Source organism: Sander vitreus, chromosome 6 (assembly GCF_031162955.1).
Source record: "Sander vitreus isolate 19-12246 chromosome 6, sanVit1, whole genome shotgun sequence".
Lineage (NCBI taxonomy): Eukaryota > Metazoa > Chordata > Actinopteri > Perciformes > Percidae > Sander > Sander vitreus.
Window position 1 is genome coordinate 32,155,523 of NC_135860.1, and position 71,848 is coordinate 32,227,370.

General features: G+C 41.3%; 4 protein-coding genes across 6 annotated transcripts; 2 read left to right on the forward strand and 2 right to left on the reverse strand.

Moving 5' to 3' along the window:
• Window positions 1–603: 603 nt before the first annotated feature.
• On the reverse strand, window positions 604–6,519 carry LOC144520109 (2-iminobutanoate/2-iminopropanoate deaminase-like). The gene is made up of 6 exons (XM_078253786.1): window positions 6,350–6,519; window positions 5,188–5,293; window positions 4,753–4,807; window positions 4,568–4,636; window positions 1,214–1,269; window positions 604–1,103 (listed from the first exon to the last, which is right to left on the reverse strand). Exons 1-6 carry the CDS (start codon window positions 6,412–6,414, stop codon window positions 1,044–1,046), a joined length of 411 nt encoding a protein of 136 aa, XP_078109912.1. The 5' UTR covers window positions 6,415–6,519; the 3' UTR covers window positions 604–1,043.
• A 299-nt stretch (window positions 6,520–6,818) lies between these two features.
• pop1 (POP1 homolog, ribonuclease P/MRP subunit) lies at window positions 6,819–18,762 on the forward strand. 2 transcript variants are annotated; one of them, XM_078253785.1, is made up of 16 exons: window positions 6,819–6,960; window positions 7,190–7,316; window positions 8,083–8,217; window positions 8,556–8,731; window positions 8,836–9,096; window positions 9,221–9,308; window positions 10,512–10,690; window positions 11,422–11,696; window positions 11,821–11,914; window positions 12,013–12,121; window positions 12,250–12,369; window positions 13,098–13,219; window positions 13,708–13,899; window positions 14,848–15,002; window positions 16,051–16,272; window positions 16,931–18,762. In XM_078253785.1, the coding sequence occupies exons 2-16, from the start codon at window positions 7,193–7,195 to the stop codon at window positions 17,613–17,615; spliced, it is 2,937 nt and encodes a 978-aa protein (XP_078109911.1). In that variant the 5' UTR covers window positions 6,819–6,960; window positions 7,190–7,192; the 3' UTR covers window positions 17,616–18,762. The 2 variants fall into 2 exon arrangements, with proteins under 2 accessions (XP_078109911.1, XP_078109910.1); XM_078253784.1 differs by having other exon boundaries at window positions 6,819–6,938.
• Window positions 18,763–19,345: 583 nt separating this feature from the next.
• Window positions 19,346–56,432, reverse strand: nipal2 (NIPA like domain containing 2). Of its 2 annotated transcripts, none has more exons than XM_078253787.1 (11): window positions 56,171–56,432; window positions 37,046–37,114; window positions 35,864–36,032; window positions 27,968–28,027; window positions 26,773–26,894; window positions 23,665–23,761; window positions 23,247–23,382; window positions 22,945–23,033; window positions 20,283–20,346; window positions 20,091–20,188; window positions 19,346–19,969 (listed from the first exon to the last, which is right to left on the reverse strand). In XM_078253787.1, exons 1-11 carry the CDS (start codon window positions 56,252–56,254, stop codon window positions 19,635–19,637), a joined length of 1,323 nt encoding a protein of 440 aa, XP_078109913.1. In that variant the 5' UTR covers window positions 56,255–56,432; the 3' UTR covers window positions 19,346–19,634. The 2 variants fall into 2 exon arrangements, with proteins under 2 accessions (XP_078109913.1, XP_078109914.1); XM_078253788.1 differs by having other exon boundaries at window positions 19,692–19,886; window positions 56,171–56,430.
• Window positions 56,433–66,705: 10,273 nt separating this feature from the next.
• On the forward strand, window positions 66,706–68,145 carry kcns2 (potassium voltage-gated channel modifier subfamily S member 2). The gene has a single exon (XM_078251951.1). The coding sequence runs from the start codon at window positions 66,706–66,708 to the stop codon at window positions 68,143–68,145; it is 1,440 nt and encodes a 479-aa protein (XP_078108077.1).
• Window positions 68,146–71,848: the final 3,703 nt, after the last annotated feature.

A 71,848-nucleotide genomic window follows, 5' to 3' on the forward strand; every position in this document is an offset into this window, starting at 1 on the left:
GTTGATGAAGCATAGAGAAAGATTAGCCTGGATGCCAGCCGAATTTAGCCCCGCCCACAACAGTCGAGGTCGGGAAGTAGAATCTGAGTATGACCACGTCAGGCTAGAGAAAGATTACATCTTGCTCATAGTATAATCAAAACAAAATAAAAAATCATTAGAACATTAGCTAGAACAAGACTGCTGTAATCTATAATCTATTTTTGACCATGATCTGGGCCATAATCCATACTGTCCTGTGTATAGATCCTGTACAACCCTGGAGGGCATCAACAGGAATCCAATATGCAAGAACTGATATAAGAAGCAATCACTGAGGAAGAACAAGAAACATACAACGATCATCAGACCCAAATGTTTTGGGTCTGAAAACTGTATTCTTTTTAATTTTTACAGTTTTCAGTGGTGATCCAGAATGAAAATCTACGGAGTTTAGAGGACTGTTTTTCTGCTTGCAGTGGAGATGTAACATTCAGAGTTTTATTTTTATTTGTTTAAAATCTGCAGAAAACTCTGGAATTCTGCTTCCACAGATTCTGTGTTGCCCTGGTGATCATCTACAGTATAGTTTTGTTGACATCAAGGAAACAAAGAACCACTGAAGCGAATTAAAACCATTTATTATTGAGTTGTATATGATCATCCATCCTCTGGCACAACGAGAGGCGATACACTGCTGGCTGGTGACGCCACGGCCGCTAGTGTAATTCAATAAGAGCAAACAAGCTTAGACATGCTTTTCAGCTATTATTATTAAGTGGAATGTGAGCAGAGGGAATTTAAAATGCAGTATTGTCTCCAAACATGTCTCATCAATGTTGATGAGAGAGGAGAAAGTGTACTGCTCCTGGCTGCTGTTAGTCTGCAAAGTGACCCACAACATGTGTATGACAATAGTGTGCAAATAATAGAAATGATTAGTGCTCCACAGGAAATTTGTTTTTTCAATTCATGACTGCTCTAGAAAACAAGGCACATACTATTATTGTCAGTGATCATGGGGTTTCCAGTTTGTATTTTTTTTTTTTTTATAGATGTACTTGTTAGGAAGCATCGGTCAGAGGGCCTAATGCAGCAACTGCTTCTATCTCAACCAGTCCACCCTAGGACAGAAGACACAGAGAGAACATACAACACAGTTTTCAGTTTGTTTGAATCCACTACACAGAATCAATAGAAACGAGCATACTGTAAGTCTTCATCAAATACGTACTCTGGGGAGGGCAGCAACCTGGTATGCAGCTCTGGCTGGATAGTTAGTGCTGAAAACTACAGAGCAGCACATTTAATGGTATCAGGTTACCAACACACATTTTTAAACATGTTGATATTAAAGAAGACACATGGCAGAGCTTTGGCAAAGTTTGACAACTAGTAAGTAAGTACAATCTGATATAAAGACAATAGTGTAACTTGAGATTTCTAAGAAGGGTGTGGTTTTTTTTAATGATTACTCCAAACATTAAGCACAGCCTGGTCTTTTATCAAAACTCTAACACACCTCTGATTGGAAGTTTTAATAAGCAACATGATGATATGAAATGCTTATTTTGCCACTTTCTGCCAGTGACTAATATAAAGTCAAAATCCATTTTCGTCACCGATATTTTGACTGTCAGCAAGGAAAGCACAGGTGTAACTCATAACACTAATTAGAGGCTCCGCTCCATTGTCCCAGTGAGCGTGCACAAGCAATCGTTACTGTTATTATTTACACCTGTGCGTTCCCTGCTGAGACACGGCAGTGAAAAGGGTCTTTTGTTTCTAAACCCACATCTAGTTTATGAAAGCTTTTGTACTTGTTGTTCCTGACATTGAGTGTCTGGTAGATATTAATTTAAAAAAAATCCTCTCTACAGAGGAAATTATGTGTTTTGAGGCAACACTAACAGCATGGCTGAACACACATGCAAAGTCAAAATATGAAATCTTTGGGAAAACAATTAGCTTTCTCTTCATGAATTAGCAATAGCTTTTCAAAAGTACACTGATTTCTCTGCACACACAGTACACTGTAATATTATATAATATATAGTTTATAAGATTATAAGCTAGCGACTAGAAACTCAAGCTTCATCAGTAGAAAATCCAAACCATTCCTTTTGTTTATAAAAAAATACTTCAAATGACATGGCGCATATGGTGCATGTAAATGAAAGTCATATTCTCCAAATTAAATATTTCTGGGTCCCAATGCAGGCTTTCTAAGTACAGTTATAGGATTTCTGGGCGTCTTTGGAGCATCAGATGTGGCATGTTGTCTGACATTTACTTTAAGGGTTAAACCACTGGCAGCAGCAGCTCAGGTTTCACTCTGCTGAGGGACCGCCTTTAGTGACATTGAGCAAACATCAGCAGTCCTTGTACCAGTGTGGTGACAACGTCAGCTTGTTTCTGAATATTTGTTTTACACTAAGTGTACTCTCTTCACATATTTACAATATGAAGAGACAAATTCAAGGATAATTCTCTTCTCAAGGATGTGGCCAGACAAATGTAGTACTAAGTAGGGCTGAACGATTAATTGCATTTGCGATAATATCGCGATATGTTAAAGTGCCCACATTATGAAAAAAAACACTTGGGGTGTTCTTTTGTTTCTCTGGTGCTTCCACACGCATACAAACTTTGAAAAAAATCCATCCATGCTGTTTTGAGTGAGATACGGTTTCTGAATGTGTCCTGCCTTCAGTCTCCGGGTGAGCTGTTCAAAATCAGCACGGCTTGTGACGTCACAAGCCGAAATGAGCTGGCTAACCTTAAAATACAATTATGAACCTGAAAATGAGCATAATATGGCCACTTTAAGACATGATTTCCTAATCACAAAGGCTGCGATTTGGTCACGTGACTTGCAAGAGCAAATCAGTCTGCACTCGCAGAGAAAGCATCAACTTAGCACGCTAACGCTACGCCGTACCTTGAGCAGATTTCTGTCATTCAAACAACTCTGAGTTGTAGTTTAAAACTTTTACAGCCATTTTAATAAAATGAAGGGTTTTATTCGGGCTCGAGTCCATACAAGCAGTTAATGGATACAGGCACGCAGAACTGAAGGCTTGGTTAGCAACCATTAGCTCTGATTAGCGGTTAGCTCAAGTTAGCTAGCTCCGTTATAGAGATATGGAGTGGAGGAGAGGGGTAACAACCAGACTTTGATAAATGACGTTCGGGGAGCTTTCACAGCAGCGTGGCTGCGTTGTTTCAACGGTTTTATTAGTACAATTAATCCCACGGCAAGACCAGCAGTAGCATGCTACTGCTAACGTAACGATAGCCTCTCTGTCTCTGAGTGCAATGTTGACGCTGTCATGCACGCGGCACGCAACTTCATGAGGGGGAGGGGGGCTGGAGGCAGCTCCTCTGTGTGCGCTGTAAAAAACAAATATACGTATATACTATATTTTTACTTATTTAACTGTCTTGTAAAGTTCAAAGACAGTGTTTAAAAAGTGCAATCCACATGTTTACATATGTTTATTACAGTAAATGATAATTAAATGTAAATACTACCAAGTGTGGTAAAGCCACATCTTTGTTTTTATATTTCTGCAATCTACCCTTTAGTTTGTGTGATTTGTTTCTGACTTTCATATGAATCACCAGGTGGTCAGCGCTCAGTATACTACTGTGACTGAAGTAGTTAAATAAAAGATGATATTCATATAAATTCATGCATCACCTAATTTCATCATCACATCCAGGCCTGGCCTCAAGGAAAGAACAGTTTGTTTAATCTATCTAATCTTGTGTTGTTCATACTATACAATGATTTACTGCTCGTCTTTGTTGAATAATTCAGAAGACAAAGAGCTTAAAAAATAACCGCATATTGAATCAAAATCACAATATTTTTGAAAAAAAAATCGTAATTAGATTATTTTCAAAAATCGTTCCGCCCTAGTACTAAGATTGCTTGATGTTATGTTAACGCTTATACATGAATGAATAAAGAGTACATAGATAGATAGATAGATAGATGATAGGTAGATGACAGATAGATAGATAGATAGATAAATAGATAGATAGATGATAGATAGATGACAGATAGATAGACAGACAGATGATAGATAGATAGATAGATGGACAGACAGACAGACAGGCAGACAGATAGATAGATAGATACATATGATAGATGACAGATAGACAGATAAATAGATATATAGATGATAGATAGATAGATAGATAGATGATAGATGACAGATAGATAGATGGACAGACAGACACTTTATTGATCCCCAAGGGGAAATTCAAGGTATATAACCATAGCTGAGCAATCAAAACAAGAATAAGGCAGGTTGAGAATAAGGCAAGGATGCACAAAGACAATGAATAGAAAGCTTAGCTTCAAGCCAACCAAGTAAATGTCACCTATTTACAGTAGTAACAAGCATGTTTGCCTGGTTAATGCAGGTTCCCTGAATTGTGCTGACACCCAGTGGCAAAGTCTATATTGCAAGATGCAAGTGCTGGTCCTAAGAAGGCCTATTACAACATGTTTTTATTTTACCATGGCTTTTAGCAGCAATAAAAAAATCCCACTGATGAGAGAATCCATGATACTTACACTGCTTGTAAACGTCGTTGACACTGGTGAAGTCATTCATGTCAGCTAAGAGCACTGTGGTTTTGACAACTGCAGGAAACGAAAGTGTATATGAAGACCTGTGATAAAAGAATTCTCCCCCATGTAAACTTCTACGTGATCAATTCAAAATGCAGTACTTTTCGGACAGCGGCGGTTTTTCTCACCATTCTCATAACCACACCCAGCTGCTTTAAGGATTTCACCCATATTTACAAGAGCCTGTGAAAAAAGAATTTCCAAATGAAGGTGCTCTGTTCTTTAGACATTCATTTTGATTTGCTCATTTGTGAGACAAGCAGACAGAGTGATGAACTGAGATTAAAATGAAATGAGATGAAGCTCATGAAGAAAGGATACATTTAATCCCAATAATACATTCTAATTATACACTGCATTTATTCAAACTGTAGCAGCCTCTTGATGAATAGAATATGAGAAACCTAAAAAGGATCGACTTAGTGAACAGAATAAACTGGAATAACAAGCAACCACATCATTACAGTAAACACCTTAAATAATATCTCAGACAGTTTCTAATTTTGCATTGCTCTTGGTTTATGAATGACTGAATGACGGGAGGGTATTTTATGATGGGTCACCTGTCTGGTTTGAGCCTGAACGCCCCCTTCCACCAACTGTCCACTGGCAGGATCCATCCCCAGCTGTCCTGAGATGTACATGGTCCGGTCTACCACCACTGCTTGGCTGGGAGATACACAAACAGGAACGAAGAATCATTTAAATGGGATTAAAGGCTGGGTTTGAAATCTTCTTGTCCTTTCGAGTGTTTTTTGTTTGTTACAGGACAGCAGACAGACAGTATGCAGCCATTTGGTTAGAATTGCAAAAGTTACTGATAATGCAGCCCTTTTGGGGTTATCTTTATTGTTACTATAAGTGCCACGGCGCATCATGCCAACTGCTATAATTATTATGAATCATATTTCTGTATATCTGTATCAGTGTCTCTGTGTCCCAACCGGCAGTGGCAGATGGCCGCCCACCTAGAGCCTGGGTCTGTCCGAGGTTTCCGCCTAAAAAGGACATTTTTCCTCACCAAATGCTTGCTCGTGGGAAATTGAAATTGTTGGGTCATTGTAAATGATAGAGTGTGGTCTAGACCTACTCTATCTGTAAAGTGTCCTGAGACAACGCCTGTTGTGATTTGACACTATAAATAAAATTGAATTAAAAATCTCATTGTAGTTGTATTTATTGTTGTAGCCTACTTTGTAATATCACCATTTGATTTGCTTTTCTTTCTTATCAACTCCCAGAGTTTATATAGGCTAGTTTAACTGCTTCCACAACTGCAAGTCTAGGTGTAGAAGCTGTAACCTACATTTTGACCAAACATTTTAATGCAAAGTTATACTAAAGATACAATTTAGTATAACTTCCCTTATAAGGATAACTGCATTAAGAACACTTTTAACACTAAACTATGTCCACAGTTTACTGTAGACATAGTTTAGCCTTTCAATGGTTTTCAAAGTTTAAAGTACAATCCAAAAAACGTGTACTTCGCTCCCAAACCACGCAGTTTCAACTACTACTGGACGACACACTGCACTCCCCAGTGCACAAAACACAACTAGGCTTATATATGTGCTTATATTGAGGGCATAAATGAATAGCCACAACTATCTAAACATCTTACCAACACTGTTAAAATATGGTTTATGAATGCTATTTGGACTACTGCGTCAGCTGTGTGCCAGTTGTAACTTGTTCCGACTTCAGAGCTCTTCTCATTCTCACCTGTACGGGCCGATAGCAGCAGGAGCTTTTGTTGTGCTGATAATCCTCCTGATTAATGCAGCCATTTTATTAGGAATATCTGTGTAATCAAAGTCAAACCAAAACAACTGCTGTGACAGAGCTGCTGTAGAGCCTATGGAGAACGAAAAGCTGCACGAGCACTGGATGACGTAACAAGAGCTGCCTTACTGTAAGTTACGTTTTAGACGCGCAAAAACATTTTTTTCTTCCATTTGTTTGTACGAGTGAGTGCATACTATTGAAATATTGTATGCTCAAGTCAAGACTACTCATGCCCGTTGTTATTATTATTAAACACCCATGGTCGTGACCAAAGAGGACATAACATAAGAGAAATTAGGTTGGTTGACAGCATAGATATACAGTTGACAGTATAACTTTTTGTTGCGCCGATATACTACAAATCCCATGACACTACGTATCCGGAAGCAAACATTAGGCCAGGCCAATCAGCGTGTGAAAAGCAAAAGCCATGGGGAAAACTCACATGTGGTAGCAAACTGGAAAAAGAGGGGACGCACATTTGGAACAAAGTTTCTGACGTACAATCATACTGGGGAATCTAAAGGTGAACACGAGCTATGTAACCAGTCTGTACCTTTCTTTCTTTTCTTTTTTTTGAGATGTTGTATTGCTGTTGTTAATTAAACCAACATCCCAGCTAAACGCGGAGTAAAGTAGCTAGCTAGCTAACGTTAGCAATAGCGGATATTGGCAAGTCATGTAATGTTAGCTAGGCGTTTGAAGTGTCAGCTTTTTGGTTAGCAATCAGGAAGACCGTCAGCTGGCGTCTAAAACGTGTCTTCTTGGTTTCTATAGAAAATGTCTGCAGCCAAAGTGAAGATGCGGGGGAAGAAGATGAGAAACCAGCCCGCCAGTGTTCAGTATCCATCTTCTCTCCTTAATGCGGAGAGCAGCCCAAATAACGGAGGAGCCCCTGTCACTGGTAACGTTTCTATGCTGTAATCGTCCAATAGTTTGTTCTTGTGATGCTGTAACGTCCTTTTCACTCCTCTCTCTCCATGACCTCATCTCCTCTTGCTACTGCATGGTCAGCAAACTTCAGTCTGTGTCCTGCCTGACATCCTCAATCATTCCTATCTGTCAAGTAATTAACGTATAATAATAATTATTGTTGTTGTTATTATTATTAACAAACACATCGCTACAGGACACAGTCCTTGTAAGCTCACTGCCAAATGTACTGTCTTCAACTTACTCAAACCGTGTGGAGGCTGAGTAAACAAAAGGGAATAATGCTTTATGAGCAACATTTATGGTCGAATGAACGCATGTGGGGGGGGGGGGGAGACACTGGGTAAAAATGAGGTGTGGGCTCCTATGCTATAATAATAGTCTATCCTAGGTTCACTGTGTCAGTTATATAATCTCTTTTTTTTTTTGAGTGTGCAAATATTGTGTAAGCATAATAACAAAAGAGAAATGGAAAGGTTAAAGCCAGATTTTGACACAAGGCTCTTTTTAAAGTCAGAACCACAGGTTAAATATACTGTATAGGAGCCACCTTAAGACCTTATTTCTAATTTTATAGTGCATTATTAACGGAGACATTTTTAAATAATGCGCTTAAGACAAAGTTATGGCCATAGAGACAACAGCCCCTGAGGGTCTGTGGCCCAAGAGCAGTTGTTTCCTTATTTTTTACCTGTGATGGCCCTGAAATGACAAAAAACCTTTGGATCTTCCCAAAGGTGTCCACGAGGGTCCATCCGATGTCCATCCATTTACAGCAAGGCCAAAGAACCCTCACCAACGGGGTGGGTGGGTCCGAGGACACCAGAAAGATGGTGGAGGCTACGCCAAGGAGATGTCCAAGTACATCACTGGTAAAGACACCTTGTCCTACTCTTACTAATTCACACTGTACTGCGTACTGTAAATAAGGTGTTTTTGTTTTTGAAAGATTGCATAATGACTTCACTACCCTGTGTGATTGTCCAATGAGAAATCCTGATAGCTATTGAGATCCATCTTTCACCATTTATTAGACAGCAGGGCATGGAGAAGTGATGATGAGATTTTACTTTTTAGATCCATTGCTTTCGTGTGGTGCAGATCTTCAAGTCGTCCTTCAAGTAAACCTTAAGTTATTGCAGTGTCACAGTGACGTGACATTTAAAATTCAGTTCAGTCACCCATCTCCCCTGCTCCCATTCCTATTCAGCTGGACCTTTTGCTAGGGCCAGGGCGGCAGAGGTGAGCACCATGCTGAAAGCTGTCACCAAGACAACGGGCAGCTGCCATGTGTTTGGAGCCCTGCCCAAACACATGAGGAGACGGGCCATGAGCCACAACACCAAGCGGCTCCCTCGCCGACTGAGAGATGCAGCCAACAGAATGGTAAAGCTTAGGATAGTTTTTCTTGAGGCATCTTAATGTCCTACTTCAGATTTGATGTCTCGTGTTCCATAGACGGTGACATTTCTGTTCCCTTCCTCCTCCAGCGCGAGAAGAGCCTCCAGGCCGGCTCGAAGAAGAAAAAGGAACAGGCAAAGAGCAAGAGTCGCAAGGCCCGCCGCCGGCACGGGAATCTGCTGCTGGAGTTCAACCGCCGCCAGAGGAAGAACGTGTGGCTGGAAACGCATATTTGGCACGCCAAACGCTTCCACATGGTTAAAAAGTGGGGCTACTGCCTCGGGGAAAGACCCACATACAAATGCTACCGGCCTAGCTACAGGGCAATGAGCAGCCACTGCCTGCTACAGGTAACCATCACAAAATTAGAGTGTGTCTTGAGTAATTGTTTTGTCACAAAATTAGGATTGTAATGAACAGGATTACACTGCCAGTAAAATGAGCCTGACCTCCTTCTTTTTTCCCCCAACGCAGGACCTTTCTTACTACTGCTGCATAGAGCTGCAGGGAGAGGAAGACAAGCTGCTGACTTCTCTCTCACAGCTATGCAGCAAGGAGGCCGGTGAGAATATGCCCTACCCCAACCGCAAATACTTATATTTTGTCTTTGAGCAACGCGTTATACTCTGAAAGCCATGCTCACCGGAGGGGAAAAAGAATCGGCGCCACTATATTCAACAAAGGGCTAAAAACGCTAACAAAATGGCTTTTTAAAGCATGTCAGAGATAATAAGTTAGCTGATAGTAAGCTGATGTTAGCTATATGTTAGCAAGCTAAGGCACTTGCAAACACAATACTGCAGAGATCTTCAACAGGAGGTCCGGGACCCCTACGGGGTCCTCAGAGTTATTGCAGGGGGGGGACCACAATGAAACATGATTTAATAAAATCATGCCAACAGTTTCTTTTTTTTTAGTAGCTTTGTATTCTTTGCACTAAAAACAAATATATAAAAAGTCTTTAGGCCACCCACATGTTATTGTAGGCCCAATTGAATATGCAACTTCATTTTGTATAATATGTAGTAGGGGGTCCCTGCTCCATCTCTCTCTCTCAGTTCAGGGGTCCTTGGCTTAAAAAATGTTGAAGACCCCTGCAATACTGCATAGCTTTCTGATTTATCCACATTCCACTATAACACAAGTTGCATACTGTCAAAATGCTTTAGCTTTATTTTTAAATAAAGACGTGACATGTGCACTGACATTTGTCATCACATATGTCAGTGCACATGTCACATTAGGCATACTGAGTGCCATGATCCCACAGTTTTCCTGGTCTGTCTGCTGATGCGTCACGTTTTATTGCCTTTGTCCACATTGTTTCTTACACGTTTTCTTAAATGCTCAGTTTTTCGGTTCGCCAGCTTACAAAAACGTAGTTATGGGTTCTCTACCCTGTTGTCAGGGCATCCCACCACACAGCAGCTTGTAGGCATTTTTCTGTTTGCTACCAGAAGGAATTGATCAGGAGGCACCTTCACGCAATACAAAGTCAATGGAGAGCGATGAATTGTTTTCCCTTCCGGTGTGGGCGGGACTTAAATGGGCTCTGTCTCTGTACTGCGTACGTCGACCTATTTTAACCATGCATCCTTCCTCTGTGAGTTTCCAGTGGTAATCTGTGTACTGTTAAGAACCGCACATTTGAAAGACTAGTAGATCAGCACTTAATATCTAAAAGTTTAAAGTTCAGAATTAATTTCAATGATAACAGTTTAATTTGAATGTTTTAGAGTAATATGGAAGTGGCGTATGATTCCAGGTCCTACGTTTGCTGCAGCAGTGTGTCTATCAGGGCGAAGACAGGGCAGTGTGGTGGTGTACCGAGCAGGACTGTACCCCTCGCAGCCCCTGGGCCCTGTCACCTTCCTCTGGAGACCCCGTACACAGGGCTCAGCCCACAGGCAGCTGTGGATTTGGGCTCATCCCAATATGAAACAGGTACGGCGGCATGTAGGGGTGGACGAGACATGAGGTTGGGTTCACGAAACGAGATTTAAACGCTATTTTAACGAACTTAAATGGTGAAATATGACTTAAAAAAAAAGAAAAATCACAAAAATGAAAAATGAGCACTGTGAAAGGTTTTGCCACAAACTCCAATGGCTTCTCTCCTGTATAACTAACCTCTTCAGACCTAATAGCTGTGGCACCCATACATTGCTCTTCTTTAATGTTTTATGTAAAGCACTTTAAATTGCCTTGTTGCTAACAGGTGCTATAGAAATAAAGCTTGCCCTACAACCTCAGCCAGTCAGTCACCAGGGCAGTAGAGAACACCTGTCTGTCTCGGAAGTGTAACATTAACTGCATGGCGATCTCGCTATTATATTAAATTGCAGCAAACGGTGTCTGCGTGAAGTTTTGAAAAGTGTAACCATACTTGTGTCTGCTTTACCGCCATTGCAGTGTCTCACTGTGAATTTAACAAACGTGTGTGTGTGTGTGTTCCGCTCTCTGTGAAAGATGCAGAGAGGACAGAGAAGCTCACGCTTACTGAGATTTGGCACAGATTGATTTATGAATTGGTCCTCGTTAGTACCGACATCATTCTGCACTTGTGTAAGAAATATCGTTAGGTTTTAATCTCGTGGGACAAGCTCTTGTCACACCTCTATATGCTAGTGCACGTCGAGACTGTTAACTCCAGTAACTGTGTGTGCTCCTTGCAGGACCTTCTTCCCGAGTTACAGGCTGTGTGCCAGTGTTGTGAGGCTGTAGTTCCCCCAGTTCTTCCAGTGGCGACACCTGCTGAGGTTGTTCCAACCGTAGAACCAGAGCCAAAGCCTGAAAAGACCGCTGAGGCCAAGCAGGTGACTGGAACCAAGAGAAAGCAAACATTCAAGGATGCCGGTGGACCTCCTGCCAAGAAAATCCTGGGCGATGGAACCAGATCTCCCACCACCCCAGTCACCTGGAAGTCCAGCTCAAATGGAATAGTTATAAAGTTAGTAATTAGTGAATTTAACTGATTAAAATTTGGCTTGGAAGAATTGTTTTCACTCCAAATGGGAATGGTGATTTATTATTTTATTTGACATTTCTGTATTCCACTTGTGGATCTGTTGCAGTGATCTCACCATGGAGATTGTACGCTATCGCCTGATTGGACCACAGTCCCATTCTGTTCTGGCAGAAACTATGGAAGCCGCTACAGACTGTGATGTAAGAATTATGGTGTTGACAATATGAAAAGCAGAAAGCCTCTGGCACATACTTGCACTTCACTCTGAAGAACCCTGTCGTCGTCGTTTTTCTTTAAGGAAATGAATAAATCCCAGCCCTCTTCCCTCTGGTGGCCTGAGCACTGCAAAAACCGGAGCAAGATGGATCTGCATCGACAACAAGCGGATGTTTTTCACATACTGAAAGGTCTTTCGTTATTTTATTGTCAATGTGAATGAGAATACTTTTGCTTTTTGTCACCTAGTACTTTATTTTTGCCATGTGGTTAGGTATGTGTATGCTTGTTAATCTAATCATGACTGTAATTCATCCAGGCCTCTATTCCACTGGAGAGCTCCCCTCAGGCACAGTGCTGGGTCTGACTGTAGATGACCCCAGGCTGACTTTACCAACAAAGAAGGTCAAAGCTTTGCCCTGTGTAAAGCAGGCACAAGGTAAACTCTGACCTACCAGACAGACCGTGGAGGAGTGTGGGCACTGAGCAGTTAGTTTACAGATACACATAGTTAAAAGCAATTATTTCCCCTTGACTCGAATCCTACCCTCTATTTCCTAATGCGGACTTTGTCATATGTCATAGTGTGCAGATTGATCTAATGTTCCTTTTCACTTATGCCAGCCCAATAATGTGTTTAATTATATAGCACATATCAAGAGCAGGTAACACTAAGTGCTTTACAACAGAAAACAAAATAGCAAGGAGGTCATATCTGTAGTTGAGCATAGAATCAGTCTGTCGTTTCTGGTCATGAGGTCGTTTCAGTGAGTACACATCTGGTTCTGTGCTCCAGGGGGCCTCTGCCTGGCCATGCAGATGTTCCAGGTTCGAATCCTGGCAGGACCCTGTACTCCAAACACACCCTCAGTGACAGACAACAGCTGATTCAGTGGCTATGAGAAGATACTGAAAAGATAAGGGATTGGTTTCAACCAGGGCCTTTTATGTTTCTAGTTTGCACGTTTCTAGTTTGTTGGCCTCAATTTGCTCAATTCTGATAAAAAAACAAACAAACAAACAAACAAATGTGTCAATCCCTTCACTGTAGAGCTTTTCTATTTGCACATTTCTAGTTTACAATAATGTTGGGCCAAAAGAAATCCAGTCAAACTAGGGATGCTGGTCATACAGGAGCGTGCCATGTGTGTGCTGTGTCTGTTTCAGAGGTGGACGAGGAGAAGACGAGGGAGCTGATGTTGCGAGGAGTACCAGAACACTGCTGTCAGAGCTACCTGTGGGAGCAGTCTGTCCGGGACAACGTCACTGAAAACAAGATATCCGAGCAGGTAGTTTATCATTTCCTTACAACCAATTCATTGTATGTATGTAAGTATACTTGGCCAATAAAACTGATTCTGATTCAGAAAAATCTCATCAGCCTCAGTGAGCCAATAAGCTTGCAGCATGCTTCTACCAAGATCTAATAATGCTGGTGATTGGCTGTCTAATTTTACACTTCAAAGAGGCATGCAGGAAAAACTACGCTACGCACAGAGACGGGGCTAAAATACAGCACAGAGACGTGTGCTGCTGTTGTATTTTGAGGCTGGACTACAGCGCGTGTCACACAAGTGTAAAGGAGCTGCTGAACAACAACAAAAAAGATTTGTACCGTAATGTGTAAAAAATCGTTAAGGAACCGGTATCAATGTCATGATAGCGGTAATGGTATCGGTATGTGTACCGGTATCGAAAATCTTTAAACTATACCCAGCCCTAGAGATGAGCTTAGATGTTGCTCTTACCTCCAGCATGTTCTCTGTATTGCCTACAGGAGTTGAACCGTATGAGGAGCGAGGTGCTGGTGCCGGGATCCAGGCTGAGCCCCACCCCCCTGCAGGGCAGAGTCCCCGTCCTGCTGGTTCACCAGCCGGGCAAGCAGCTGGGACATGAGATGAGCTCCTGGGGTACTGGGTGGGACCTGCTGCTTCCTAAAGGATGGGGCATGGCCTTCTGGGTCCCACTAGTACGTAGCATGGACAGTTCCTTGGGATTGAATACTGCCAAGAAGTAGCCATTTTGTAGCTATTTTATTTTCCCTACAGTAGTAGCAGTACGTTTGGTTTAAAGGGGCGATAGAATGATTATATAGGCTATTTCACACTGTTCCTTAAGGTCTCCTGATAGGGGATGTAACATTGGTTGGGCTGAAAATGGCCCGGGTGCTGTTCTACGCTGCCTAATGCAACCCTGTGAAAGAGACCTGAATGAAGACGCTGAGAAACTTCAGTGTAATTGTAATGTTCAGATAATGACCTCTTCTGAAGAGTCCTTCATGTTTTTTTTTTTAATCCTCCGCGTCCTCCTTGGCTACTAACAACTGCGTGGAGGAGGGGTGGGGGCGCGTGATCACGGAAGGCTTGTATCACGTGGACACGCCGACAGTGTTGTTGTCATTACTTAGAAGGGCGGCAGAAACTATGCACTATAGCTTTAACTTTGGTCAAAACATTTTTAAAATAGCCATTTTATTCTGATGAGCTGTGATGTTGAAACCAGCATAATTTCACATATACTGGCTGATTTAGACAATAATACATATCAGCCATATAATATCAGGTAGAGGGAAAAGGCCTAATCAGTAAGAAGATCTGGGGATATGGATTTTTCTAAAACAAATGTATAGGTTTCCCTGTATTTCACAGCAGGTGCTGTGAGGCTGCATGTCCAGTCTACAAGCCAGGGTATAACACAGTGGATGTCAGAATGAAAAGCTCTGTGAAAGATGTTTTCATTATTTAGTTGCCCCTGTCCGTGTTTTAAGGCAGTCCCATTTTGTTTAGACAAGCACTGTGAAATGTTAAATGTACCTTGAAATTTAAAGGCGGACTAGAAGCCTTCAGGTTTGCTTTATTTGGCAAGTTCCCTAAAATCCAGTGTTTACTCTGTCATGCCTTGTTTCTCCCCCTGCCAGGTGTACAGAGGAGTTCACATTGGAGGGCTGAACATGAGTCTGAAACACTCTCAGAATAAAGGAGCCCCCCACTTCCCCCACGATTACCCAGACTGCCCTGCAGGCGTTCGTTTTCAGGAGGAGCAGGAGACCCAGCTCCTGGACAAGTTCAAAAGGTCAGCTGAAAACTGAGCAGGAAAGGAACCAAAAATAGTAATGTGGTGTGTGTGTGTGATGATTATTATTATCTTATATATGATCTTCTGTGGGGACATTTTGTGCTGCCAAAACTTTTTCTTGTAATCTTTTTTTTGGCATGTCAGCCTGCTGATAGAAAACAGAATCTTAAGAACTTTCCCAGAATATAGAAGGTCCAATTTACTGATGGATGTGTTGCAACAATATATTTTAATCAACCATTGGCAAACTTAAAATGATCCTTTTTTAAACTGTGTTAAACATTAATTCATAGCATGAAAAAACATAAAAAAGTAAGGTGATAATGAGACAGTGTTGGAACTAAAGATGCTTTGTAGTGGCCTGTCACTGAATGACTGTACAATCGTCTGCTAGGAAAAGTATAATATAATATTCACTAGCCTGTATGCATGTACATTACACATTTTATCATGATACCATATGTCGATTCTTTGGACAACGATATCATATTTGCTTATATGACAAAGTCTGCCACATTACCATTTTGATTTGAGTCAATCCAAGGGGCCTGCGATCGATATTAGATTATATGCTATCATTTCTATCAACTCACAAAGAACAACTAAAATATGATTTGGCAATTTTTATTACTGAGACATTTAAATTAAAATCAAACCATTCTTTTTAATAAAAGAATAAATGTAAAGTGGAAATTTCAAAATAAAGGCGCATCTCAAAGATGATGTGTATCAATACTTTCACTTTTAAAGCGACGATATTGGATCGTTAATCATTTAATCGATACATCGATCCAGATCAATGTATCGTTCCTAGCCCGCAGCCTAAGTGGCGAGAACGTCAGTGGATTAGAGGTGTAGATAAAGGGAAGCACTCCAAAGCTCTGACCCCAGTAGATATTACCCAGCATGCAGACGAGATGGTAACGAGGCTGCATGCTTCTCATCCACTACTATGTGCTGCGCAGCAGTCGTGATCAGTTTCATAAATTGGCGGGGTAGCACCCAACGTTCTGACAAGGGTTTCACCTTCTGACCTCTCCCGTAGGCGTCCGCCCGCCAAAAGGACCAATTACATTAAACATGGCTGTCTCGCTCCGTTCTGTTGCCCGTGGCAACAGCTGGCTGAGGAATGGGAGCTTATCTCGAGGCACGGAGGAGAGGAGAGGAAAGGAGACCAGACCCAAACCACCGCAGGGGCCGACGCGCTGATGACATCACATGGAGATAGCCCTGTAACCAAGCCTCCGAGCCGAGTCACTGTACTGAGGTAAATGATTGTCTTTACTTCTTTTATATACATGTGTGATATAGATAGATAGATGATTTATTCCTTTTTTATCCCCCTACATGTCATTAACTCAAAACACACATCCACTGCAATTTTATGCCAAACTCCCTTCAGACATTTTTAACATCCTGCTCATCTAAATCACACTTCTAACACTATTAATGTAGTTGACTTTTAAAGGTCCCTTGAGCATGAATGTGCTCTTTTTTTTGGGGGGGGGGTGTTGTGCTCCAATCATCACTCCATTCCTATTTTTTATTAAGAGACGCCAGCGCAGCTTTTGACAGGCTTGATGCATGGTGCTTCTCCAGTTTACCTCCCTTTCATCATAATGTCCCTGATGAGAATACCCAAAGTCCATCCAGCCTCAAATTGCTGCAATACATCAGAGATTAGTAGGGGGGAGGAGTTGCATCTATCCTCATAAAACCATCACAAAAGCTTTGAGTAATGACTTATTTTATGAGAAAAAAAAATATTGGATTGATTTTCCCTGTCCATTGGCTGCCTTTTTGTTTTCAGCATTAGAACTTAAAAATGGGCTTCTCTCAGGGTGCTTAATGGGGCCAATGCAACCTTTCTTTTGAATATGAATCATTTGATATGAATGGATATTGGTTGTTTTTATGCTTCCTAGGAACAGAAAGTCACTGAGGCTGCTCTCCGGTTGGTGCAGACCCACAACCTCCAAAGGCCAGAGGCGGTGCCGTGTCGGGGAGGTGCCCCCTCTCGACCGTTCGGCTCTGACATTGTTTCTCACGGCGCATGGGATGAGTCTGGTGTGGGTGCGTCTGTCAATACTGTCCAAGGGCAAACCAGAGCTCCACGCCATGGTATCTGCACCAACCGCAGAGGACCTGAAGCTGGTGAAGAAAGAGTCGGTCAGCGGCCCCCAGGAGCCCACACACAAAGACCACTTTAAAAGTAGAATCAGGCGCCGAAAGAAGGCCCCCAAGAAAGCTGCTACGTCATCTTCGTGTCGTGATAAGGCTGAGGGCAAAGAGTCAGACCTTCCCTCTGCCTCCGAACCCAACCCCGCTACATCTGAAGACGCCTCCCAGTCTCCTTCGCACCTCGTCGCCGGGCTGTGGCCGGATCCTCTGCCGAGTGTCACCGCTCACTGCTCCCGGGTGACTCTAGGCTGGGTCACTCAGGGCGACTTCTCCCTGTCTGCAGGCTGTGGGGAGGCTCTGGGGTTCGTCAGCGTCGCCGGTCTCCTTAACACGCTCCTCAACCAGCCCATGGAACACAGAGGAATGCTGCTGCTGCGCGACCCCACATCCCTGCACTACCGCTTTGCTAAAATCAACATAGAGGTCTGATAGAAACACCTGAACACTTCTACTTAACTTCCAAAACCCTCTGAATTCTTGGGTAACGGAGAAAGATCGACACGACTTCTAGCCTGCAAAGGCCTGAAATTATATGTAATTAAGTCACATGATTCCTGATTCACTAAGTGATCCCCTGTGCCCTGGTAGTCTACGTTAGCTGAAGACTGATGACTTCAAGCTACCTGGTGGTGGTGTTGAAAAGAGAATTTTTAGTTGTGCAAAATTTACTCTGGGAAGAGGCACCCTTATTGTTTTAAAGTGCTCATATTATGTTAATCTTCAGGTTCATAATTGTATTTAGAGGTTGCACCAGAATAGGTTTACATGGTTTAATTTTCAAAAAAACACCGTATTTTTGTTGCACATTGCTACAGCTCCTCTTTTCACCCTGTGTGTTGAGCTCTCTGTTTTAGCTACAGAGTGAGACATCTCACTTCTGTAACATCTTTGTTGGGAGTCGCACATGCTCAGTACCTAGGTAAGGACTACTAGCCAGTCAGAAGCAGAGTATGAGGGCGTGCCCTGACAGTACCTAGGTAAGGACTACTAGCCAGTCAGAAGCAGAGTATGAGGGCGTGCCATGCTAGCAGCTAGGCGAGCATTATAACGTGTGTTCCAAAGTGACCACGTTTGTCTCTGAAGTAAAGGCTGGACTACAATAGAGCTGTTGGAGCAGTTTGTGAACAGTGTTTTCTGTTGGAGATGGTGAGTCCCTTTGGGGTGGACTTTGGGCTTTTTCACTTTGTAAACCTATTACATGCACAAAAAAGATATAACATAATAAAGGAAAGGGGGGAAAAAAAGCCAAAAAGCATAATATGAGCACTTTAAGAAAGGTTGGTTGTTTTCATACTAATGCCTTTGTCAGAGGGATGCTCCACTAAGCGATCAGTTAAATACGGTTTTCTTTTATCAACTGGGTTTTCAAAATTAATGAATTAATGATTTAACATCCCTCTGTGTCCATGCTAATAATGTCAGGAGTATTTGTTGGTGCCATTCTGTTATTTTTAGTAAGTCAAAAATAATGGCTTTGAATTTGACAAGAGTGTCAGTTTCTGTTAAAAATGCCCCTGCATGAAAAGGTTTTGTTTGAACATAAGCTAATAAAATACCCATACTGCACTTGACAGAATTGTTCGTCTGTGGGTAATTACTGTCACCTTCTCCTGCGTAGGACCATACAGATGTTAGATCACACTGAGTAATTAAACCTCCATTAGTGAAAAATGCATTATGGCCTTTATAAGGAAATGCATTGAACAACTGACACTTTAACATGCATTCTTTTTAAAGTTGCACTGGCATGAAAACTGGTTTCCCACACATCCCATAATGTGTAGGCGGCAGATAAGTTTTGTTGCTTAGCAACGCTAACGTTTGGAAGCAGTTGAGTGTGTAGTCTGAGGTTATTCTGAGGTAAAGAAGGGCGGGCGTTAGTGCTTTATAGACTAATAATATTACAACGGCTTTCAGAGTGAAGCACGCTTAAGTACACACAAATTCAAACCTGCCAGAGAAGTGTGAGCAATTTAAAAAATCTAATTAGCCACAAGGGAAGGTTTATATAAGTAAACTACTCTGGTGTTTGTCATTTCATATTAAGTGAATTCACTTCACAGATCAACCCAACACGTGCAAAGAGCCTCCCCTGCCATTAGAGGGCAGTAGTGCACTTACTTTCCTGTATGACATGGAATCTCCAGACTGTTGAAATGTCAGATATATTGTCCTTATTTATTGACAACTGATCGCACATAGATACATTTATTCAATTGATTAACATAACACATATGTTATATTGGAAGGCCTACTGGACCTTTGGCATTTGACGTTGCACTGTGATCCTGAGGTGTTTCATTGCATTCAGTACATTTTACCTCATCAGTTATTCCAAAAAACCCTGCTGGAAATACTGTTAACTCAAGAGATTTCTAGGATATTGAAAGAGATACTTGCCATTTTTGACATGAAATCTAAAACCAATATGGCCACCAATACTGCCGCTCAGCTGGCACTGGTTTGAATTGATGCCATGCATTTATTTCTATAAATAGATATTATTGAAGTACCCAGGAGGAAGGATGCACACACACACACATGCGCGCGCACACACACAAATCCACCAAAATGAACCTCCCAACAGATGAAGCTGGTCCTATGAATCGTCTGTCTGGCCAGCTCTGTTGCACATGAGTTTGGCTGCCAGCGATCCGTATGTCGTTGCCTCAGGCTGCACTTTGTCTGTGTGCCCTCTCCCTGTGAACACGGACAGCAGACCTCATTAGATGGAGCCTGCTGCCAGGGTTGCAGACATTGGCAGTCAGATAAATCCAGGGTCGCTGCCAGCAGATTCATAGTGTCACCGCTGGCCAATCAATACACCATACTCGATACAAGTAGGTCAGCAACAAACATACTGTATTGTGAAGAGAACTGATTAAAAGTTGATCAAAAACTTACTAGGAATCTTATCCATTGCGAGAAAATTGGGATCTTGTTGCTTTATTTTTGGCCTGTTTCGGGCTATCAGGAAAACTCCAAGGAAAGACAGAAGACAACTGGGAAGAGAGTTTCAGGGAGGACTGATGCCATCTTACAGTAAATACCACATTTGAATGAGCTGCACATACTGGTGTGTTATTGAATACTTACCCAAAAAGAAACATAAAAATGTTTAGTAAAGCCAAGCCTTCAAATTCCTGGTAAAATACTATCCCTGCAAAATGACAAAGCACATTGAAAAGTATTTTACTTTCTATAGAACAGCAGAAAAAGTAGATAATCGTTGAAAAAGCCCTGAAAATCCTGAGCACATGTTATACTGGGATGCTGAGAGGAAAGAGTTTGATTATTAACTGAAGAGTGTAGTACCTACAGATAAGTAGCAACACTAAAAATGTTGGATGGATCACGGACGAACCCTCAGAGTATCCTAATAGAAAACATTTTCCTCTTGGTGACCGTTTAATTGGGTGGAAGTTGGCAAGTGTACCTTCACTTTTGCTGTGCTCACTTCACTGTCCACAAGTCTACTGCTGTGACCACCTCCCACCAAAAACAATCATTTTCTTCAATGCGGAACAAAACTAATCCTAAAAGGAGTCCACCCCCAGATGTTCTTAAGCTGCCAGATATAATACATCAGCAATTTGTTGTTCAATGCAGTCAATTGTGGGTTATATGTGTAGGTGGAGAGAGCAATAGTAATACCGAGAGCACTATCAGAGCAGGAGATTCTCAGAAAAAGGTGAGAGTAACTCAGATCACCAGATGCCTTGTGGCTCTGCCTCCTCTATGATGGATGTCAACCTGGATGATTATAAGACATCATTGCAAATGGTGGAAAGAGACTGACACCATAAGAGTTTGTTTACTGTTGATGTTTTGGACCACTGGGACATTTTCTGCTATCACACACCACTGAAGCTGAATTGGAAATAGCTAGAAATGATGTCATGTCACCCGCAATTTATCTATTAGAAGAATAACAATAAAGATAAAGGATTTAGTAAAGTAAAGTCCATAGTCAAACATGCTATAAATACTGCGGGGCTTTTGCTGAACAAAGACTCCTAAGTGGTTCACATATACAGGAGTGAATCACCATCTTACTGTGGCTTATGATCCACTGTTTAGAGTCATCATGAATCAATTTCATCTATGGCTAGACAAAAAGTGGGGGGATTTGTTTTTCATATTGCCAACAAATCAAGATCAAAAGCAACGATGCGTATTTGTCTCGCAATACTTTCTGACTACCCTTCCCTGTTTGTGACACTCAGCCCATTGTTACTACTGAAGGCATGAGTCTTATTCTTATCGGTCCATTATTTATGAGTCATTTCATAGAATTTTACTGGAAGGAACAATGTAATTTAGTCCAAATTATAGGGAAAATTGGAATGTCCTTGAAAGTCAAGCTCATTTTAAACCCAATTCAATTTTCATTCATTATTGATTTATAACTGGAAACTTTATTTATATGTTGAATAGTGTGCTTTCCTGTAGGTAAATTTTTTGCATGTTCAGATGACCACACTAATAGACTAATGCTGCTAATTGCAATTCATTCATTAAAAGTATACCAATTTGTCTCCTTTTTAACCTGTTATAGTGAAATATGAACTCATTAAAAAAAACTTTAGCCACGCAGCAATGTTGGCCTGTTGGTTAGGTCAACCACTTGGGTCCAAACTAAATATCTTAAAAGTTATAATATGCAGTGTTATCCTAATAAACAATGTATAGACTAATAAAACTGTCAATCATCAAATATGACCCATTAGAAGTGTGTTTGTAGTTGCAGAGACCCTGCCCTCTGTCTGTATTTTCTCTTTTCTTCTTATATTTCTGAATGTGGGACGTTTCTGGGCGTCAGCAAAGAGCTAGCACTGCTGCATTGCCCCTCATCGTCTAAATAACGCACATGTCTAACTGACACACACACACAGAAACCGACAGGATGAAGCTCTGCATTCACTCATTATCCGACAATGTGCCACCTGCCCGCGGACGTGCGGGTGTGTTTATTTGGGCTTTAGAACATAACTGCTGTGAAACTAATTTTATGGTTGTATTCCTCTGATCCACTTTGTTTGCGCTCCCTCTTTTCATTCACGCTCTAGCTCGCTCAACCTCTCTCTCTGGCTCTGAGCCAGGGAGGAGGGGCCAACTTTGAACACTGTGTTTACAGACTGACAGTAAAGCGATAGTCACATCTTACACCTTTAACAATCACGTACTCATTTGTCCAATACCTGAAAAACTGACATTCCCATCAGCCTCAGCTGTACTTAGTGCTAATTAGCAAATGTTAGCATGCTAAACAAGGATGGTAGACATATGCTTACTAAACATCAGCATGTTAGCATTGATATTGGGAAATATAAGCATGATGTCAGCATTTAGCTCAAAACACCACTGTGCCTAATCCAGACAAGGTCGTGAGCATATCTTATCTAATAACGGGGCACTGTCATTTTAAACAAACACTACTCAACATGAATCAGTTATGCATTTGTTGGGGACTATTCAGCCACAGATTAATACATATTTAGTTTGCTAGTATTTGTGGCGCCAGGACAATGTATGTGGGATTGACTCAAAATAAACTACAGTGGCTATAAAGGCCACATGTCACCTGTTTGGATGACGATGTTATATCAGGCTATGCAGAATACCAGTATTGGATCAATTCATAGTTGGTGTTGGTCTTTTCATAGGATTTGTTGACAATTAGAAACGTGTCTTATTTAAATGGGAAAACAGAAGGCAGTGAGTAAAACACAAAGTGACAGCTTTATGGTTGACATACCTGCAACAATGGCACTTGCGGTGAAAAACACAAAGTTGATAGGAACCACCTCTGTCGCATCAAACATTTTCATTGCCTGATTGAGAAATCTGTAGAGAGAGGAGAAAAGAAGACTTGAGAGATGCAGTGAATAAAATCACCTTTGTTTTAGAGACACCATAGCGGCCTAATCATCGATCATAATAATGTAGGAGCGCTACAGGTTCAAAGTCACCATATCCATTTGGAAAGTCAAAATTAAACATGAAGGATTTGAGCCATAAAAAGGTACACAGAGCAAGAGAGAGAAAACCTTGACTAACTTGATCTGGAAGGCACAGGTGACGATCATGACGATAAGCATGACATAGAAGATGGGATAGATGAGCTGCAGCTGGCCTTTTATCGACTCTGTGATCATCCCTGACACTGCTTTGACCGAGATGACTGTCTGAGAGGCTGCAGCGACACAGAAGCAATAGATCACCTCAGCATTTAGTTGTACAACTTGGAGCGATAAAGGACTTCCTTATTGGTTCATGGTGATTTGTAGGGGTGGTAGTGGTTTGTAAATTGTGAGTTTTAGTGAATTATTTTCTTCCATCATGCACCACTCAGCTCAAACAATAAAAGACCAACAGTCCATTATTGGTAGCCAGGCAACAAAGCAACCTCTGACTACATCAAATGGTTTATTCCATAACCTCTGCCCTCAATCAGACAGCTTTTATTTGTTCATACCTAGCAGGGCCACCAGCAGCATCACAATGATGATGTGCTTCACATTCCTCCTCTTGTACACATAGAGCAGGATACAGAAAACGACAATCTCTAAGAACTGTTGAGAGAGAGAGAGAGAGAGAGAGAGAGAGAGAGAGAGAGAGAGAGAGGATACACATTAATTAATTCCATTACCTCAAAATTTGCACAGAAAATGAAAATCTGAAATTGTTCTTTTACTGACCATCTTATCTATATAACAAAGCGCTGTATGCAGGCAGTGAGCAGCGTACTGTAATTGAAACAAATGACCGTGGCAGAAAAACGAAATGAATTGCTAGCTTTAATGAGGGCGGCCTAGGGCTGTCCCTATGAGTCCAATAGCATTTAGTCATTCAAGGACCTCTGATATTACACCACACATAGCTCCAACAGATGGAGAATAAGAAAGAAGAAAAGTAGAGTTTAGGGAAAGGGGCAAGCTGACCTTTTAAATGTCTCTTAAAAACCACCTGTATCTCTGTAAATATGTTAAATAGAGGGCTTATTTTAATGGATTTAGAAAGAGCTGGGTCATTTGCTATACCATTTAACACTACACACACTGTTAATAACACCCACACTGTTTAATAGTCTAACTCCTTCCAGATTAAATCATATGTATTACTTCTGGTAATGAGAAGACTGTGATAGATATTTCTTTTCCTGTGATTAATCCCCAATTAGAGTTTTGCCCGTACAGTTGGAGGTTTGTTTCTCCGCAGGCTGATGAGTATTCACCATGCATCGCCGGAAATGGAAAACAGCATACCCTTTTACACAGCATCAATCACTGCAGTCAGAGGCAGCAAGACTATCTCATTCTGAAAACATCTGTTCGTCCATCTGTATTTTTGTTTTGTTTCAGCACAGCATAGAATAACAGATTCAAGAGTGAAATGTGGTTGAGGTAAATGCTGTGCCCTGAATAATGATGGCACACATTGACGGTTTACACTATTGGCTAGCACCCCTGATGAGCATCCCCGTTATCTTTTTAGGTTCATCTCTGGCTGCCTGGTTTGATGGATTATGTGCAGATAATCGGTTGTTCCACAAACAGTAAATGGAATATTTAGAGTGTATTGGTGTGATAGAAAACAGTTTGTGGCTGACAAAATAACAAGTAGAATCAACATCTCTCAAAAATGACTAAGTGCTTCATAGAAGGATATTTTTTTCTCAGGGGTGGTTTTTTTTCCCCCCACATCTAATGGTTTATAGAAGTAAATACCGTATAAAATGAAAAACATATATGAATATCAGAACTGCAATAGGCTACATATCTTCAGTGGTGTTCAGGACTTCTACTAGTAGTTTCCTGAATAACAGATCAAAGGTGTTAAACTTTATAGCACAGAATATAGTTTACACCTCACTCTTGAATTACACAGAGCGCTGCATTTCTACAAGAGAAGTTTAACCTGAAAAGTGGAAAACACAGAGCTCCCTCTCTCGCTGGGAGTCCTGGCATCAATGGAAAAGCAGCAGGATATGACCTTCTACTGCACAAATCTTCCTTTAAAAAAGTCAAAGTTGTTATCGACAGAGACTAGTGTTACCATTTGCATTTTTGTGATGAGCAGGTTTTGAGAAAAACACTTTGGTTCAGCTCTGTACCAGATCCGTGACTATGGTAACAGCTATGTTTATGCCATCCCTGTCTGAGGTGAAATTGGAGTAGGAGAGCATAAGGGGGAGTGTTAATGCACTTGCAGACCTTGAGGTTGGACCAGTGTTTTTTTTTTTAATACTAAGTGCAAAAAACATAGACAATCTTAGTTTTAATGGACTTGCTCCCCACATGACAAACTCCATAAAACACACCAGCCGTACAGAGAACTGACCTCATCCATATTAGTCACAAGAACAAGAAAAACAGGAGATATTTCCTGGGGGCAAGGATTAATTTTAAACAATTTTACATAATTCTCTGAGGTCAGGGCATTCATCAACTTTACTTCAGCTCTTTGACAGAGGATTAATAAAAATCCAATACTTTAATTAACCCTTAAAAGTAGGCTAACCCTCTTGCTCCTCTCCACAGGGAGGTTAACGGTATGGATAAGGTAACAGCAGGACAGGAGCTAGTATGTATACTGTGACAGTTGAGGACATTTCAGTGGTGTGATGCTATAAGTAAAATATACAGCAACCACAGCCTGTAAAATAATGGATAAAGCTTCTGGGCCTAAAAAGTGAAGCCAATGCGGAAGTGCCTTAAAAACCGCATTCTGTCTCATTTGCAGCAGGGGGGCGACTCCACTGGTTGCAAAAAGAAGTCCGTTGCTATACAAGTCTACGGGAAAATGGTCCTACTTCTCACTTGATTTATTACCTCAGTAAATATATTGAGTTTATGGCCTCATTTGCTAGTTTCAATTCTTCTTAAATTGAGCATGATGTTCATTTTGTAAATTATGGTCCCATTTATTTTAAAGTAGAAGATAATGCAGGGATGCTTTAGGGTCCAGCTACACACTGACCTGTCAATCATGATAGAGGCTAAGCAATGCTACCCATGGCACTGTGTACATTTAAATAGACCTGAACTTGTTTTTGGGTGTTGTCCGTGTTTTCGTTTTAAACTTTGACCCTCTCACTGTGTGTTTTCACTTTACCAAAGCTAGCTGGGACATTTTGATCGCCTTATTCAGTGTTCTGCTAACCAAGCTAGCTAGCTGTTGCTAGCGTTAGCTGGTAACTTAAGGGAATGTTTTCTTCTTTTCTGTAGCCTACTGCCAAACATGCAGATGAACGGCGGCAGTGGAAAACTGGGAGGTCCGCGTTTACTCTCTTTAGTGTTTAGCTTAGCGCTGTGCTATGGAAACTCAAACAACGCCGGGTCATCCTCCCCTAGCTCCAACCTCTCGCCATAAATCGTCGCATCTGGTTCCAAAAAACCAAGATCGCCAAACTCGAGGCTTTAAAAACGGCAGTCCTCAAACCAATGGGCGACGTCACGGATGCTACGTCTACTATTTTTATGTCTATGACAGCAATCCATTTGGACATACAAACAGTAGCTCCAAGGAAACAAGAACATGCTTACACATTACTAGACTCAGGCAGTTCTAAAGGGTTACATACAAGGTAAAGCAGGAAGTGCCAGCTGACGGCGTAGTACTGGACCAGATGGGCTGTGATGTGTGTGGAAGTGTGGGGGGCAAAGGTCACCAGAACATATGTCCCCGTTATTGCCAGGGTGCTACCTATAGGAGAAAGAGAGCGGAGAGTGATGAGATTGTAGTGAAATAGTTTTGTTTCAAACTCATATGTGATTGCAGAACTAGTTGCAAAGAATTTAAACTCGCCTGTTTTAGCAGGCAATATTCTCAGATTCTGGACAGCAAATATATGGCTGTTTATAATGAAGGTAATACAACTGTCACTCTAAAATAGAAAAAGAAATCTTGCTATACATTTTTTTTCAGATAGGTTGGTTCAACCTTTGAAACTGGCACTAGCCTAAAGATGATCAGTGCCCTTCTTTTTAGGAATTGAATAGTTTTAAATGAAACAAAGTATTTTACTTAAAAAGTTGAAACATTGGTCCAGTCTACATGATTATTATTCAATAATAACCATAATTGAAAACTTACGTACATATCTTACCAGCCTCCCTCAGTAAAATTCTAAAAATGAAGAATTAAGACTAACCTTGAAAAGTGAGCTGGTAGATACTAGGTACTTACTCTGTCAAAAGAATGACCTTTAATGAGTTTAAATCCTTTACTCTTGGGCTTGGAAAACTCATAGTTTACCTCATTCACTGAAACACTACCAAGAGCTGAATGGAGTCATTTTTAGTTTTCATCCATTTTTGTCACTCATCTTTTACATCTTATCTGTTGTTGGCTTGTATAAACCTTTGCAAACGAGGCACTGCTGAAAAACAAAGCTTGCTCAGTGATTTCCCCCTGTATAAATAAATGTTTCCAATATGTGGCTGCCATTACAAGACAATAGAGAGGCAGGCAAAACAATTGCTGATGATTTATCTAGGAAACCAACAGTATGCAGGGCTGTGGTGTGCTGATATAAATGTCCAATCTAGCAGTTGTGTCTCATAATGACCATGTTATTTTGGAGCAGACTCTACAAATTGTTATGGAAAACAATATTATATATATGAAATATATTTCCTCTGTCACAAGATTTTTTTTCTTCACACTGACATAATCTTCAAAGTCCCTTTGATATATCTGAATGTTACTTTTCAAGTCACAGCAGCAATCTGAGGGGACACGTACTGTATGTTCTTAATGATCGAGTGTTTGCTTACCAACAATGTCAGAGGCGCGCACTGTCTCCTTGAGGAAAACCACGGATATGACAGCGCTGGCTGGGAAATGAAAATACATTCCTGTTAGTTTAACCACCAATAGAACATGCCACAGTTCACATTCAGTCTACTAGAATATAACCTGACCTGGAACACAGTTTTATCTCCCATTTAACACGGTCTCGACATCAACTTGCTCTCTTTGGTTTATCACAATAACATACCAAACACGGCTTGTCCCTGGAGAATTAAAGGGGTGGTTCAGAATTTTGGACCTCATTTCCAAGTTAGCCAGTGTGTTATTTATCAGTGGAGGAAGTTTTCAACACTTTTCATCCAGTCCTTCCAGTTGCAGAGTTCGCTGGTGCTAGGCTAGCACAAGTCAACAGTATCTGCTAGCCTTCCATTAAAAGCAGTCTTACACACTCCACAGTACACCTGAGGCAAATAAATTATAACGCCAGACTATTGATATAAATGTCTGTTGATAGAATAATGTTAGAAATAAAACTACCCTTGCATCTCAATGATCGCATTACATTTTGAGGGACTAGTTTCTCGGCAGCGGAATTTTACTTAGCTACCACTTTCAGGGAAGCACACTCCAGTCGGGAAACCTAGTAGCTGCTGGCTTGGACATCAAGATACCGGCGGAGACCCTACTCAACTGGCAAATGTGTAGTGATCATTTTAGACCAGACGACTTTGAAAAAACCCGCAATCTAAAGGACCACAAGTCACTGACAACGAATGCGGTTCCATCCGTCTTTCTAGATGCACCAACAGCTACTGATGAACAGGTAATAACTTTCGGTAGGCTACTCTAGCTAATAAAGCTAGCCCCTTTCATAACGTCAGCCTAGCTGCTACTGATAGATTGAGACTGACAACGTTAGTGGAACGTTACTGTTCAGTACATTGTGGAGAGTGACAACGTTAGCTAACGGTATAACTACACTCTTGGTAGATACCTGGCTGGGCTAACCGCTAACTTTAGGTAATTGCTGACAGAAACGCCATGTAAGCTCGGACAAACTTGCGTGATTGTCATGTAAACCGGCTTTCTCGGTAGCCTAGGTAATATCACTCTGCCGCTGCTGTAGCCTATGCTACCAACTACATGGAACAAAGTATAAATATTGCAATACGATGCAAGGGTAGTTTTAATTCTAACATTATTCTATCAACAGACATTTACATCAACAGTCTGGCCTTATAATTTATTTGCCTCAGGTGTACTGTGGAGTGTGTAAGACTGCTTTTAATGGCAGTCTAGTAGATACTGTTGACTTGTGCTAGCCTAGCACCAGCGAACTCTGCAACTGGAAGGACTGGATGAAAAGTGTTGAAAACTGTCTCCACTGATAAATAACAAACTGGCTAACTTGGAAATGAGGTCCTATGTCCAAAATTCTGAACCACCCCTTTAAATCATAATTGTTGTTCAGACATTTTGTTTGTTTTTTTGTCATATTCTGGATTGATTTCTTTTTTGATGCAACAAATCAGTTTAATCACAAGCAAGATCAGATAATTAACTGAATATTGACTTGATAAAAATACCAATTACATTAATAGTGTTGCAGACAGACTGGCTGTATACATGTATATTATTATTGGATAATAGTAATTAGATTTTACTGTGCACTCATTTATCACATATATATTGTATGTACACACAAATCATGTGCATTTACACATACACACAAAACACTACTACTTACAATGTAAGTGCATGTCTGCATAAATAGATACACACACAATGCTTGACATGTTTATATTGATGAGCCTGATGAAAGCTGTCAGCTTGCTTAGATAAATGGAGCTCATTAGGACATCATAACACCAGCATCAAATTATGGCAAGATGTTGTTCCATGCCATATTTTTCACCAACTCATTCATCAATATCATTGTCAAAAACTGCAATGCTGAAAAACAATCAGTTTCACATGAGCTAAGGCTCAGATTAGTCTTCTTAATGTTTCCACGGGATATGCAATGAACCGAGGGGGGACGCATAAACATACAGCATTTGGCTGTCACAGAGACGGATAGTGAGACAGGCAGATATGCATGCCGACACACAGACATGCAGATAAACAGGCAGGTAAACAGATGGATGGCCACACAGGCGGACTAACTGGCTGAGACAGAAAAACAAACTAGAAGACAAATAGGCAGTGGACAGACTGACAGGGAGCCAAATAGATATGCAGGTGACGGCAGCCTGTCAGCGAAGAGGTCAGTTTACATAACACACTGTGGCTGACATGTTGGAGGTGCTCAACACTTAACACTATTGAGTACCACTTTTCTTTTTTAAATAATTTTCTGTCGTATTGTTTGTTATATATTCCACCAATATTTCAGCAAAGCCAGCTGTGACAGCTAATTTGCTGGGAGAATTTGGAGACACCTGCAATGAAGGACTGCCAGCCAGCCAGCCAGCCAGATGGGCGTGCCAGTGATGGCACGCAGACAGAGACAAATTGAAACATGGATGGAAAATACAAAAAAATAGACAGACAGGCAGTTTGAGTGTGTGTACAGGCTTTGCCACCATCATAAAGGAGATTGGCTACAGAACATAGACCGCTCAATATGCCCGAGACACACAGCGTGTCACGTATTGGATTACTGTGGTGTTGTGGCATGACAGACAGGTTCTCAATGTGGATGTTAAACATTAACTGTAGAGCACATTAGCAAATGCTTCCACCTGAGGGTCGATTTTAGGCAACGCTAATAAACCCTAGCCCAAGCCATGCTTTACTTTAACACAAAAATAGATTTATTATAATAATAATGTTCCTCAAGTATGCTCAGTGTCTGTAACTATAAACAAAATATTGCTGATAGAGTGTCTTTAGGAACAAACGTGTGAAACTAGGCAAGGGTGTGCATGATGCCCCGGGGACATTACTGCCAAATTTGAAGTTTATAAAGACTCTCCATGAAACAGTCAGTTGTTTCATACATTTCATGCGTGTTCGCATATACATTTATGACTCCTCCTTTGCCTCTGGGACCAGCTGGATCTAACACGTAACCATAACAACTCTGTACAAAGTGAGATTCACACAGCTTGATAAAATGAGAAATTTGGTAACCTCTAGGGAATACAGTTCTGTCACTGCTACTGTGTGTGTGTGTATCAGAATCTCTCTCTCTCTCTCTCTCTCTCTCTCTCTCTCTCTCTCTCTCTCTCTCTCTCTCTCTCATGGGAACCTCCCTTTGGGAAAACACAGCATGTCAAACATTCCTTTACCACACGGATACAACGTGAACTTATGAAAGCAGCGAAAGCTGAGCTGGCATCTTCCAGAGAAGCTCAAATACAAGAACTGTTGCCACATTGCAAATATTGCACGAACTATATAAGTTTGAAAATGTAATATTAGTTATTATTATAAAATCAAAAGTTCTAGTTCTGACCTGGAATGACAAACCAAACTTTCTAAAATACTTTAACAACCACGGTGAAATGTGACTTTTCACAATTGTCCGATGTACATTTCCTTAATTAAAGCCAAATATCTATTTAAATAAATAAAAACTTCACACAGATAACACATCTAAGTCAATGATACAGTGCTGCAGGTCTGACATCTACAAGCAATGCTGATGGAGTGTGTGAATCAGGTCTCTGTTTATTTCCACCATTCCAGCCTCCCTCCGTTTTTGCATGTGATGACATGGTATCTGACGGAAAGAGCTGATGCTCTGCTCCATATAACAGCATTTGGGATGAAGCTAATAGAGACCGATGGGCTCTTTGGATGGAGACAGTAGTTATTGCTCTCCATGGAGTGTCAGTGTGTGTGTGTGACATGCAGGGACAGGCGGATGACAGCAGCGTCATCAGTTCTCCCGATCCCGTCTCTTTCCTCCTCTGCCGTCTCTGTATAAATCTCTGCCTGTTGTCTTATTTGTCATATCCTTATTCTTTCCTCTTCCTTTTCTTCCTATCACCTCACCATCTTAGTATCCAAGATCACAGAGAAAGTGGTAACTGAACAATTACCTGGCATAAACTAAGGACAAGCCTCACTCCATCCCATGCTATTCGGTTTTGGAACAAACCTTGAACTGAAACGGCTAATTGATACTTCATTGGAAAAAAAAAAAAAAAAAACTAGACAGTGGGAGTGCTGTAGGGGCTGTATTTCTGGACTTGATAAAGCATTTCATACAGTAAATCACAATGTTCTTCTAAACTGTCCAATTTTTATTTATCTTTAGATGTAATCAAATGGGTGGAGTCTCATCTAACTATGAGAATATGCACCATAGTTAAAAACAAGACTTCATCGTTTGTTGATCGCTCTGTTGGTGTCCCGCAAGGCTCAATTCTAAGACCTCTTGTATTTAGCTCATATGTGAACGAACTGCCACTTGTATGCCCTGAAGTCGAAACCCAAATGTATGCTGATGACACTGTTATATTTGCACATGGTAAAGACAGAGACAAAGTGGCAGCCAAATTAACATTAGCAATGGCCAAAATTTCCGATTGGCTCTCAGAGTTTTGCTTGACACTTAGTACGAGTAAAACTGCTTATACAGTATGAACTTTTAATATAAGGAAAAATGGAAGTAACCAGATATTTTAAAGGGTGAAAGGATTCAGATTGTTTCACATTTTAAATATCTGGGAATCTTTATGAGTCTGACCTGTCCTTTAAAAAAAACATGTGAAGCAGGTGAGTAGCACTACAACATTCAATCTAAGGTTTATCTGAAACCAGCTACCCTTAGATGCAGCAAAACTGTACATGCACTCAATGATTTTTTTCACACATCTCATACTGTAACATAAGCTGGAAAAACAATACTTGCTCCGGTTCAAACGCCAACTCTCAATCATGTACCCATCACGCATACACGCAAACACTCTTAATTTTGGGAAATGTTGCTTTTGTTGCGGATGATGTTATTGTTGTTGTTGTTGTACACATTGAATATGTACTGTCTTGTAATTGTGTTTTTATTCTATAGTTAATCTTCTAAATAGAGATTGTATTTTCTGTTTCCTGCCAAGAGACTACAGACGTAAATTAGCTTATAGCAAATTCTGGTACAGCTAAGAAGCTGTGCACTGTCCCTGTTAAAGGCAGGGTTGGTAAAGTTGAAAAGCTAGCAAGATACCAAAGTCTCCTCCGGCCTCCGACCCACAGACGTGTACAGACGTACGCACCGCTGCGTCGCTGCTCCAGAGCAGAACGAAGGATCGCAATTTGACTTCATGTCTTATTCACCAGTAAGCAAACACCTCATATTATCATACCGAATGTTTAAACCAAACATGACTACTGTTAGCAATGCTGCGACAGCATTTCATTGGTTCTTTCCAAGCAGACCGCGAGGCAGTGATTGGTGGGCGTTTTTACAGGATTACAGCAGCTACAGGTGACAAGGAGTGATCTTTTTCACTCCTTTTTCAGAGCCCATAAGTTATTTATTGCTGTCAGGGTGTAAAGACCATTTCATACTATATATAATAAACAAACAAATAAATAAATATTTTCCTCTCAGCATCCTACCTCCTTTCTCCTCTCTTCTACCCAGTCTACCTCGTGTTTACTCACCCAAGGCCCCCTGTTGGAAAACAGGCACAACAGCACCACAGGAGGGGTGTGCGTGTGTGTGTGTGTGTGTGTGTGTGTGTGTGTGTGTGTGTGTGTGTGTGGCATCTCTGGTGGGAAAAATCTGCTAGACCTGGGTCTTTTTACACACGACTACAATTAGGCACGCATTTGTGTGTGTGTTTGCTCATTTGCCTACAGTGTGAGTCAGCGTGAGGTGAGAATGGAGTCATGATGGCAGACAGCAACCAGCACGTTTTCCCCTCAGCTCCACATGTTAGCTCTGAGGAGGACAGACTGTGTCACAGCTGCAGGCATCTTCCTGTCCGTCCTTCCCTCCTTTCACCTCTTCATCTCTACCTTCATTAATTCTTCAAGGCACACTCCAGCCGCATTTTATTCATGCCCACTCCAATGCAACACTAGTGTCTAGCAATTAGTGTTTTTTGTAGGGATAATAGTAATGATAGTAATAAGGAAATAAGGTCGTGGCTTTAAAAATAGCCATCATGTCAGCTTTACACACACTGGCATAGCAGTGAGAGGTAGAGACTGCTCACTGGAGCAAGTACGACACCACGCAAAATTGCAATGAACAAGAGGTTCCGCCTTCTTAACGAGATTTATGGTTTCATGCAGGGCTTTATTTAAACCATTCATCCACTTGTGAGACGTGACTATAGGAAAATCATTTAAAGCGTTGGGGTAATAGCTGTCATTTATATCCATGACTCACCACCACCTCCAGCGCGGTGAGTGATGGTTGGCGGGAGGTAAGACGTGAATCTGCTCAATATTTAACCTGCGTTTAGAGTGTTTGCCCTGAGCAGCTGCTAGCTGTAGCAACCAGGCAGGCTTTGTTTTGATTGGCTAATGGTAGTTCATGACAGCTTTAGTTCACACTGTGGGCTGTACAAATGATCATTGTTGGATTTATAATGTCAGAAGTAATTGGACTACCTTAATCACCCATATAATTTGAAGTGTGGAAATGTACATTATGTATTCATCTTCTGGGTCCAGTGCTTGATATAAACTAGGAATTGGAAGATATAAGCATGCAGCTACACACAGACTTGCTGTGTAAGGCTGTAAAGCAACAGTTGGAAGTTTCTTTTTGAAAGCAAGTCTGTGCGTCAGAGACTTCACTGAATGAGGTGAAGACCTATCATCAGCCTTCAGCCATCAGCCTCGTCAGCAAAGGTAGATGTGTAGTCGTGATACACAGGATGGAAATAGCACTACTACTGCAAATACCGCTACTGCTGCAAACACAGAACTTCATTATTGCACTTCATTTTCATGTCATGTTATTTGAAGAAGGTGCTGTAAAGATTTTGTTTTGTCCATATCTATTAACCAGGAGATGCACTGATATTTAAAACCATATAAGAGTACCACCACAAAAAGAACAGAGGCATTGTTGCAGTTTCAAGCTTTTGGTTGTCAACTCTCAACATTATGTAAACACATTCAGTTCTATAGAAGCTGTAAGACCAATGCTCAGGGAAGGCTTAAATTATAGATGTCCTAATATTTACTCAGATCATTTAGGTCTGTATTTTCGTATATTGTCGATTACAACCCTGGGGGTCGGAACCCTTTCAAGAGGTTGTGTGATATATATGAGGGGCCATGAGATGATTAACGGGACAGAAAAGCAGATTTATTTATCTATTATTTATACTATATTTATTTTATGTTTCTTTTTAATTAGATTCTTCCTAATTTTTTGACACAGATCTTTCAAGGATCTGTTCTCCCAATATGTTTCAGTAAATGGTAAATGGATCCATATTGGTATTGTACTGATATGAAATTGATTCCCAAAATTCCCAATGAAAAGGTTGTGATCAAATTATGGTTCAGAAAAACCTTGCAGTAACAATGTGATAAACATGCTGTTGACATGCCCATCTGTTACTGATAATGTGTTTGAAGAAAAACTCAAAGCTTGAAACTGCAACAATGGCTCTTTTTCATTCTTTTTTGGAGTGGCCATATCTATATAAAACTACATCACTGAGACTTTGTATGGACATTTTGGAAATGTGCAGTATCTGTACTGTAATAGCTCCAATACTGTATGCATTTGAGTGAGTCACACGGTGAGTCACACACAGGAGTAAAACCTGTCAGACATTCAGCTCATAATGTAAGTGCTTGGCATCAAGAGGACGTGTGTATGGCACGATCAGAAGAAAAACCCAGACTTCACGTGGCAATGCTTCCTGTTATTCCCAGAGAAAGCCACCTTTCTCCTGTCTTCATGCATGGATAATGTATGAGGGGAAAAAGGTCGTACTTACCTATGACAGACACACAGCCTAGCGGGGCTATGAGTGATGCTGGGGCAAAGCCGTAGGCTGCAAAGTTCCCCAGCTCCCCGACACCCATGAGAGCCACACCGCACCACCACATCACAGAGGTGTAGTAGGGCTTGGAGCCACGCTGAGATTGACGGACATGGGCATATTTCTGTCAGGAACAGAGGGAACAGGAGCCGGAGGCATCAGTCAGATTAAGCAGCTCTAATAACTGGAGAGTTGCACAAGACAAACATACACCATACAAATCATTTTACAGCCTTACAAAGCCAAATATATAACACTTGAAAAATAATGTGCACTTTAAGCGATAATACAGCATTACAAGCCATAACACCGTATGCTGATGAGCATATCATCTCAGAAGAGGCATGACACCAATTAAGCAAATCGATGAGGTGGGAAGCTGTACAAGGCAAACACAAATGTATACTTCATAATCATTAACAATTCTGTCTTTGCAAGCTTACACCGGCTAATGAACGATGGTTAATAGCCTTTTCCAGCACTTTTTCACATTAAGTTGATGCTGTCATGCCTGCTCAGTCTTACACACCCTGTTTGCTGCTGCCACAAACACCCCAGTTTCTGCACCTGCATCAAAAGAGGTTTTGCATGTGCTAAGCACAGTGTCATTTAGCAACAGACATTATTTTGTATTATCTGAATCACACAGTGGAAAAAAAGACATGATCATACCTCAGCCTCTAAAAGCGTTGTCTGGTAGAGGCTATAGAGGGTGTATGCTTGTAGTTAATGAATGCATTTACTCTCTAAATTAGTGCTGATAAGGCATCAGGGAGCATCATTAGTATTACAATCAGTGCAACAAATTTGCAGTTTGTTTGCAGTAATTAACTAAACAATTGTATTGCTACTCACAATAATAGATTGAAATACATTTCTGATGTTTAAACATTCACTTCTATTAATTATAGTTGAAACAGGCTTTATTTATTATAAAATACAAAACCATTTGTGCTGTCAGCTGCTTACGTTTACAAAGATCCTGATGAAAACATAGTCTGCTAAACATAGCCAACTGTCAGGAAAAAGCACTTCTTCGAGAGTAAAAAAAAAAAAAAAAAAAAGAGTCTTTACAGCCATTAAGTGCCTGCTGTGTGCAGAGTGCCTGCCGTACAGCTGGATTCCAGCGCTTCCTACCTGTATGTTGAGTGAAATGCTGATGAGGATGTTGCCACATATGGAGATTATGATTCCCAGGAGATATGTCTGTGGGAACAAACAGTAAACAGGCACAAGATTAGGTAACGCTCTACTTGTCAAACAACAACTCCAAACACCCAATAATACTCACAAAGTCTTCTCTCCAGCTGTCACATCTGTCATTTCCATGACAACCACAGAGACTGTTGTTCCATTGGTGCTCTGTTCAAAGGCACTAGTGTGTGTGTGTGTGTGTGTGTGTGTGTGTGTGTGTGTGTGTGTGTGTGTGTGTGTGTGCGCATGTGCTCCTGCGGAACAGAGGCTTTTAGCGTTTTACAGTATGATATCAAACTTTCATTTCTCACACACTCACACTAAAAGCAACAGACACATGCACACAAGCAAAAACACAAACACTCCCTCACCCTCTTAACTCTCACACTATATACGACACCTCACAAAGGTCCTGATGCAGGTTGGTTGGTACACAACTTGCACCCTGCTCATGACCCATAAGCACAGTTTTGGGAATAGAAGGCCGGTAATGTAGTGTGCATTGTTGGTAGAAGTTGATAATGTGGGCAAGATTATAGTTTCACAGCTTTAAATCAACAAAACTAAGAGTCTACCAGTGGCTCTGTGAGGCTGCACTTACAGGCACAGCTAAATGATATAACGTCAGCATGCTAACAGGCTGACAACAACAATGCTAAGATGCTGATGGTTGGCAGGTAAAATATTTACCAGGTTCACCATCTAAGTATATCATGTTATAATGCTAACATTTCCCAATTAGCACTAAACACAAAGTACAGCTAAAGATCACAAAATTCAGTAGGGCTTTATCCTTTGGAGACCGTGAACGTCTGTATAGAGTTTTATGGCAATCCATCTAATAGCTCTTAAGGTATTTCGGTCTGGACTAAAGTGATGGGGCGACACTGCCATCTCTCAAGCCCCGCAGCTAGTAAAGTTCTGGAGAAATGACGCCCTCCAAAAATGCCTTGTATAATGAGATTCTTGGGCAATATGGGCATCTTTTTGCAGCCAACTCTCAGCAGGAATGCATAATTGGTGTTTAAGTAATAGAAGGAGAAACAGGATCCATTCACTTTAAGTGTTTCAAGAATACGTCAGGCTGCTTTCCCCCATATGCTTGGAAAATTATTGCCAAGAGGAAATTTAATTTTAGGTCATAAACATACCGGTGGCTGTGGGCGGACAAAGTTTACAAAGAAATGAAAGCGTGCAGTGGGGGTGGAATGTGAATGATGAAAACCTAAAGAAAGAAACTCAATCAGTGTAGAAGAAGTAACAGCAGCCAAGCACATCCAAGTATTCATCCCTTGAAAAAGCATTATGCAAGAGAAAGGGAGGGTAGAGAGAAAAGAGAGAGGGGATATACAGTGATGGGAATTAAAACAAAGGAATAGAGGGGCGGAGGAGCTGCAAAATGAGAGGAAGGGAGAAAGAAAAAGTAAGAAAAAGATGGGAAAGAGGACATCAACACTAGATTAAAAAAAAAAATAGAAAGAGAGGAGAGAGAGTCAATTCTCAGGTCCAGCGATCTATTCCAAGAGATAAGACGGGCAGTCAATAATATCCATCTGATATTGTTGACAATGAGATAACAGCACTGTGGTCAAAGGCTATCAGAATGAATGGAGTGTAAATTAATTCCCTGGTATCCAAACACTGATCACTATCACACAATCCAGAGGTCGTCTAGCGTTTTCTCAGGGCACATTATTAGACATCCTTAGGGAAAATACGAAACCACCACTGAGCTGTCATTATAGCATACTCTTAAAGTCATTAAGCAAAGACCTAAGTCCATTCTTTGAACAAGAAAAATAGCTGTAATAGTCCTCTGATCTTTCTGTCAGCCCCAGACACCACGGTGAAGCATACAAAAGAACGCCAGATGAAATGATGATGGTAAAGTTTCTCGGAACACAGTTTGGCAACCTTCCTTTTAATGAGACCAGCAGTATAACAGGATTGCATCCTCAGGTGTGCTTTATCACAGGTGCAAAATAGGAGTTTGGAACTGTGTGGGTGAGGTGCAGGTCTGACACTGAACTTCAAGATCTCACATCCCAGCTACAGAACTGTTGTGTACTTCAGACTTTTAAAAACTCAGATCATGGGCGCCCAGAGAGCTCAGTTGGTAGAGCGGGCGCCCATATAAAGAGGTTTACTCCTCGATGCAGCGGGCCCGTGTTCGACTCCGACCTGCGGCCCTTCGCTGCATGTCATTCCCCTCTCTCTCTCTCTCTCTCTCTCCCCTTTCATGTCTTCAGCTGTCCTGTCAATAAAGGAGATCTTAAAAACATCTTACAAATTGTTAAATAATATTGTGTAGAACACTTGCATTGCTTCTTTGGGTGTACTAACTTTCACTAGGGACATATCAAGATAACCACATTTCTACTTGTTGGCAGTTCAGGATCAACTAAAATCAACATTTGCACTTCCTCAAGCCCTCCAAGGTCTTCGGGATACTGCCCTTTACTGCTTTACTGCTTACTGCTTACTTTAGATTAAATTCTAGAATTATTTTGAATAAAATTATTAATTTTCATTTTTCACTTTTATATTTATTTTCAGTTCTACATTTCATGTTTTCAGATTCAAAACTTTTTTTTTTTACGGCTTCAAATCTTTTTTTTTCAGTTTCAGATCTGTTTTTTTCAGTTTCAGACTTTTGGCCCTGATTTTGCGTAGAGGGCGTGGCTTCAACTCAGAGGGGCGTGGAATTATGAGTGACAGTGTAACAAAGAAGGCAGAAGACTCTCCTCAGTCATGTTGCCTTCAGGAAATGGTGTTACTGCCAGAACTATGACTGAATGCTTTCTATCCACCATATACATGTGATTTTTACTAAACAAACTGATGCCAGTGACAAAGTTCCATTTAAAAAACTGTTTTGGACAACACGTGGTACCAATTACACTATAAGAGCAATAAACTGTGCCAGATTGTGCAGTTCAGCAGGAACAATGACTTCTCCCACTTCCACGTACGACTTTGAATGTATGCACCACAGTATTCACTTGGCAGTCAGCATGGCGTCCACTCCGCCAAGGCAACCCCATGCGCCAGCGAACAGGTAAGACATGTGAAAGATATTAGCATTTTTAAATAGATACTTTGGGACATTATCCCCGCAGTGGCATTTTTTTGTCATTAACACATAAAGGGAAATAGGTGGACACCTGGACAAAGCTGGAAATGAAGCATCGCTAGCACTAAAGTTAGCATTAACTAATGTTAGCTTCACACTAGCTGGTGTTTTTACACTAATTTCAGTGTCCAGCTCAAGTTTTTTGACTTTAACGTGTCTTTGTTAACCTCTGTTTGTCAGAATGACCATAACTCGTCTTTTCATGTTTACTGTGTTATTCCAGATCTGCATCGCTAACTAGACCACAACCTGCACTAACTATATATTGGCTCTTCCCTACGTTTTAGCTTCTTACAGACTGTCTATCTGTGCATATTGCGTTATTACTGTTCTAAATCACTATCTGGTCCACAATTTGCAATATCTGTATTTTGACCCTTTAAGAGATGATACAGACTGTCTATTAATGTATACTGTGTTATCACCATATCACTTTCGCATATCCTTCGGCTTACTTACACCACACGTTTGTGCCAGCTTTGTAATGCCTTCTTAAACTGCACTTTATGTAGCCTTTATGTAGCATATTGTATTCTGTACTCCTGTATTGTATTGAATGTGAAACTGTATGTTGTTTCGCACCGTTACGCTTTTCTTGGCCAGGTCGCCGTTATAAACGAGAACCTGTTCTCAACGGCCTACCTGGTTAAATAAAAAAATGTAAGTGAATTTGACTGTCAAAACAGTTAATGTCCTTCTTACATTACACAATAATAAAAGTCATAATTTTTAAGAAGTAAAACATTTTGGATCCATTTTTACTTCTTCCAACCATACATAAATTCAATGTAGATTTACATATTGCTATAATATCATAATCCTACAATGAATCCTTGTGAAAACAAAACTTTCTAGATATTTTGTTGATGCTTTGGCCAGGTTGTCATCAAAAAGCAAACAAGTACATTTATGATTTTGTCCATTTTGAGATTAGTTGCTTCATGTATGTTTATTGAAAACTTAAATATTTTTAGCTTTTGATATAGACTCTAAACTCTGTTTGGAATCAGCATGGCAGTTATTTAAACATAACGGCCTTGTCCCAGACAGCTTTATTAAGGCAGTTTGATCTTCAGATAGCTTTTACACAGTGGCCATCGTTAATGACAAATCGCGTTCCGCTATGAACGTGCACACGTGTATTGTTTTTATCACAAACACGGTCGGTCAGTGAACGCGCAGTCGCAGCGGTAGCGTTGGCCGTTGTTTCCGGTAACGTCCTTGTTTGACAGAGTGCACGGACCGAAGCTTTGTGAATAGCATCTAGCTAATGACTAGCAAGCACTTTCTTAACACTGCTGCTATAAAGTGTCTTCCTTGAACGTACGCTGCAGAAGTAAGCACCCGGCTCCCTCAATTTGAGGCACCAGTGCTGAACGGCTTCACATCTCCACCCTTTTCCTCTCGTCTTCTTTTCATGCCCAGCACAATTTAGCTTTCTCAACTAAAGCATGCTCTACATGCTCCAAGTTTGATAAACTTTGCCTCCATTTTTTTTTAGCCGCTTTACCACGGAGACCACACCGCACTCTCGCTTTTCGGCAAAGACCCGCCCTACTTTGCATCTGATTGGCTGATTAGAACTTGTTTCATTGGTAGTTGGAAGTACGATCATTGGTTAAACCCAGTGCATCAAAAACAAATCCCATGTGGACTTTTACATTTTTTTATTTTAATTTTTTCTAAGCCCGACGGTCTGCCTGCGGCTGCAGGACCTGGAGCTCACCGCCAGTGTTTCAGTTTGACTGTTAAAAAGTGTTAATAAGATAATTAAAATGTATTTATTTAGAAGTGGGCTGGCTGGTTAGGTAGATAACGCTAGCATGCTATTCCACCAAGCTTCCATGCTACATAAATAAGTCTCTCATCTGGCGATAGAAACCCTGCTTCCCCGTTTCTGTCCACAGGTACAAATTAGTTTTGCACCAAATGTATCACCAAAAGTCTTGCAAAAGTTGCGGCGCGCAGAAGCGCCACTTCGTGATGCGAGAGAGCACATATGTGAAGTTGCAATGACTCGATTCGAGAGGTTGTAATCACTGAGTTGTGGTGGTGATGGAAAATGAACCCGAGTAAGTATACAGGTGCTGGTCATATCATTAGAATATCATGAAAAAGTTGATTTATTTCAGTAATTCCATTCAAAAAGTGAAACTTGTATAAGTGAAACTTGTATAATGTATACATTCATTCCACACAGACTATTTGCAGATACAGATATATTTCAAGTGTTTATTTCTTTTACTTTTGATGATTAGAACTGACAACTAATGAAAACCCCAAACTCAGTATCTCAGAAAATTAGAATATTGTGACAAGGTTGAATATTGAAGACACCTGGTGTCACACTCTAATCAGCTGATTAACTCAAAACACCTGCAAAGGCCTTTAAATGGTCTCTCAGTCTAGTTCTGTAGGCTACACAATCATGGGGAAGACTGCTGACTGGACAGCTGTCCAAAAGACAACCATTAACACCTCGCACAAGGAGGGCAAGACACAAAAGGTCATTGCTGAAGAGGCTGGCTGTTCACAGAGCTCTGTGTCCAAGCACATTAATAGAGAGGCCAAGGGAAGGAAAAGACGTGGTAGAAAAAAGTGTACAAACAATAGGGATAACTGCACCCTGGAGAGGAATGTGAAACAAAACCCATTCAAAAATGTGGGGGAGATTCACAAAGAGTGGACTGCAGCTGGAGTCAGTGCTTCAAGAACCACCGCGCACAGACGTATGCAAGACATGGGTTTCAGCTGTCGCGTTCCTTGTGTCAAGCCACTCCTGAACAAGACACAGCGTCAGAAGCGTCTCGCCTGGGCTAAAGACAAAAAGGACTGGACTGCTGCTGAGTGGTCCAAAGTTATGTTCTCTGATGAAAGTACATTTAGCATTTCCTTTGGAAATCAAGGTCCCAGAGTCTGGAGGAAGAGAGGAGAGGCACAGAATCCACGTTGCTTGAAGTCCAGTGTCCAGTTTCCACAGTCAGTGATGGTTTGGGGTGCCATGTCATCTGCTGGTGTTGGTCCACTGTGTTTTCTGAGGTCCAGGGTCAACGCAGCCGTCTACCAGGAAGTTTTAGAGCACTTCATGCTTCCTGCTGCTGACCAACTTCATGGAGATGCAGATTTCATTTTCCAACCTCGTACTGGTACCTGCACACAGTGCCAAAGCTACCAGTACCTGGTTTAAGGACCATGGTATCCCTGTTCTTAATGGGCCAGCAAACTCGCCTGACCTTAACCCTATAGAAATTCTATGGGGTATTGTGAAGAGGATGATGCGATGCGCCAGACCAACAATGCAGAAGAGCTGAAGGCCACTATCAGAGCAACCTGGGCTCTCATAACACCTGAGCAGTGCCACAGACTGATCGACTCCATGCCACGCAGCATTGCTGCAGTAATTCAGGCAAAAGGAGCCCCAACTAAGTATTGAGTGCTGTACATGCTCATACTTTTCATGTTCATACTTTTCAGTTGGCCAACATTTCTAAAAATCCTTTTTTTGTATTGGTCTTAAGTAATATTAAAATTTTCTGAGATACTGAATTTGGGGTTTTCATCAGTTGTCAGTTCTAATCATCAAAAGTAAAAGAAATAAACACTTAAAATATATCAGTCTGTGTGGAATGAATAATAATAATGAACATTATACAAGTTTCACTTTTTGAATGGAATTACTGAAATAAATCAACTTTTTCATGATATTCTAATTATATGACCAGCACCTGTATAAGTAAATGTTGCATTACATGTTTGCAGCTGTCATTGCGTTCATGTAAATATCAATCTACACATTTTGTGACATCTGTTTTTTTTCTTTGTGTGACTTCAAATTCAGATCACGTGTGCAAATTTTAAAATACACGTTCCGATTTTTTTGTTCTGCAAGTTCTCACATCGTATTCTACAAGCTCTCACATTTTGCACCATATTTACCTTCATACAGGTGGGGCCAGCTGGAGAAACATTAATGCACATATTCAGTGGACCGCATATCACATAAATAAACCTGGAAGCTTAGAAACTTTCTTGCCGTATGCGCCACTGAGCAACTCTCATAGGAATTATCCGGGCTCCGCCTCGAATCCAGGTCTTATAATACATCCATGGTATTTAGTCATAGAGTACTGGACAAATTGAACCTGATGATGGCGCTAGAGGGAAACTGAGAAGATCCCTAAAATGATTACAATTCACCCTGAGGGTGGCATTAAGGGGACTGAAATCCATCCAATAGTTGTTATCCAATAGATATTTTCACTTAAAACCCACACGTCAGTCTCATGGTGGTGCTAGAGGAAGTCAGGGATTGCCAAAATCAGTAGATTTATCCTCTGCGGAAAATAAATGTCTGTCCACAAAGAACAACCAACCGCTATTGCTATTCTTAGAGCCGTAGCCCACAATACCTCCATCCATTAAATAAAACCCAAGGTAGGTGGCCAGGGTTACCTAATATTATATTGTCCAATATTGTCCTGAAAAATACAATGACAATGACCGAGTCCCACATTTGCATCTCATTTTGGAATTTAATTGGGGTCTAATTTGCAGTCTTCCGTCAACATTTCTAAACATGACAGGAAAACACACTATCACTGTAACCTGTGGCTATATGTTTGGTGATACATGATGTAACACACCATTACCTAGGGTACCATTAGGGTCTGAGGGCGGCAGCGATGATACGGGTAGGTGGACGCTCCTCGTCATCAGATGAAGATTCCTAATCAGATGAAAATGACGGGTCACTGATTGTGGAGAGCCACAATCCGATTCTCCATCACTCATGTCCAAATCTAGCTTGCTCTAGCTTCTGGTAATGCAGCCACCTTGTCAAAAGATATTTAAACAATACGCATTGCTAGGCTACCGGCGGTGGTCTGAGCGCAGCAGTTTTTCAAGGTATAGCTAAAGTCATAGACTTATTAATGAAGTGAGAGGACGGCTGGAGCGCTCGCTCTCTGTGTCAAATATCGCCGCAGATGGGATTACATTGTAGTTAGTAGTTGAAAGCCCCCATGCGATGTAGACGCCAAGTAGAACTTGTAGCCTAATAGTAATTGTGTTGTTGTGTTTGTACGTTTTATGGATGTATGATGCTGAAACAAGGGGCCAGAAAATACAACTGAGGGGGAAAAGCCCCCTTTTTGCCCCCTCGTGGCCCCGGGTGCGCTGCCACGGGATCCGTAGTCTGAAGAAAAGAATTACAAAAGTCCTTTCCTCACTTCTAAGCACACAGTAGAGGTGAATAAATGACCAAAGACTTACCTACAGCCCATTTTCAATTGGTTTTGAATTATCTGACCATCACCCAACCTAATTCCACCCAACAACCCACTTTAAAAGTAAAACCCCTTGTGTTGTTCCCTCTTTATTGCATAACACAACTCATCTTCTCCCTACCAGCCTAATAAAGAGTTTAAGCCCAGTGGATTTCTGGGTAATTTTAAATTGAAAACCACCACATACACTCCTCTATTTCAAAGTCTTAATCTTCTGCTCACCTTGACTCCAAATCTGATGACTCCACTGACCTGTAGGTAAGCAGGATTTTGACTCCTGTGTGTGTGTGTGTGTGTGTGTGTGTGTGTGTGTGTGTCCCCGTATATGTGTGTGTGAATGTGTGTGATGCTTGTAGTGCATCAGAGAGGTAAACAGGATTTAGGAGGAGGAGGTGGGGGAGCAGAGGGGCAGCTCGATGATGAGATTCCTAGGGGACTGATATCGCAGCAAGGTAAAAAGTGTGTTTGTGTGTGTGGGTGGGTGTGCAATCATGGACTCCATCCTCAATTGTGAAGCAGACAGACAGAGACAGAGTGTGGTGGGCTGACTGTATTGTATAAGAGATGACTACGGCACTGTGGTAATTCATGATCAGACAGATGGCGTCATCCATCAGGCCAGCTGTGCTCTGTTCACTAAACCAAGATCAATAACCTTGTCGAGCTTTACAGGAGAGAGTGTAAGTGGCCTGCTGCGCTGCTGTTACTGAGCCAACATGGAGGCTGCTGGTTAATACGGAGAGGGCCAGGGGGCAGAGAAACAGTGTGTTAAGAGTGGTGGATGTACAGCCTGAGGATAGTTTATTCCGCAGACTTCACACAGGAGATGTAGCAATTTGAAGTGTGAGGAGGGATTCATCTCACCTTTCATTGGATTCATTTACGTTAGACTGAGCTTGCCAGAAAGTGAATTCAATCTAATTACAGTAACTTGTTACCCTGGAAATCCAGAGTTCTCGCGAGAGCACAATTTGAATTAGCTCAGCGAGTCACTCTGGCATTGAGTAATGATGCTCATTAACTATGCACTTGTAGCCGAGCTGCACCAATCACATCGGTGTATCTGATATAGGCGGGCCAGAGGCCAGCTAAACAGATGAATACCAGCTAGCTCCCCTGGTAGCTAAGAGTTTAATCTACCAGTTAGCTCCCCTGGTAGCTAAGAGTTTAATCTACCAGTTAGCTCCGCTGGTAGCTAAGAGTTTAATCTACCAGTTAGCTCCACTGGTAGCTAAGAGTTTAATCTACCAGTTAGCTCCCGCTGGTAGCTAAGAGTTTAATCTACCAGTTAGCTCCTCTGGTAGCTAAGAGTTTAATCTACCAGTTAGCTCCTCTGGTAGCTAAGAGTATGGGGCTCTGGATATGTCAGCCCGTGTATTGTTGTGATTGGTCGTAGTGTTATCCAATTGCGTGCAGTGAGATTTTCAAATGCATGCTTGGTGCCGCCCCTCAAATTGGGCCATTTTCATTACTCAATGCCAGACCCTTAATCTTCCGGATTTGGGTCTGGATTTCCAGGCTAGTAACTGGTTATATATTTTTTTGGTTTCTTTGTTGTCTAAGTGTTGGTGGGAGAGAGGGCGCATGCATATGCAGTGTACGGGTGGTCACAGCAGGAACCCTGCATATCACCAAGCCAGCGGGAGCCTAATGCTCTACCCACCGAGGAAGACAAATCCACACAAGACATTGTGTGAGAGAGGAAGATAAACAGGGAGAGGGAGAGGGAGCAAAAGAGTTTTCCTGTCACAGGAAGAGCAAACAAAGCAGGCAAGGCAGGCGAGGCTGGTACACTGGGAGTGCCTTTAGCTGGTGGCTTACTTAGCAAACATTACACACTTGACCTAAGAAAAGCAAGAGACTTTACACAACAAAGCTCCCTGTGTTGCATTGTACTTTTTCTCCTTTCTTTGCTATTAGACTTTATTGTACAGTCGCTGCACGGGAAAGATTAGGCCACTTCATATATGCAATGGTGGAAAGTAACTGTGTACATTTACTTAACTACTGTACTTATTACTTATTATTTGTACTTTAAGGTGGACTTTTCCTTTACTAATCCAGTTTGTGCATTTGATGAAGTCTTCAGTAAATTGTAGGATTGTTTCGGGCCAACCACATGAGAAAGCTAATTATACTCCAGCTTCCTTTTAGCTTTGTCAAAATGTAATTAATTTGTTACAAAGGGGGATTCAGTTGAACAAAATGTCACCAGAGAACAATTGACACTAAACAACTGACAGCTTAACTGGGAAACATCACAGCACACAATAATACAGACTGCAAAAGAGCATGGTTAGTTTTAAAAGCTGCTGCCAGAGTCTTAACAAGAGAGAATCAGAGAATTGGATTCTTTAACCTGACATTGATATTGATTGCTTGATCTACAAGTGCAAGTTAAAACTCTACCATGCAAAGCAAAAGCCAGATTTCAACAACACCCAGAAACGCTGCCGGCTTCTCTGGGCCCGAGCTCATCTGAGATGGACTGACACAAAGTGGAAAAGTGTTCTGTGGTCTGACGAGTCCACATTTCAAAATTGGTTTTGGAAATCATGGACGTCATGTCCTCCGGGCCAAAAAGGAAAAGGACCATCCAGATTGTTATCAGCACTTATCAGCACAAGTTCAAAAGACAGCATCTGTGACAGTATGGAGGTGTGTTAGTGCCCATGACATGGGTAACTTGCACATCTGTGAAGGCACCATTAATGCTGAAAGGTACATACAGTTTTTGGAGTAACATATGCTGTCCTCCTAGCAATGTCTTTTTCAGGGACGTCCCTGCTAATTTCAGTAAGACAATGCTAAGCCACATTCTGCACGTGTTACAACAGCGTGGCTTCGTAGAAAAAGAGTGCAGGTCCTAGACTCTACTACTGCGGTATTGCCCTGGCCTCCAGCACTACTGTCAGAAATCTAGGAGTTATTTTTGATCAGGATATATCCTTTAGGTCAGTGTAACACTTATCAGTTCAATTTTCTAAGCACAAACAGACATTTGGAAAAACAGAAAAATGGGTTAAAATATCCAATTTTTCCTTTTTTTCCGCCTAGACAAATTAAAAAATTGGATCTTTAAACTGTTTTTCCAATTTTCTGTTTTTATTCAGAGGATCAGAAATTTAGAAAATTACAAAATTGCATCTGGGCTCCAATTATTGCAATATTCTCTCCCTTGTTCCACCTAGCTACGCCCCGCCCCCCACTCAGCAGCCAGACCTAAAGACAGAATCTGCCTCGCTGTGCCTTCTCTCCTCATTTCAGTGTACACTGGGGTCATCTGTGCAAGTGCATGTCTGACACTTCTCTCACCTAACCGGAACCCTGCCGCTCTCAGTAAACCGGTCGTCATCCTCCGCCCATACACCGGACCACTTGAGGCTGCCGCAGACGCGACAAGTTGATGTGTTCCTTCCCTTCCTAGTCTTGCATAATCAAGCCTGTGTGTATGTTGTGCTCTGTGCAAAACTTGTATAATGACGAGATGCTTGCCCCCCTGTTCAGTCCAAAGTTCGTCTGTAAGAAGTTTTGCACTTGCCCGCAAGTATAACCTAAATTCTCAACAAGATTCCGAATTATATTCTCATAATTATCCAGCGTTGACATGACTGCCCCGAGTCTTCTTGAATACCCGCCTAAACACATCCAGACACACCCACGATAATAGCCAACCAATCGTTGGCAACTAGGTGGAACGAGGGAGAAAATATCATTACATATCAAACAAACCTCAAGAACAGCCTTTTTTCACCATCATAACATTGACAAAATTAGGAACATCCCGTCTCAACATGATGCAGAAAAACTAGTCCATGCATTTGTTACTTCCAGGCTGGAATATTGTAACTCCTTACTATCAGGATGCTCAAATAAAAACCCTTAGGACTCTCCAGCTGATCCAGAATGCTGCAGCGCGTGTTCTGACAAGAACTAAGAAAAGAGATCATATTTCTCCTGTATTAGCTTCTCTGCATTGGCTTCCTGTAAAATCCTGGATTGAATTTAAAATCCTTCTTCTGACCTACAAAGCTCTTAATGGTCAAGCACCATCATATCTTGAAGAGCTCATAGTAACTTATTGTCCCACTAGAGCACTGAGCTCCCAGAATGCAGAGTAACTTATGATTCCTAGAGTCTCTAAAAGTAGAATGGGAGCCAGAGCCGTCAGCTATCAGGCTCCTCTCCTGTGGAACCAGCTCCCAGTCTGGGTTCGGGGGGCAGACACCGTCACCACATTTAAGAGTAAACTTAAAACTCTCCTCTTCGATAAGCTTATAGTTAAGGAGTGAGGAGTTGCAGGGTTCAGCCAGACCGGCGGGGGAGGGTGCGTGTCTACAGACACAGCACCCCTTCTCTTCTCTGCTTCTTTTCATAGTCGTCAGATTAATCTACCATATAATCAATGATATAATCAAAGTAGAGGGAGGCAGGCCAGTACAGCCCGATCCAGCAGGGGAGAGTTCTAGCCGCGGGACTTCCTTTGACACACTGCGCTTCTCTCTCCTCTCTCTTTCTATCTGTGTGCATTCATGTCCCAGAAATGCTTGTTACTAACCTAGCTCTGGGGAGCTTATTCCCCGGAGTCCTTATGTTTTGTTTTTTTCGCCCAGCAGTTTCCTTGGATTAGGGTGGCACCTAAATCATGGTTGCAGCTGTCGCCGTGGTCCTGCTGCGCGCCCTGCCATGCCCTACTACACCCTGCTAAGCTCTGCACGGCCTGGCTACGTCCTGTAATGCCCTGCAGTGCCCTGCTATGCCATGAACTACTACAACTACTATTTCTAGTCACTGTTCCATTATCATTACTCTGACTATTATTGCCATTCATCACACCCCCAACCGGCACTGTCAGACACCTCCTACCAAGAGCCTGGGTCTGTCCGAGGTTTTTCTCACCACCGAGGTTTTTTCCTAAAAGGGAGTTTTCTTTACCACTGTCACAATAAACGCTTGCTCTTGGGGGAATTACTGGAATTGTTGGGTCTTTGTAAATTATAGAGTGTGGTCTAGGCCTACTCTATCTGTAAAGTGTCTTGAGATAACTCCTGTAACTCCTGATTTGATACTATAAATAACTAAATACTAAAACTAAATAAATTACTAGTACAGAGCCCGTTGAAAATGTGCCTGTTTGGAACGGGTGTTTGCTTGGCCTGTGGTATTGCTGCTTGTAGAATTCTTCAAAACCAAATTGTACCCCAAAATTACTTACAGAAGGACCCCAAACCACTTAATATGCAACTCCACTGTATAGCCTACTACTTACTTACAGTGTAGGCTACATCTACATCACTACATCAGAGGAAGACAGTGTACTACTGTATTTACCTGACAGAGAACCGGGCAGATTCAGAATGTAATCACAAAATATCACAATGAATATATGGAGTAATCAGACATTAGCGTCAGGGACTCATGGCAGTGCGCTGCCCACCTGGCCCGTTATGAGAGCTAATCAGCACATATCTGCATTCATCAACCACCAGAAACGGACCTTTTGTGTGTGTATGCAGAGAGAGAGAGAGAGAGAGAGAGAGAGAGAGAGAGAGAGAGAGAGAGATGGTGTCTTGTGTCATATGATCGTTAACTAATTTAACACTTCAGCAGAGGTGTTAATTTCCATACAGGTTTAGTGGCTTGACATTTAACAGTGAAGTATGGATTTGATTCGTGGGGGTATTTTGGCGATGGTAATTAGTATTAGTATTAGTATTTAGTGTTGTAAGTTAGCAGTAGACTTAATTAACCCGACTCAGGGTGAGTCTGGATAGCAATAGCAGGAAAAGAGTCAAAGGCTGTAAGGTTTGTAAGTTTTATTTTGTAATTGATTTTTATTTCTATTCTTAAGTTATTCTTTTTTAGTGCTTGTTCTTTTTACTGTTCTTTTGGTATTACTTCTAGCAATTTTACTCTTGTGAAGAACTTTGTGACTTTGTTCTATATTAAATAAATGTATTATTATAATATCAGTATCAAGAAATGCAAAAGTCAACAAAAACTCTGGGAACTACATTCGCACATTCATCATAAGGGCACAATTAGACACGCGTCACATTTCATCCACTACAGTTTTTCTGTTTTCTGTCATGGTGGAATTACTCTACCTCTGTATCTTTTAAATCAAATTGCAGTCAGCGTATTGTGTAAATTCTATTTCATAAATATCAGAGACAAAGTCAATTTGAATTTTTTTTAATTTTTTCCCTGGAAGTTTTTCACCCTTAAAGGTACAAACTTTACATAAGTCATGGAAAACTGAAAATGGTGTTTGGTGTATTACATACGGTGGCCGAGACAGTTCAACACAAAAGCTACAACACAAACACATAAGCGACAACAGAAGCGAGTGTGTTGTTGACAAACGGAGCCGGCGGATGAGCAGGAGGAAAGTTCTTGCATGTTTGAGAAGTAAGTGAAACATGGTTCCTTGCTAATTATGATTACTGTCGCTACGTGACTGTCACAAATAAGCAATGTTGTTCAATATCTTTTTTGTTTTCATATGCATGTACTCGGCCATTTAGGCTACGAAGCTACAGCGATAACGTTATCTAAATGGCGCCCAGCGTCTTTTAACGCCCAAGTGCTACGTTTAAAGTCTATAGTTTGTCACGTTCAGTGAAGCCATTTAAAGCAGATATATCACAAATATATATCCCACTGGTACGTGCTTGTAACTTATTAACCGTATCTTCCTGGTTATTGATCAGCTCCCAGCGGCAAATTTCCTTCATAAGGTTGCTTTGGAAAGTGTGTGTGTGTGTGTGGTTATGATATTATTCTAATAATAATAGGTTATTATAATAAAATAAGTAAATAACTAGAATTCAGACTGTGGACTCTTGTGTTTACACTGTATTTAAAGCCATGTAAAAGGGTTTGGTTATAGACTGTTTATTACTATTTGTACAGTCTATGGTTTTGTTGCATGTCCTCAGTCTTACCCCTACAAATAGGCAGGCACACAAACACACACACACACACACACACACACACACACACACACTTTCCTTCGTAGCCTTAATGGCCGAGTACATAGATATAAAAACAAAAAAGATATTGAACAACATTGCTTATTTGTGACAGTCACGTAGCGACAGTAATCATAATTAGCAAGGAACCATGTTTCACTTACTTCTCAAACATGCAAGAACTTTCCTCCTGCTCATCCGCCGGCTCCGTTTGTCAACAACACACTCGCTTCTGTTGTCGCTTATGTGTTTGTGTTGTAGCTTTTGCGTTGTAGCTTTTGTATTTGTGTTGTAGCTTTTGCGTTTGTGTTGAACCGTCTCAGCCACCGTAATTACAGGGCTGGACTGAGCATCAGACCCTGAATACAAACAACAAATGTTTCACCTGAAACTGAATCTAGAATTTTACTGTAACTTTAATCCTGCACCCCACATCTAACCTTTCAAAGACATTTATCATCCTTATAAAGGCACATGTAATACTAAACACTCGCAACTTTAGTGACAAGCAATTTTTCATAAGCGTGTACTTGCACAAAGCAAACTGGAATCACTGGATTAGAACAGACAACTAAACTTGTCTGTATAGCTGCCAATGCAAGTCTGAATCTCCTGCCTGAATGTAAACTAAAGCTGAAGCAACTGACAGCATTGATCCTCCTCCTCGCTAGGACACTGACCCAAAGACAGAAAGACAGACAAATAGACAGCATGGCTCTTTGTGTCCACTGACAATGGGGATCTGTCCCTCCCCAGGATGGGCTGATCTCTGGATGAAGCCCGGCAGTTTCTGCTCAGATGTGATGGTGCAGAAGAAGCAGAGTCTCAGCTCTGAGACGTAGATGGGACGAGAAGGAGAACCATACAGAGAGAAGAATGAAGATGGACTATTTATGTTGACATCCTTATTATTATATTGTATTATATTTATGAGGTCAGTTTTAATGTTAGATTATAGCGCTGCAAAGTTTTTGCAACTATTAAATTAATCACTTAACTATTTTGATAATCGATTAATCATTTTGAGTAAATATTCTTTGATTCCAGCTCCTTAAAATGTGAATATTTTCCATGTACTTCACTTGACAGTAGACTGAATATCTCTGAGTTGTGGACAAAACAAGACATTTGAGGACAGCATCTTGGGCTTTGGGAAACACTGATCGACACTTTTAAACATTTTCGGACATTTTATAGACCAAACAACTAATCCATTAATCGAGAAAATAATCGACAATGAAAATAATTGTTACTGTCATCCCTATTAGATCATATCAAATGATTGGCCTGACAGCAAATGTAAGCAACATGCTCACAAATATCCTCAATGGGTCCCTCATAGATTGCATCAAACTTGCAATATAATGTACATCCAATAATACAAAGACCTTGGAGATGATGAAGAACATACTAATAATTCTGCTAACCTTACAAGTAGTCAGGCTAAGAAGAGGAAGGGCAATGGGGTCTTTAAAATACAAATGATTTATTGGCCTGGGAACAAGACTGTACTCAGCCAATTATATGGCAAAATGCCCATTACATTTTCATATATCCTGCGTACAAGACATGTATCTTGGCTTGAAAATAGCATATTTAGTACTAACAGGGGATCATTAGAGATATTTACATTAATCTTCTGGGGATCGTGAATATCCACGTCCAGATACATGGAGCCAGTAGTAAAGGAAGGAAAAAATGACCTGCTCCAAACCAAGGTGATGGACAGACGGGCCGACTCCCATGTCTGTTACCTGGACAAATATTAACTCAGCACAGTGAGGTGGAGGGGGGGGGGGGTCAATACAGCATAGGATCAGGATATTTTCCATTGCAATACTGTATTGGTACATGGATACCAAAATTCAATCTTTTATTATATTAATTGCACATGACATGACATTTTCATGACAGTGTTGGTCAGTTTATCTGCTGCAATCCCATTTTGCAGCAATAAAAATGAAGTGAGATGAACAAATCTTATTAAATCTACATATTCTTAATAGATAAAAAAAAAAAAAGATGTTTGGGGACATAATTTGAAGTTGGAAAAAAGGTAATAAATTGCAATATATATATAGCAGAATATCACAATTTGCTTAAAATCACTATAATATCATATCATGTTAACTATCAGACTTAACCACATACCACACTGAAATGATAAACCATTGAGCTTTAGAGATGTTCCAACATTAGCGTGCATCACCAGAGCCAGTTTTATCTTGGGGACATGTGGATAACTTCTGTTCTATGTTCTCATCCCATAACAAGTGAGCCAACCAATGGGACAATCTCTCAGAACCTTGGTGTCCTCCTGAACAGCTTCAGTCCACCAGTGCAAACATTTTCAACTCTGGGAAGCAGATAAAAGTGTGAGACAGACAGATATTGTCCCCTGGAAGTCGGGATGTTCTCTGGGATGGTGGGTAGCTGGGACCATTAGCCAGCTGCTCGGGACTCTTACAGTAGAGCTATTCTCTCACAACCCACCCATGAGCCATTACTCATTATTGACGCCTCCCATTCCGCCTCTGTTACTCTCTGTCTCGCTGCCCCCCACACACACACAGACACACTGGTAATGTCACACAGAGGGAACATGGCAGAAAGAGAAAAACACTGAGAGGGAAAGATGAGCGTGAGGAGAATGTGTGTCTGCATACGAGTAGGAGGGCACACATAACCAGACATTAGCAAACCAACACAAACAGTGGAAGAGAGAGACTTTATATCAACGCACACAACAGATGTGCACATACTCAACTTAATGCATAGTCGGGAGAGTCCACTTACAAAGTTAAAAGTTCAAAAGAAAGAAAAAGGACTTTTTAAACACAACGACTTAGTCATGATCATTTTCGAAAATAGTTCTGACATGTGCCAACCCCGATATATCTCTGCACTGTCTGGCTTCCTCATCCACACTGAGCGCTCATTACCCAAAGGGCTTTGGGAGGCTGAGGTTATTTTTTGACTTGTAAGATTTTTTTTTCAGATTAACTTAATCCCCTCCTGGACATTAGTGTCCACTTTCCTTCTCCAAATTGAGTTTAAGTTCCTAAAAGTTAACACACACACACACACACACACACACACACACACACACACACAAAAGCAACACAAACTTTCCTCTTATCTCTAAAGTCTCAGTTCTGTGTTGCAGTGTTACAGTGAAGCTGGTTCAGCGTGATTTACATCACACATAGGCTACAGTAAGCAAAGGAAATAACTCATCTACAATACAAATAGGCAAAAAACACTGCCCTTGTCCAGTGACATTTGGCAAAATAAAGTAGCCTACTTATGGATGAACCAGCACTCTCCAGAGATATTTATAGAAATATTGCAGTACACAAAAAGTGTAGTCTAATGATTATTTTTGTCTTCGATTTAATATTTTTTTAAATGGCGCAAAAGTTACTACACCCTGGAGTTGAAAAAACCCTCAAATCAAAACCCTTCGAATTATTTGATCAAAGAATGTAATTTGGTTTATCTCACAATTCATTCGTGGTTTTATAAATATGACGCATTAATCTATTCCACAGTCTCAACTACAACTACTGTAGCGACGATATGTCTCACGTGACACTATTATGCTCCACTGTGTAGCCTACCTATCAAGCGTGTCACCTTTACATGAGGGAACAGTTGGGAACTTAAACGGACTCACCTGGAGCGGGTTTTCCAGGATCTCGGCGCTGTGAGGCTGAGGGGTCATCTGAGGAGCCGCATGTGAAGAACTTGAATTCGCCATGTTTTCCTTATCGTTTGATAAGGAAAAGAAAACTAGGCCTATGTTTCTAGATCACAACTCCCACTCTCTTCTCTTCACATCTTTTTCCGCTTCCATCCCACCGCACGCATCCCACTTCCCCTGTCGCTTCAGTGGAAACTCGGAAGGGAAAGTTCCTCATTGTTGCGAGGCGGATCAGGAGTTTGTGCTGACTTCAAGTGCGGTCGGAAAAATGCAACTTTTCAATTAAGTTGTGAATACATCTGGGGTACTGTTTTTAGTTTTTAAAAGCTATGCTTATTGGTTTAATAAAGGGGGTGTATTTACAATGAAGATACTAAAATATCAAAAGCTTGCCTGATGAAAAAAATCTCTGACTTCTAACTTTGTCCGTATTCTTTGTCGATCAACTGCTCCGATGTACGACATTACGATGTGTACTTGAAGGCAGCATATTCGAACAGGTGCGGTTCCTGATGCGCATGTAAAGATACGCCTATTGGCGTAATGAACTAAACATTTATTTGCCTGCCTAACATTTATTTGCTGCGCCAAGGCTTCCCAGACTTGACTTTGGGTACCAGTTTTGCTGTAGTTGGTGTTAAACATGTTGCCTCCTGCTGGGCACATTCAGGATGACAGAGAGATCTGTCTGCAGTCTCCCAGATGGCTGGACCACACATCTGACTTAGAAGAGCCACATGATGTCCCGCTTGTTGTTAGGCTGATGATGGTCTCACCTACAGCTGACAGGTGCAGCATAGAAAATATGCTTAGAAATATACATAAGAAATATTGGATAGGATAGAACAACATAATGTAATTCTACTAAAAAATGAGAAAAAGAAAATCCTGTCCTGGTAAAGGGCTGGTAAAGGTGGCAGAACAGGCAGCCAAATGACAGACTCTGATCCAATGGAAATCACAGTTGTCAGTGTGTGTGTGTGTGTGTGTGTGTGTGTGTGTGTGTGTGTGTGTGTGTGTGTGGGGGGGGCAGTGCCACCCCGTGCCCCCCTTCTAGCCCCGCTGCTGGACAGGTGTTTCATTGTGTATGACTCTTCAAATGTATTACCATCCACTCCTCGTCATCGCTTTTGGAAACCTCATCAGCAGCTGAAAGGGAGATGGAAAATGAATCATCATAACAAGCGATGATGCAAACAAGGCCGGCTTCATCAGGAAGACACTATGTGATCTCCATTCAGTGTTGGTCCAGCTGTGGGTATGTGACGTCCCAGACAGTCAAAGGAATGAACTGAGATACATTGTTGTGTTGCTCATTGATCCAGCTTCCTTTCTGTGAATAGATAAATGATGAATCCTTGTTTGTTCTTGTGTGCTGATCATGAACAAAATGATCATGTGCATTTCTTTCAAATATGAACAGCCAATGCTGATACACACACACACACACACACACACACACACACACACACACACACACACACACACAATTCATTAAGACTCAAATTTAAAGCCCTGATCCTTGGCAAAAATAAACTGTACATTATCGATGGTAACATTGTTTGTTCAGTGTAATAAATGAATGCCAAATAAACAAAATGAAATATTATAGTAAATATAATATTATATAATATCAATTAATAGCTTTGTAACTCTAAATAGCCTACAGCCATGGACAGATTATGACACAATGGGCCCCTGTAAAAGGCCCCTAACACCCAGACTGGTCGTCTTGTATCTCTTTGTGGACATTTTGCATCATTTTGTAGTTGTTTTGCTTATCTTTTTAGTTGTTTTGTATGGAAGTTTTGCGTGTTTATGCAGTCATTGTGAATCTCTTTATGGACGTTTTGTATCTCTATATTTTGTATTTCTTTGTGAATGTTTTGTGTGACTGTGTGGTCATTTTGTGTGTCTTTGTGGGTGTTTTTTAAGTCATTGTGCATCTCTCTGTGGATTTTTAATTGACTTTCCAACAAGAAATCTTAACAGTCTCTTTATTCAGAGATTTCTTGAAACTGTGTAGCAGTGGGATAACCCTGAGGAACAACTTTGATTCAGATGAAAAAGAAAAAGGTGAAAAGTCTGCATTGTCTTAATGCTAGACGTCCTTTCACCCCCAGAGGGTAAAAGACAAAACAAGTTGTGTGTTCACACTAACCAGTGAATGTGAAGAACGCAGTGGTCTGACTCTGAGTTCAGACCTGACTGTCAAAACTAGATGAAGCTGAACCAGTTCCTCCAGTTTCAATCTATACTCATCTTGCTCCTTCTGTCTGTACTCTGTCCTGAGTGAGCCAGCTTTCTCTGGCATAATAATCTAGGCCCATTTGATGTGATTACCGTGGCGTGAAGGAGATCAGGGGAGACGAATGTAAGCACATTTTATGTCACGCGTCTGAATAACATGACTAAACAGATTCCCCTTTTCTTTTTTTTTCTTCTTTTTTTACTATTTCTATAAATTTCTATGTAGAGTGCTGGATCATCCATCAGTGCTTGGCAGGAATTCAGAGTGAGCTTTGACTGACAGCTTTTGTCATGGACAGCGTGCCGTGGCATTTTCCCCAGCAGTTTCAAGTCCCCTGGCAATGCTTCAGATGACACAATATTGTTTTCAGTCAAGGATGAGGTCCACATATTATTGAACCTTGACCTCATGTTGGAGGATTGAAGCAAGGAAGTATGAGACATACTGTAGGAGAGAGGATAAGGAGTGGATATAAAATGTTAAGAGAGACACATAAAGACAGCGAGGGAGTGGGAAAGAAAGCAAGGGAAGGAGAGAGAACGATAAAGGCAGCCGTACAAAAGATAGGGAGCAGCAGATTTAGTCAACACAAAAAACTCCTACACACTCTCACTTGCACCCTCAGGCTTTGAAGGAGAGAAAGATAACCACATCCTCTTCCTGCTTCCTCTCTTCTTCTCTGTCTCTTTCTCATTCGGCCCTCTCCATCCACCCTTTATCTACCCCTTCCTCTATCTCTCTCATACACACTTACTAAAAGTCTGAGGAAAATGTCATCTTGACTCTCTGAAGGGGATAAATGGGATGATTGATTGTCTGCTCTTGACCGTGTGGGTCTGATAATGGAATGTGAAATTTGAAAATGGAAGAGTGAAACTGTTAGGATGAATAAAAACTCTGCAATTGATTGTACCCTTTAGAACTCAGAGCTGTTTCTCCACGAAAGACATTAACTCCATATCTCAGTCTCAACACACCTACTATAAATTGTCTTAAAAGTTCCTTTTAAAAATCAACTTAACTGAAATTTATTGGCACCAAAGCTTCCGTTTAACAGTTTTTGACCCCAATAATGCATTGTTCAATTTAAAATCTACGTTGTTGCCAACACAATAGTGTGTTTCTTATGATTTAAGGTCAGAGATCGAAATGTGTGCGATACATCATTTGAATACTGAGGACATTTTATTTCCTGTATCTACTGTTCAGCTGTCGGGGCTGAGACACAACAATAACGCTGGCTATTGCTTCATAGTTACATCTATACTGGGGTTCTAAATAAGGTCTTCATCAAAAGATATGAGATGGGAATGAAAACCCGCCAAGAGTGTGCAGAATCTAAATGATGGTGATTAATAATGCAGGAGGTATTTTACTGTGACCAAAAAGGTTCTGAATACACATTTCTGTCACAGTTTTTGCAGCCAAGAGTGCAAAAGCATGGTTAGTACAGTCGTTGATTGAATTGCACTTGAGTAGAAAAAGTTAAAATAATTGGGACTCTATTGTTTTGAACATTACATTGTTGGTTGCAATGGTAAAAAGTTACTACATACATTAATTCAAGTACTCTTAAGCCCAATTGGAGGTACTTTACTTGAGTATGTACATTTTATGTTACTTCATGAATTTACTTCACTACATTTATTAGTAGTCTATTTTATATAAAATCAACATATGATAAACATATGAAATAAAATGCATTGTTAAAGAATAAAGCTGTTGTTCCCAACATTTTTGGCTTGTTTACAAAAAACAACAGTTGGTGCACTTTGTCATGTTTTAAATGTCTGAGTTGTTAGCAATTTCACCAAAGAGACATGTTCCCTCTAAACTTCTTAAGAGCATGGTTTCAAAAAATGGTACAAGGCCCAAAGAGGTCAATATATACAATATTTCACACAAAAACATAAAAGCCCCCAAAAGGATTATAAATCAGAGTTGTTTGTATTTATTTTCTACCCCATAATCATCTCACGACCCCTCAGATTTATCTGGACTAAACTACCTAAATAGATAGATAGTTATTGTCTCATGAGGGAGATTTGTTTTTACAGTCTGTTTCATGCACATGGCAATATACACGGACAAATGCATCAACAGATAACATAAAGACAGTTATATAGACACATAGAAACAACCACATTTACGATAAAGACACCGGATCTATACAAAGTCAGCGAGATGGTTTGTTCAGCAGCGCTATGGCAGAAGCGACAAAACTTCTGCCAAAGCAAGTCCTTCTACACCTCAGTACAGCAAGATTGGTTGGATTATGCTTTTGTAAAGTAATAACAAAAGAAAGGTCTGGGGCAACAGAAAGTGCTCTGAGTTTACAGATGACATCTAACCTCTGCTGGGATCGTTTGGGGAAATCGGTGACGTGTTGCTCAAAACTGAGATTATTGTCTAAAAGGTATTTTAATTTCTTGACCTGTTCTACTATCTTTTGATGGATAGTGATGGGAAACAGTCCAGTGTTTGGTGCGTTGAAGACCAGTTCTTTTGTTTTCTCTCTGTTCAGATGGAGGTAGTTGTCAGTGCACCACTGTGTGAAATGAGAGATGGAGTGTTGATAGGCTGTAATGGAGTTGTTGTCACTGAGTAGACGCGGTATGGCAGTGTCATCTGAATAGTTATAGTATGTGGTGATGGGTGAGGGTCTGATTTGTGTACAGGGTGTAGAGAAAGGGACTGAGAACACAGCCTTGAGGGGCTCCTGTTTTGGTGATGATGGTCGGTGAAGTGACAGCTCCATTTCTTACAGCCTGTGGTTGGTTACTCAGGACGTTATGGACCCAGTGGAGGAGAAGAGGTGGGATGTTGAGCTGGTGAAGTTTCTTGATCATCTGGTGGCGTTGAATCGTGTTGAAGGCGGAGCTAAAGTCAATTATTAGGATTGATGCCAAGTTGCCAGGGGAGTCCAGATGTTGGAGGAGGAAGTGAAGGAAGGAAGTTTCTCCAGGCATTTCTTCGCTATGGGAGTGAGTGCAACAGGACGGTAATGGTTAGGTTCAGAGGGGCGGGGTTTCTTGGGTACCGGTATGATGGTAGATGTCTTCCAGAGGGTAGGAATTGAAGCTGTCCTGTAGGATTCCCAGAAGATGGAGAAGAGGATTGGGGAGAGTTCCATGGCACAGAGCTTGAGCACCCTGGCTGGGATGCCATACGGGCCCGGGGCCTTGCCAGATTTACATCTGCGCAACTGTAGTCGGACATCCTCCATTGTGAAGGGTTAGGGTGTGAGGGCTCAAGACATGGAAGAGAGCAGTACATATAGACGTTCAAACTAGCTCCACCTATCAGCTAGTAATATGATAATTGCAATGCATTAATGCATCAATAATAACAATCTCATAATGTCATATATGATAATATATCAGCAGAATGAGTACTTAGCATGTCTTGCTGATAATACTTTTGTATTTTACTTGAATAGGAATTTGAATGCAGAGATTTGACTTGTAAAGGATTAACATTAATGTAAGCCTAGTGCTTTTGCTTAAATAAAAAGTTTGAGAACTTCTGCCACTAGTTGTTTATAATACATAGCAAACTTGTCATGATAAAGTGAGCCAGAAGGATTTATTTGAAAACCAAGGCCAGCTATCAATAAGACAACGGATCTAAGGAAACTTGTTGAGGAATCAGCTATGAGGAATAGTTCCTCCTCCACAAAGCAGCACATTAAACTCAACCATGTGGGAGAAGAATTAATCAAAAGCAGCCAGGTTCAATGAAAAGCAGACAGTGAATAATCTGCAGATGATAGTCTGGTTAGCCCAAATCATTTAGAACTAACAGCCTCAGTAATCCTGAACAAAGTCCTGATGACATTCGTTATTACAAACATCAAGCTTCTTCACCCACGCTAATGAAATCTGAGGAGGTGTGTGTGTGTGCCGTCAGAGATACCATTCAGGACTGATGAAGCTTGCAGAGCGAGAAGACACCCATAATGTTCACCTAAATCCTGCATCCAGGATAAACACTGACTGTCACCTAATAATGTAATCCTAAAAGATGTGATATCTGAACGCCTTCCAAATGTGCCATAGTAAAAGCATGTTGTTGCCTGCATGGGATTATAGGACATTCCTACACAGCAAGAGGAAATATGATGAGAAATTATCCAAATAATTCAGATCCCGAACATCAAGGAATCCCAGTGAACAGAGGATGATACCCAGGCACTCAATAATACCCTGCTGGATGAGTATAATGATAGACTAAATAGGATTATAATCACTGAACAACATTCCCACACAACCACAGATGGATTTTTACAAGTGAGGGGCATTAATAAGAAAAATTCTGTTATTACACAACATTGTAATCAGCAGAGAGTGGTTGTGTGTACTTTCAAGGCTCTTGTTAAGCTTCACAAATCCTACAAATCTGCTGTGTGAGGGTGTAGAGGATCTGTAGAGGCCCATGACATAATCTATTATACCATATGGGGAGCACCTGAAGAGCATAGATTTTAGTTCTCATTAAACCCCTGAAAGCATCCAGAATGAGGAGATGCCCTGTATGAATATGACTGTAAAGACCCATTCTGTACAGGCAATCTCATGGGTTTACATGCTCATGGTAAACTCCAGTTGTTAGGAGAAAGAAATGCAATGAAATATTAATGTGCTGACTGGCCGGGAGCAACAATCTGAGACTGAAAGATCCTATTTAGGAGTAAACAGTTCCAGTGCTGCCTGCAGCCGTTGGTTACAAACAAGTACTGCAATACACTATAGCAAGTAGGAAATTGCTTCCAATGATTCTAAGTGTGTTTTCAAATGCAGCTAAAGCCTGGTGTCTCAAACAGGGTGGCCAGCAAATGATATGGGAAAGAAGAGATGATCACAGTAGCACAGCCTGAGGGAGGAATAGCTGCTATTAAAGCTTTCACTTTAGGTCTTCTCATAAAATAAAAATGAAGTGATGGTGACCACCTTTATCACCGCTCCTTAAAGGAGACCAAAAGTGAAGTAGCGTCTGATTTGAACCCAAACCACGATCTTTTTCTAACCTTAATTAAACTTACACTATTAGTGTTAGTTCCGAAACACAACCAAGTAGTTTTTGTGCCTAAACCCAACTAAACTGCGACCGTTTCACAAACCGCGACCGTTATGTTCTCGGATTTAGATATAAGGTTGCATTTCCTGCCATGCTCTTAGGTAGGAATAAATAGTAAGGTACGGTTTGTAAGGTTTGGAGGACTTTTTGCCTTAAAAGCGTGTGTTAAAGGAGAATTCCGGCCAATTGCCAAAGCCTACTACTCACCAACACCAGATCTATCACACACAAAATGGATGAGGTACAAATACACACGGAACTGCTGCGTGATATTTGCTCGATGGTGTTTTTTGCCTCCAACGGTGCCTTCCAGGCAGCTAACCCTAACCTTAACCCTAAACATAACCATTGCCACGCTGCCTGGAAGGAGATGTTGGGGGCAAAAAACACCAAAGACCGTGATATTTTGGCTGAACACACTTATCACGGACGGCAACTAGCAGCTAACAGCTAGCAGCTAGCAGCTAACAGGGCGAGCTAGCTACCAGCAGAATCGAGACAGGGTAGGTGAATTAAAACAATGTCTGTGTTGAAAAAGCATCTTGTTGTCACGTAAGGGCCCTGTTCATGTTGCACAGACATTTTAATTACATTTTGTGTCTGTTAAGAGGCACAAAGACACTCTAAAACCTGCCCCGACAACTGTCGTTTTAGCTCAGCTTGTACACGTAGCTGCAGCTACTCCGTGTAGCCTGCACCGATTCGGGTCGGGTTTTTTTCAAACGAAAGTACACGCATACTTATAGCGATCAAGATTAATGTAAAAATTGGCCAGAATTTTCCTTTAAGACCAACAATGGGCTACTGTGTATTTCTGTATTTTTCAAATGCTCAGCAACAAACAAAGAGACCCCTAATTTTCTCAACAGATCAGACTTGCCATAAACTCATTCATCAACGGTATCAAAATTGTCTTCAGCATCACACCTTTCTTTTGTGCACTAACAAGCACACACCCAAGATAATATGTATAAGGCAGCTTTTGTCTGCAGCCGCTATCACCTTCATTATAGACACTTCAGGACATGACAAAACAAAACCTTCAGTGCTTAATCAATAAAAGCAAGGCTGTTCAAGGATTTAACGCTGGCTTTATGTTCTGCCAGACAGAGCTGTTAATGATGCAGCCACTGAGTTGATAAAAGGAAATGCAGGTGATGGTGGTTGTCAGCATTGAAAGCACATACATTCTTTTCTTGGATCAAACAGCATCATGGTTCTGTAGTGAGAATTAGTAAAACAGTATTTTGTGAGGAGACATTGGCCTGGGTTGAATGTCATTCTATTGATCGACAACATGACAGTGAATGTGTGGGATGGATGACCGTAGACTCGACAATGAAAGCATCTGTCTTCACATGTAGCACTTACAATTTTTACATAAAAAACTGTAGTGTTTGTCACTGGTGCATCAAATACATCACTATAAAACCTATGGGCATTCTCACAGGACACTTACAATGTTTCTATGCTACCTATTGGCTTCATTTGATGAGTAATATTAAAGAACACCAGTGATTTTAGACATAACAGTCAGAGGATTACTGAAGAGGAAACAGTTGTATGTCTTCTGTCCGAAAATAACCCAGAAATTAACAGAAATCCTGCATTACAGACTGTAGAAGTCAGTTTCAAGGCGTTTACCAGGCAGGGTTCAGGTTCAGCCAGGAACACTCATTTCCCCCCCACCCTCCATCTTCTCCTGCTTCCCCTTATTAGCTGATTAGGTGCATTTACTCTTTTAGTTAAATCAACCAGATTTAGCCAAAATCTGTATTAGCCCAAAGCCCCAATCACTTCTTTGCTGTCAATATTTAAATGTTCTCCTCTCCAAAACTGAGTTTTATCATGGGAATTGTAGGATCCAGAATTTTTGGAACTTGATCCATACTAGGGATTTTAAAGTCAATATATCTCGACCTCTGCTGCACAGATTCTGATCATCCTTTTTAAGAACTTTTTTAAATCTCTCTTGTGAATGAGTCCTTCAACTTTGTGGAAATGCAATATTAAATCGATGTAGTACCCAAGTAGATCGCATTAGGCCAGTATAATGTTTGTTTGTTAAATATCCCATGGCATCACTGTAATATATCATGCAGTAATATGCAGTTTATGGATCTAAAGTTTCTGGCATAAAGCCGTTATTTTACAGTTACAGAAACACATCATTGTTTATATGTTCACTTGATGTCGTGCCAGTGCTTTCCGTGTGTTGGTTACTTTGGTGACTCCCTCTCCTCCCGGAGCTGCGCCTCGCCCCTCAGCACCGTGATGCGGAGATCAGTTCTAGAGGGCGGTGCAGTGGGAGAGCTACGTGTTGCTGCGCAGCAACAGATAGAAAGGAGAGAGAGAGAGAGAGAGAGAGAGAGAGAGAGAGAGAGAGAGAGAGAGAGAGAGAGAGAGGAATTCCCTAGCACAACCAAAAGCGGCTGCCAGGGTGTGCTTATCAGTTCCTATGGCTCCCAGAATTCACTGTTATAAATGTGGCCGTTACTTGCCACCGAAGGAGATGTAAAACCATGCGGATGCAGGATGTAAGGACTATACCAGCTACAACAAGCCTTCGGGTATATTTGAGGAGGGACCAATTTATTTCTGTCTGGAGGCAACATCATATGTGCGCCGACTCCCTTTGGAAGAGACTTCCTTCTCTTCTGCTCAAGCTGAGAAAATCAATCTGACAGAGACGCTCCTGTCTGTTCTCCAGGGGACAAGCGTGTCTGCGTTTATTATAGGGCCACAACAATATCCGGAGTTGAAATGCAGAGTCTTTTCGTAGTGGGGTTCAGTGAACTGGCAGCGCTTTAAAGTAAGTTCCTTGTTTGTTTTTAGTTTGTTTTTTTAAAGCCAACGGTTTAGGTCTAAATCGTTGCTTTACATGTACATGTGCTAAGTGTCTGTAATTTGGGAGAAAACACGTGGTTTTAACAAATCAGTATTTAGTCTTTTACTTTAAAAGCAAGTGTGGCATTAATTCAAAGGCTAATAATACATCTAAAATAACTCCCTTTCTCATTTATCTCTCTCTCTCTCTCTCTCTCTCTCTCTCTCTCTCTCTGAATGTGCGTGTCTCTCTTTGTGCTGACTGTCTCTTTCTCTTTGTGTCAATGTGTTTTTGTCTCCCACTCTTTTCTTTCTGTGCGCCGTGCGTCTCTTGTGTGTGTCCCTCTTTCCAGACATGACAGGTCAGGCCCTGGGGAAACCAGGCAGCGGGGCTCACATGGATGACAACGCCGCCATCCGCATCAACGTGGGCGGCTTCAAGAAGCGTCTCCAGTCGGATACGCTCTCCCGGTTCCCTGAGACCAGGCTTGCTCGTTTACTCCACTGTCAGTCCAAAGAGTCCATACTGGAGCTGTGCGACGACTACGACGACACCGAGAAAGAGTTTTACTTCGACAGGAACCCAGCACTCTTCCCCTACGTGTTGAATTTCTACAACACGGGCAGGCTGCACGTCATGGCCGAGCTGTGCATCTTCTCCTTCAGCCAGGAGATCGAGTACTGGGGCATCAACGAGTTCTTTATTGACTCGTGCTGCAGCAGCGCCTACCACTGTAGGAAAATGGACCAGGACCGGGATGACTGGGAGGACAGGAGCGATGAAGGGAGCACTACTTCATCTTTCGACGAACTGTTGGAGTTTTACAGCGACGCCACCAAGTTTGACAAGCAGCTGCTCGGGAGCGCGCGGAGGCGCGTCTGGTTAATGCTGGATAACCCCGGCTACTCCGTGGCCAGCCGGATCATCAGCATCCTCTCTATCCTGGTGGTGCTCGGCTCCATCGCCACGATGTGCATGAACAGCATGAGCGAGTTCAGCCTGTTGGACAGTGAGGGGCAACCCACAGAGGACCCCCGTTTCGAGACTGTCGAGCACTTTGGCATCGGCTGGTTCACTCTGGAGCTGCTCGCCAGGTTCACGGTGGCGCCGGATCTTCTGCATTTCTTCGAACACCCGTTAAATATGATCGACCTGGTGTCCATACTCCCGTTTTACCTGACACTGCTTATAAACCTGGTGGCGGAGAGCAGCCCGACGCTGGCCAACCTGGGCCGTGTTGCACAGGTGCTGAGGCTGATGAGGATTTTCCGCATCCTGAAGCTGGCCCGTCACTCCACGGGGCTGCGCTCTCTGGGGGCCACCCTCAGGAACAGCTACAAAGAAGTGGGCCTGCTGCTCCTCTACCTGGCCGTCGGTGTGTCGTTTTTCTCCGTCATGGCCTACACGGTGGAGAAAGAGGACAGCGAGGACCTCTCCACCATCCCGTCGTGCTGGTGGTGGGCCACCGTCAGCATGACCACCGTAGGGTACGGAGATGTGGTGCCGGTGTCCATAGCTGGCAAGCTGACCGCCTCGGCGTGCATCCTGGCCGGGATCTTAGTAGTTGTGCTTCCGATTACGCTCATTTTCAATAAGTTCTCTCTCTTCTACAAGAGACAAAAACAGCTGGAGGTCGCAATGAGAAGCTGTGATTTCGACGAGGGGATAAAAGAGGTTCCCTCGGTCAACCTGAGGAACTATTACGCACACAAAGTCAAATCCCTCATGGCGAGCTTGTCAAACATGAGCCGGAGTTCACCCAGTGAACACAGTCTGAATGAATCAATACACTGAAACAGTTGTACCAAGGACACGCGGTCAGGTTGGGTGACACTTCCGTTGATGTGGCTGCATGAGGAGCTGTCCAGGGTGCTGAAACCTCTGTCTCAGAAGCCCACTTCCTTCCACTGATGTCTGACCGTTTGCCTCTCTGTAGCTCAGTGCAATAACGTGTTAATCTGTGTGTCAGTCACAATGAGAAAGTAAGCAAATGTACAGGACAGCCTGAATATGATAGTTCGCTGTGCATTATTATGGCCCCACACCAAATAGGCCAAAATGTGACCGCATACGATTCAAAAGATGTAGTTGTTTGCAGTCCTAGACGGTGTCACACTGTAGTCCATCCTCCAGCTATACTTGTTGTGATCAAATATGTCTGAAAGTAACTCCAGCTGTACCTCTTTGGAAAGAGTGTTGATGTGTAATTGTTATGTTGCAACAAGATTACTTCAGATGTGTGGTTAAAGCAAACTATTAAACAAAAAAATGCATAACACACTTCCTCATGTTTTTCATGTGCAGAGCGAGGGTCTTGTGGCGTCTTCCTAAGTGTGTCTTATTGATAGAGATAACACACGTAAGCCCGAAGGGGGGGAAGATGGATTCATAGTAGTGACTGACACAATATCTGAAACAGTTTGACAGGCATCGCAACAACCATTCAGAGATGACATGTTGAATAAATCCATTGCATTTGTTTGTCATTGGCATCACCATTTCAGTTTACAAAAACAGTTGTTTACTATTAATCAATATGTTTTACTAATAAACTGTCAGGTATTTCGCAATTAATTGACAGGCACAAACATGGTATCAAAAGCAGATTATATATCTATGGCCATATTAGAAGTTACACGTCTTCGTGCTTTCTGCATACTACATTTACCTTCAAGGAGAATTGAGTAGAAAATATGTTAAATAAAATGTAAGGTGTGGCTACCACTGCCTGTTCGTATGATATTGTACGAAAACTTATGCACACCAATTTGTATGATATCCTTTGAAATTAGGTGACCGCCGGCTGGTCACGTGACGATTGGACACATGACAGTCAAGGTTAGCGTCTCTTCGGTTTACTTAAGCCGACAAACGGTTACTGGGAGCCGGCTACAGAGCACCGTGAGCTGCCGGTCGTTTCAGAGGCAGTTTCTAATTAAGTTTAGCCGACAAAAGGTGACTGTGAGCTGGGTACGGGCACCACGAGGTGAGGGTTTCAGTTTAAAAAAAACGTGTTGCTACGTTTTGTCGGGGCTGAACGTGGCTATGGTGAATAGGTGTAGCATTTTGATTGGTTGTGTTTGGAAAAGGAAAGCATGTCACTTTCTGTTAGATTTTTGTGTCTTAGGTAGAGAATTGTGTAGTGTTTTGATGTCTGTGTTTTTTTTTTATTGAAAACTGAGTGAATGAAGGGCTGAGAAATAGCTTCTGGTTTTGGAGATTTGCTGTGTAGTTTTGCTCTTTGAGTGAGAGGTTTCAAAAATCGTGTGACATTTTTGGCTGTAAGAAGTTGTAAAAAACCGGTAAATATGCAAATAAGGCATTCTCTTATTAAATATATGTTAATTTTGGGCTTTTGGAAATATCTTTTTAATCACTCCATGAATCTGAAAATATTGTCACAGCCTTAAAAATATCAATTTGGTCTTCTGGAATAAAATGTTTTATAAAGCCGTCTATGATTGATATACATACAATATAAACAAACCCTTTAAAAACCTTCAGAATAAAGACAGCAATACAACTGCTTTGATGTAAGTGCTACTGAAGGTGAGATTCAGCGTATAAGAAAAAAATAATTTTGAGAAAAAGGCCTTTAATGGCTTAAATATTGTATAAAATATATATACTAATATTCTATACCTTTAGGAGAAATCTACAGACTCAAATAGACAAAGTGTAGATAAGTAAAGATCTAAACTTGTATTTTGGTAGTTTTCAAGCTTCAAGATTCAAAATCCTCCCACAATGAGGAAATTCACAATGTTGCAACAACAAGGGATAGGGGGAAAAGTACAAGACACAGAAAATCAAACAATAAATAAATATATAAATATAATAATAGTCCAGAGGTGCCCAAATTCATTCATATGAAGGGCCAACAATGTATGAGGATGGAGGGCCATGGGCTAAAAATAAATGTTGTTATGAGAAAATGTAATATATTTTATAGAAAATGAACATTTTAAATCTAAAATAAAAATGTCTAAACTAACACTGCTCTTTAATCTGCACGTATCTTCCATATTACCGACCTTTTACAGTCATTTATCACTTGCCACAGTGGGAGACAGAGTTTTTCAAGTCTTTTACAGTAACATTAGGGCTCCAGGTGACTTAATAAATGTTCTTAAAAACGTACCTACTGTATGTAATTTAACAGGGAAGTTTACCAGCACTGTGCTTTACATTGCAGTAAAATTTAGATTAAGTACTTTTTAGCTGCACAAAATGTACATTTCCTAGCCATTATGGTTAGGATTTTACAGCACTTTCAAAATAAAAGGAGAATAGGAATGAGCATGTCAAATGCAGGCGGCCTTGCACTAGTCTGAAAGAAGACATGTAAGGGAAGCAAAATAACCCAACATTTTAAAATTGACCAGAAAATAAAAAATAAATAAAAAAACGTTTTTGCCTGCAGTGTCTGGCCTTAAAAATCCCAAATTCTCTGCGAACACATAAGAGCTTTTGGGTGTTGTTGAGGAATTATGTCTAAAATAAGGCCCTAAGGCCTGTCAAATCTGACTCCAATTTATGAATCCCCGCGCCTTCTTTTATCGGACTTAAGTTTACCAGAACACAAGGATCAATCTGAGACGAAGAGTTCAGTTAAGCAAGTTTACTGAAGTCCAGCATTCAAGTTAAAACACACGTGTGGGTACACAAAAAGGATCCTAAGTTTCCCTGGCTGCAGACAATAGTACACAGGGTTCAGGTCCACTCAGTCTCTCCCAAAATTGTGAACCCCCTCTTGTTCCTTGATGGCGTCATCCTCTGTCTTCGGCCGGATTTCTTCAGTTCTCACACACACACACACACACACACACACACACACACACACACACACACACACACACACACACACACACACACACACACACACACACACACACACACTGACCCAAGAGCCACCGCCTGCTGTTCCACCTCTCTGCCTGGTACTAAAACACAGTTTCTAACATACACTTCACATTCCTGAACTATAATGTAATCCCAGCTTAAGCTAACCATCTGTGGTACGAGTCTATACATTGTACAGGGAGTTCAAATGTGTGTTCCCTGGAAATTGCAACCCTGCTCATGACTGCACACAACTCACATATATTATAAACTTTTATACTGAGAACAACACATCTAGATTATAGAAATATTTCTACAGAGTACATATGAAAATCATAACACTGAGGTTTAATTCATTCAAGGGAGGATTGGAGAAAAACTGAGTGGCACAGGGGTAATTTGTAATGTACTTCAGCAACAAGGTCATGCTCACTTGGAAAATACTAATGAGAAATTCACATATTGCAGGTTGTTTTCAAAGTATATCTGGGGAGCTCATTTGAAATAATATTTACCCTCGGAGGCCAATTATATCAGTCTCCTTTTGTTTACTCCTAAACCTTTAAAGGCTTTCCCCCCCGGAGCAAATCCAAAACATCACGCAGTGCCACACTAGCATGGAAAAATCAGTAAATGAGTTCACAGCGACAGTGGG

Coding starts and splice junctions, on each gene's coding strand:
- kcns2 (XM_078251951.1), top strand. CDS start 66,706: ATGACAGGTCAGGCCCTGGGGAAACCAGGCAGCGGGGCTCACATGGAT.
- pop1 (XM_078253785.1), top strand. CDS start 7,193: ATGTCTGCAGCCAAAGTGAAGATGCGGGGGAAGAAGATGAGAAACCAG. Junction 7,317..8,082: donor CGGAGGAGCCCCTGTCACTG/GTAACGTTTCTA, acceptor ATCTTCCCAAAG/GTGTCCACGAGGGTCCATCC. Junction 12,370..13,097: donor CTGTGTAAAGCAGGCACAAG/GTAAACTCTGAC, acceptor TGTCTGTTTCAG/AGGTGGACGAGGAGAAGACG.
- nipal2 (XM_078253787.1), bottom strand. CDS start 56,254: ATGGCGAATTCAAGTTCTTCACATGCGGCTCCTCAGATGACCCCTCAG. Junction 23,762..26,772: donor GGCACTTCCTGCTTTACCTT/GTATGTAACCCT, acceptor CTCTCTCAACAG/TTCTTAGAGATTGTCGTTTT. Junction 20,189..20,282: donor ATTTTTATGTTTCTTTTTGG/GTAAGTATTCAA, acceptor CTCTCTTCCCAG/TTGTCTTCTGTCTTTCCTTG.
- LOC144520109 (XM_078253786.1), bottom strand. CDS start 6,414: ATGGCTGCATTAATCAGGAGGATTATCAGCACAACAAAAGCTCCTGCT. Junction 4,808..5,187: donor TTCAGGCTCAAACCAGACAG/GTGACCCATCAT, acceptor CTTTTTTCACAG/GCTCTTGTAAATATGGGTGA. Junction 1,104..1,213: donor AGGTTGCTGCCCTCCCCAGA/GTACGTATTTGA, acceptor CTTCTGTCCTAG/GGTGGACTGGTTGAGATAGA.